The following is a 72089-nucleotide window of genomic DNA, read 5'->3' on the forward strand; positions in this document are numbered from 1 at the left end:
TAGGAAGATCTTTATATTTAAATGCCCTGGGGTCATGGGGCGCCTGGTTGGCTCAGTCGGAAGAACATATGACTCTTGATCTCAGGGTTCTGAGTTCAAGTCCCACATTGGGTGTAGAGATCACTAAAATAAATAACTAACTAGATAAGCTTAAAAAAAATTAATGTCCTGGGGTCAAAAGTCTTTGTTACTTGTCATTCTACATACTCTGGGAAGTTGAATGGTCCGGTTCTGCTATCCTGGAAGAAATATTTAACTGATGGCTCTGATAATTAGTCCTCAACACATTTCATCTTTTGGATCTCTTGTCTTTGCACTTAGGGTTTCTCTCTCCAAAGGAAGAATCAGTTCATACCCCTGCAATAACTTTCTACTATTTTTTTTTTAATTTAAATTTCTGATTCAGTTACATCTGTTTTCAGTCCTTGGGTCATGTCACCACTTCTTGTTTTCAAGTTTCTATCACATTTTTTTCTTTTTCTTTTTCTTTTCTTTTTTTTTTTTAAAAGATTTTATTTATTTATATGACAGAGAGAGAGAGACAGCCAGCGAGAGAGGGAACGCAAGCAGGGGGAGTGGGAGAGGAAGAAGCAGGCTCCCAGCGGAGGAGCCCAATGCGGGGCTCAATCCCAGGACTCTGGGATCACACCCTGAGCCGAAGGCAGATGCTTAACAACTGAGCCACCCAGGCGCCCCCCATCACATTTTTTTCTAAGGGCATACACTGAAAACAATGCAGTAGTACACATGCTTCGTGCATCATCTTGAACCATTCGTTCTATTAATGTTATATTTACTCTGGATGTTGGCTAATGCCTTGCCAAGAGTTAATGAGTCCATTATCATCAAAGACAGCCCATTAGAATCTGTTTTTTAAATACTATATATTGTGGTACACATAGCATTTGACCTCCTTTTTTCTCTTTAATCTGGAAATCTTTTAAAAATAGTTTTCTTTACCTCTCTATTTTCCAACTAAAGTCTCAATCAAAGTTTTCTTTCTTTCTTAAGCCAGTGAATTTAAGTTGGGTATTTTCAGAAAGCACTTCTACCAATATGCTTTTAAGAGAGTCTGAGTTTGGTTATAAAGAGATTTAATGCAAGCCTCCAGTTTAACTTGGAGGACTGAGTCACCCCTGTAATGACATGTTTCTCTGAACCACCACAGGGCATCCTTTGCCACTCAACCTCTGCTTGGCATCAGGTGACTAAAGGGCCAGCAGCAAACAAAAGCAAAGGTAAAATATACTTTTTGTTCTGTTGGAAAAAATTTAAGGACTGTTTTTAGAAATATGCTTTCTTAGGGGAGTTAAAAGAAAAGTAATTTTGTTTTATTTCTTGGAATACCCCAATTTCTTTTCTGGACTAACTTAATTTACTTTACAAGTAGTTTACCTTTCAAAATGTGAGCTTGCTTTTACAAACCTAACACTCTACAAACTATACTGGTCACTGATAGTTATAAGTTAAATTTCAGTTAGTTTTTTATTTATTGTAAATTTATATTTGAAATTGATTCTCATTCAAGGCTTGTTTCACTTCTCCTCTACATGCAAAATTTCTTTGAAAAGTAGCTTTTTTGCAGTATGTTGGGTTATCATAACCTAATACTTACCTTATAATGAGTCAGAATTATTCTCTAAAGTAGATTAGAAAACTAACTGTAAATAAGCCACAGGAGAGAGAGCACCAAAAATTTTAATATTTTTTATAACACAGCTGCGAGGAATTCCTCAAGCTAATTTTATATACCTAAATGGTTTTCTTTAGAATATAAATGAATTTCTTTATCGGATAAAGATTTTTTTTCTTAATTTTTAGTGAATGATATTTTTAAGGATATGTTCCATAGTTATATCTACCATGATGGGCAATATTAGAAGACTGTTATTTAGAAAAAGAAACTCAGCTTTTAGGAAATATACGACATTTAAAAGGGTTCAGAAAATGGGTTTTTTTGGGTCATATAAATAGATTTTAAGTTTTCTTTCCAAATACTAATAACGGGACTGAATACTTAGAGATGACAATCAATAGGCACTTCAAATAAGAAAATCTCTCAGTAATTGGGAAAAAGATAGATACGTACGTAGATATAGATTTTCCAGAAAAGAAAGAATAAGTACCAAAATAACATAAGAAAGATAAATCTTAAACCATTTAATCTGGAGATAGAAAATCTTAAAGTCAAGAATTTTCCTAATGATGGAGAAAAAAGTTGTCTACTTCAGTATATCAAAGGTAAGGTGAAAGATTTGAAAAATTATGAGTTGAATAAGGTAGTGTAGGCAATAAAACTTGGTGTCTCCAACCCCTTTGCCAGTTCCTGAATAACTAACTTTAATCCCATTGTTAACTGGGACACTTATCTTACTGAAAAACAGTGATGTAGTCATAGCTAAGAAAGTTTAGTCACATGATTTATTTCAGCCTTGTTTGTAAATTAGAATCCAGTTTGATGCTGGAGGGAAGATATCTTGCTAAAGCATTCAGACTCCTAACATTTAAGTGGAGTCACAAGCAAAGAGTTGAAATGGTGTTACCCAGAGAAAGTTGAGAAACATTAGAAAATAACAAGTTATAAGAAATTCATGTGCAGAGATTCAGGGTTCATGTTCTTTATGATCTTTTTTGAGAATTATTATGTATACCATATTTTCTTAGCAATAAACTTCTTTGTGAACCCGATTCTTTGTTGGAAAAGGCTTTATCAAGTTCAGAGAAGTTATATTTATACGTACATCATCATCTATGATTACCTGTTTGTTGAAATGTTAGTCTCCTTAGTTTAGCACATTCCTTGACTCTTTCTATGTATAATAGAAGTGTAGATGCTGTGAATTTCTAACAGGCACAGTTTCCAGTTGTCTTTTTGACAGAATGAAGCCTTTCACCTGAGTACAGGTCCAGTGTCCATAATAGGTCCAAATGAATGAATTCCATGTTCCTTCTTATCAAGTATATTTGAAAAAAACAAATCCTACTCTCTAAGGAGCACTATTTCTTAAACATGTCCTATTGGATGGCTCAAGAATTGGCTATCATCCTAGGCTGAAGTGCTCCGTCTCTTCTGGAACAACCTTGCTGCATCTTTAGTCCAACTCAGAACCTGCAATTGGAAGATTTCTGAATTTCCTCATTGTCATAGGAGACCCTCTCAAGGTTATTTTTGGAAATTAAAATCTATTTCCTAATATTTTCAAGTTATATGGTTTGTATAATTAGACTGCATGCAAATAATGGCCATGAATAAATAATCTTATTTTTAAGAAATTAAAAAGTCTTTGTGTAAAACAGTCTTTATGCCATATTTATTGTTAATGATCATTAATGCAGAAAATCAACTTTTTTTTTTTTTTTACTAAAATCCAAATGTAACACAGTCCTCATTTTCTTCTGAATGGGCAACCAAAGTAGATAACATGTTCTCTAATGATCTGTTCAAAATGCATGCAAATTACTGATTAGTTATATACTCTATTTGGTGTTTCAACAGTTTATTATTATTTTATTAAGAAACAGCATAAGGGTGCCTGGGTGGCTCAGTTAAGTGTCTGCCTTCAGCTCAGGCCATGCTCTCAGGGTCCTGGGATCCAGCCTGGCATGGGCTCCCTGCTCAGCGGGGGGCCTGCTTCTCCCTCTGCCTCTGCCTGCCACTCCCTCTGCCTGTTGCTCCCCCTGCTTATGCTCTCTTTGTCTCAAATAAATAAATAAAATCTTTATTTTTTTTAAAGAAACAAAGCATAATCCGCTTGGTTGCACAATAATGCATACTATTTGTTATTCAAACCTGATGGAAATTAGCCTAACTGGCATAGTTGCAATCAAGAGCTCATCACTCATCCAGCAGGTGTACCTGGAGTGAAAGCCTAGTGCCTTAGAAGGAGCTATGAGATAGCTCTGCAGCTCATTATACAAGATCCAAACCTAAAGAGTGAAGAAAAATACATGCGAACATGATTTCACCAGCTCTTACTTCTCCCTGTGCCATAATCTTTTCAGATAATTTTGATGAGTCTGACAGTTTAAGTTTATCAGTTTATCAACAGCTAAGACTTCAGCTCCCAGTCAGAGAACAGATGTCTGTGCTGTGTTTGGATTTATAAAATGCTATCATTATTTATCACCACCTCCCTCCCCCAAAAGACAGTATTGTGACACACTGGAAAGGCTATTTGAAACAATAAAAACAAAAACTGAATAGGTGAAACCATGAAACCTTTCTTAATGTGTTGAATGGTAAATAGCCCTGGAGTCTAAGATTTTAACCTCTGCTTTATATACCTTCTCTTATATTACACTAAAATTTCCTTATTTTGTCTTGTAAAATAACACAAAAGGATAGTTGGAAAGAATTTTTTAAAAGCAGTAAGAGTTAAGAAAGGGTTTATTAGAGGAAAGTGCAAGGAAGAATAAAAAGAAATAAAAATAATGCTATGAACATTTGAAGAATTAAAAATTACTGTCAGAACTTAAGCTTTGTCAAAAAGGTATAATTGGATAAAATACAATGGAACTGAAGCTCAAGGAAAAACGATCTGAAGTTGAATAAGAAAAATGCAGCGACCTGAGTTATCTAAAGTTAGGTTGGATAAATCGCCAAAACCAGTACATTTTCGAGGGAGTAAGAAGAACCAAAGCATCTTTTTCATATTCAATTCCTCCAAGTACTTTTATTGTTCTAACTAGAGTTTTGCATTGTTTACAATCAGAGAAGGCCTATTACTCTAGGGCATATTTTCCCACTTGTAAAAAATAACATACTCATATTGGGCACCGCATTTTGTGGTGTGTAATAATATCAATCAATTTCATCAAGCCTATCTCCTGTGTTTCTACTGAACATCTAGTAAACCATTAACCACTATTAGTTTTTCTTTGCCATAGATAATTAACCAAACTATAATTAGCTCTGAATGCCCATGTGTCAGAATAGAGAGGTAACTTAAGGCTCTGGCTAATGGTGTTCACTTCAAACACACACACACACACACACACACACACACACACACACACACACACACAAAAGGAGGAGGGGGCTTCTTATTTCCCCGAAGAGGGCTTTTCTTGCCAGATTTTGGCAAAACATAGCATTTTCTCAAATAACTTTATAAAAAATGATCTTTGTAATAACATCCAACTTGGATGTTACCTTTCCAGGAGGCCACACCTGATTCCTTAGAGCCAGAATCAATTTGTATCTACTTTTTTGTTTCAAGAGAACTCTATTCGTTTTCTAATTCAAACAGTTGTTTTGAGTAACTGCTACGTCAACATAGGACAAAATCCCAACAGAAGTTGCCACTCAAAGAAATTTCACCCACTTCTTTCCCTCAGCCACCAGCTCTCCTTCCTGGAGGCAAGCAACATAATCAATTCTTGAGTGTCCCTCCAGACATATTCCTCAGTTCAAATTGCATACATACAATGCACAAATATAAACGCAAATATAAATATATCCCTTTCTCTGAAAAATAATGGCAGCTTTCTATACACATCTCACTTTTAAAAAATGTTAAATATACATACGAATACATGTATAAAACAAATATATACCTTATAGAATAATGATGGTATCTGGTGGATATCCACATCAATACGTAGAAGCAACCTCATCCTTTGCTATAATTGCATAGTATTCCACGGTGTGGACGCCCACAGTTTAACCACTTCTTTAACAATGGCCATTTGTTTCCAAACTTCATAGGCAATTATAGGCAATGCTGCAATGAATAACACAGAAGCAGAATTTCTAGGTAAAAAGTTGTATGCTTTTGTAATTCAGATAGAAATGTCCAGTTTTCTGTTTCCATCGGGAATGCACCACAGCTCTTTACTCTCTCCTCATTACAACAATTTGGAGTCTGTGCCCGCACATTTCACCTGGCTCAGATGTTTACCTTGCTAAAATATGTAGGCTGTACAGAGAGATGGGTGCCGGCTGGAAAGCCTGGCCAACCCCAGTTTCCCCCAAGGTATTCCTGTCAGGACTCAGGCGCAATATGTCATTAAGCCATTAAACACAATTAAACATTTAACAAACAATTAAAACATTGTGATCTGGCTTCGACCTTTGGCCTCTCACATGCCTGTCCTTCACTCCCACCTCGCACCTTGACATTCCCATCAAGTATCGGGAGAATGCGGATCAAACTCTCCTGTTTGAATATGGTTCTGGCCCCCAGGCCTGACTTTCGGCCTCTCTCCCCGTTCCTAGTTTCTGTCTGTTTACCCTGCCGGGTATCCCGGCTCTTCCAGCCAAAGGCTTGGCTTGTATCTTGGAGGAAGGGGGTGTTTTCAGTTATTATCTTGACTATGGCCATTGAAAGGACCTAAGTAACACATCGCAAACCACTAGATTGCTTTACAGTTCAAAAACTTTAATTAGAAAGCTGAAGATTCAAATCAACCTTATGTTATTTTAAGGAGCTTAGTTAAAAACAGGTTGACAGAGGGAACATTTTATTCAAAATGTGGTCCCTAAGACTTTGTGTGCTTTTCCAAGAAAGCTGTTGATCTTGGCTGCAAGAAATTTCAAGTCCTAAAGGAAAGTAATACTTTTTGACAAAGACTAAGTATATACTCTTGCATAAGGACAATTATATTCTCTTTCAGATCGCATTTCTTAAAACGGAAATTGTTCTTGCTTCATAAAAAATGTGGCCTTTTCCACTCAAGAGTAAATTTTCCATTAGCACGAGTGACACGGAAATAGTCCTTTTTATATACTTAACAAAACTTCAGCTTATGTTTTAGGAAGACTGGAAGGGAAGCAGTTTTACACAATCAAGATAATCCAGTGGTTTTAAAATTTGTTCAGGTGGAGGGACATCAGTGCTCTTTGATAATGCCATGAAATAGAGTTATAATAAAACTCAGTACCTAACAATGAATTTTGGGACTTAAAGGGATATTACCCTACAGTGGACTACATTATAAACCAATCGACACCAAGTTTTTAAGAAAATATATGGGAAAAACTTAATTTGAGAAACTTCTATCCATTAAAGTATTTTTTCTTCTGCTAGAACATACAGCTTTCACAATATTGATATTTCATGAGAAAAGAACTTAATGAACCATCAGGATAAGACATTGATTGACAATCAGACTAAGGCAGTAACATCCTTCAGAGGAAAAAATGGAAGCCTATCACTGGCATTTGCTTTAATGAGCTTTTATCAGAAAGCAGGTTAGCAATTAGTTCTGCAGAGCTGACAGTACAGCTTTGAACTCAGTGGCTTTGCTATATCTTCCATTCTGATATATACTTATGCAAATATTTTTATTATCAGCAACAAAATATCACTTTCCTTAAAGGCTTGGAAATAAAACATTGCATTTAAAAATTTCCCCCCAAAATGGGCTTCACTGGGATCCCCACTTAGGGATCATGACCTTCAGGATACCTTTTCAAATCTTATGGACTTAGGGGCAGACACTTGATATCTTAAAGGTTTTGATGATAAAATCTCAGTATCGTGAAAAAAGAAACAGAAGAGTTGTAGATTTGGAAAAGCAATTCCTTCCACCAATTCGTTAAGAGATGGGTGTGTATGTTTTTAAAAGCCTTCCCAGAGTCTTCCCTCTATTTAGAATTTAGAGTTGCAATCAAAATTGAAACAAAACTAGCAGGATTAGTTTATAGATTTATAACATTATTATTATTTTTCTCTTGTGGTGATTGTTAAAAATACTGTGAAATTCTGAATATCTGGGTTGAAGCACTCTCATCTCTGTCCTAGATTATTGCAAGAGGCTCCTGACAGGCTTCCTGCTGCTTCTCTCTTCTGCCTTTTCCCTTTTGGACCTACCTTAGCACAGGAGCCAGAGAAATCAAGTTAAGGCCCGTTCAGACCAGGTCATTCTTCTTTCAAAACTTTCTAATTCTTTCCCAGCCCACTTAGAGTGAAAGCCAGAGTCCCAGCAAGGCCCTACGAGACCCTCTCTTTTACCTCTCTGTCTCTTCTATCTCCTCACCTGTTTCTTTGAAGTTCTTCAAGCACAGCAGGCATCCTCCTGCCTCAGGGCCTTTGCACCTGTGTTCCTCCCATGCTTTCCCAGACATCCTTCAGGCTTACTCCCTTTCTCTTTCAGATCAGTGAGGCCTTCTCATCTAAAGCGAATCCCTGCATTATTTTTCTTTGCCATTACCACCTTCCAATGTACTATATGTTTATGTACTCCTCTTGTTTATTGTCCATCTCCCCTGCAAAGATTTAAGCCTTGAGAGGGCAGGGGTTTTTGTTTGCTTTGTTCACTATTGTATTCCTAGTACTTAGGGTGGGAGCCTGCTATTTAGAAGGTGCTCAATAAATATTTCCTCAACACTAAGTACTGCCTCACACAGGTGTCAATGCCCCTAAGACTACCTGGAACACACCTACAGTTAAATGGGTTGGGCCTATTACACGTTTACAGCAGGGGAAAATGCCCGGCATGAGGAACTGTGAGGTTTCTCAGTAAGACGGTATCACGAAGAGCCTGTGATACTTCGGTTATAGTTGGGTCATCTGGCAGAGGGCCTAAGAAAATGGAGGTTTGCTCCATATTGGATGTTGTCAGAAAGGAGGTGCATATCTATAATTGGGTAAAGAATTGCAGTCTTTCTTCAGCAAAAGAGAGGGATGTTCGGTATTTTATGGGTGGCACACTGACCTTGTTTTTATCTGTGCTTGCACAAAATGAAAAAGCAGACTTGCTTTGTCTCATTTTATCACGGTCTGAGATTAAGCTTGCTTGACGTTGGTGTTCTGTGAAATTGTTTGTCTGATAGGAGAATAACACGGCATAGCTCTAAGTGCCTCCGGCTTCTGAAATTTGGAATGTTGCTTTTTTTTCCCCTTTCAATGTATCACAAGCAACTACACTTTTGTGGGAAAGGAGTGAGAAGGGAAACAGGAGTAAGCAGAGGATAGAGACTTCTCTGTTCTCTGCAGACTCTTGGAAGTGCACGTGGCAGGCCTGTCTCCCTCCAGGGGATAGCCCCCCTTCTTCACTATCCTTCATGTCAGGATGGGGTGAGGGCTGGGGCCTGCTGGATGTGAGGCAGTCCCCACCTTTCTGTAATTTTTGTCACCTTCCCCTCTTGTGGGCTAAGCCAAGTCAGAGCAGCTTCCACTGAACCTTCCATACTGTAGTTCTTCTTTCTACCAGGGGAAGTGTCTGAGGAGAAAGCTACAGGTTTCAAGAAACCTTGTCCCTCAGGTTTCCAGGGAGGTATGGCTTTGCTGGGAATCATTTGTTCAAGGGCCTTCAAAATGCCTTCACAGAAGTTTCCTGTTGAAGGAAGGGAACTAGTCCTTCACATATGTTCCCAGAACAAATCCTACTCCTACGAAGAGAAAATTGGGGGATAAAATCTAGGGGAGAAGTCCAAGTTAAACTCCTCACTTATCCCCATCCTGATATCTTGCTGACTCCTCCTAAAATTCCACTAATTAGAGATTGGCTTAAAGAGAGCAAACCTTCCTACGTAGATTGTAAGAGGGGGGAAGGAAGAAAGAAAAGGAAGGTGTTGCTCCTGGTGACTCGTGGTTAAGTGTGGGTGGGTAACTGCACGGACCGCTATGCTGTAACAACTAGTCAAGAGATGGGGAGAGCTCGGCAGTGGGGATTTGGGTGGCAGAGGTAGGGTGAGCAAAAGGGGTCCAGAGGAGTTCTGAAGCCAGGGGCATGTTTGGAAGGGCAGGCGTGGGGAGGTTCCCTGGTGAGGGAAGGAGGGCGGGAGAAGCATACAGCCCATGACTGCATAGTGTAGGCAGGAGACTAGAGAAGTTTCTGGGGGTTGTCAAGTGAAGGGATCTCCTCTCAGCGAGCCATGTTTAATTAGGAGAGTGACAGAGGGTGCACCAGCACCTTGTCCTGCCTGAGTGGGACACAGACAGCTGGGACATACAGCAAACGGAAGACACAGGCACTGAATTTTCCTTGTTTATTTTGTCTGTATTTGTTGTGTAATCCGCACATTTTATTAGGAGTTCTGCCCGCCACCTGCTGCGGAATGTGCGCCTTCCACTCACCAGAATAAGGGGAATAATAATGTTCCAGGATAAGGAAGAAAGAACCACTTGATAACCTTGTAATGAATGGGTGAGGATTTCTGAGGCAGTAATGAGGGGGCTGACCAAAGGGGAAACAATAATCAGTGGAAAGCAATGTCTTGAATAAAACCCAAAGCAGGAAGTGTTCTGATAGGTTAGACTTTTTTTTTTGTATACATATATAGCCTTCTACCATGAACTAGATTTTAACTTTAAATAAAAGCTTTTTTCTCCCCTATTAATGAACACATATGCAGATAAATCCATTTTTCTTATCCTGAGGCAGAACAAAATAAAAAAATCAAAGATAAGGAACACTTTCAAGGACCATGACTCTTATTGTATTCATAAAATTATATTCCCTTGAAAATACTATTCTCTTCAAATCATAATTTATGTCTTTAGTATAACATAACATATTTCATGTTACTAAGTAAAGTAATCTTATCCATGTTTGTGCTGTGGAGGAAGACAGATATTTATTCAATTCATGGATGAAGAAAATATCTACTCCATAGTTCTTAAAAACTGATATTTTCTATATATCCATTTACTTAGCACTTCTTAAATGCCTTTGAATAAAGTTTTACACATTATTTTAGTAATTGGTCTCTTCAGATTTTCTATTTTTCATAAATTATTTTATTTATTTTTTCATAGAGTATTTTATTATTTTTATAAAAATTTTTTATTATGTTATGTTAGTCACCATACAGTACATCCCTAGTTTTTGATGTAAAGTTCCATGATTCATTACTTGAGTATAACACCCAGTGCACCATGCAATACGTGCCCTCCTTAATACCCATCACTGGCCTATCCCAATCCCCCACCCCCTCCCCTCTGAAGCCCTCAGTTTGTTTCCCAGAGTCCATAGTCTCTCATGGTTCATTCCCCCTTCTTTTTACCCCCCTTCTTTCTTCCCTTTCTTCTCCTACCGATCTTCCTACTTATGTTCCATAAATGAGTGAAACCATATGATAATTGTCTTTCTCTGCTTGACTTATTTCACTTAGCATTATCTCCTCCAGTCCCGTCCATGGTGCTGCAAATGTTGTGAAATCGTTCTTTCTGATGGCTGAGTAATATTCCATTGTATATATGGACCACATCTTCTTAATCCAGTCATCTGTTGAAGGGCATCTCAGCTCCTTCCAGAGTTTAGCTATTGTGGACAATGCTGCTATGAACATTGGGGTGCATATGGCCCTTCTCTTCACTACGTCTGTATCTTTGGGGTAAATAGCCAGTAGTGCAATTGCTGGATCATAGGGTAGCTCAATTTTTAACTTTTTAAGGGACCTCCACACTGTTTTCCAAAGTGGCTGTACCAACCTGCATTCCCACCAACAGTGTAAGAGGAAGGTTCCCCTTTCTCCATATCCTCTCCAATATCTGTTGTTTCTCTCCTTGTCAATTTTTGCCATTATAACTGGCGTAAGGTGGTATCTCAATGTGGTTTTGATTTGAATTTCCCTGATGGCTAATGCTTTTGAACATTTTTTCATGTGTCTGTTAGCCATTTGTATGTCTTCATTGGAAAAGTGTCTGTTCATATCTTCTGCCCATTTTTTTATTTGATTATCTGTTTCACATGTATTGAGTTTGAGAAGTTCTTTGTAGATCTTGGATACTAATCTTTTATCTGTAGTGTCACAGAGTATTTTAAATTTTGGTTTACCTCATGTCCTACGCCTAACAAATGCTATACGGTGTAGCTGGTGACATCTAGTGGTTAAAAATGATAATTACATACAACATGCGGCGCTCAGCTTTGCTGACGGAAATACTCAAAAGCCACAGATTCCATGGAAAAAACCTGCGTCAGTCGGAGTTCCTGGTTGCAACCAACCAAAGCGAAACCTCACTGACTTGAGCAGAAAAGTGCTGTCCCATGAGGACAATGCTGCGACTTAACACCAATACCATGGCTATCTGGTTCTGGATGCCCCAACGGGCACTGCCACTCCTGGAATTTCTGGCACCACCACCTTTTTTAGGCTCTTTGATTCCCAAGATCTCAGCTCAAAGTCTGGAGTAGGAAAAAAGAAACACACACACACACACACACACACACACACACACACACACACGGTCTAGAGTAGGATGGATCCTGGCCACGAACACAAATCTGTACCCTCGCCGCAAGGAAGCCTGGGAAAGCATCCTGACATTTAGGCTTACTTAATGAAATAATAAAAAGTTATTATAAGATTAAATGAGATGAATATTTTATAAAGACCTTAAGCATGGTACCCAGGATTTGATGAGTTTTCCAAAATGCTAGTTGACATAACTTTACATTTTTTAATTTGATCATGAGGGTTTTTTTTTTTTTTTTGAGGCCAAAGACCATATCTTGTTCATTTTGTATTCTGGACATAGGATCTGAAGTTCCATGAATGCTTATTGAATTGCATTGCTTGCCCCTGAATAGAAGCTCAGTCACTACCCTTGCTTCGATAGCTCAATTTATTTATATTCAATCCTTTAAATAAAAAGCACTTTAAAATATAAATATGTAACAACAACAATAATACCTATCCGGTATCTGAGTCTTTTTCCTCCAAATATCACTAATAGAAAATTATATCTCCCTACAGGTCTTCCACAGTATATTAAAGCAGAAGATAAGGTTTTATCTTATCATGAAAGTATTATCTGAAGGACAATTAAGGTTTTGTGTTGTTCAACCAATACATCTCACATCATGGCTGGTCATATTCATCATTCTGAAGTCTATCTCTTCTCTAAAACCTGCTCGACTTCCAATTTACCAAAGGAAACCTTTCATAGCTGCTTGGAATGCTCCAACAGATCAGTGTTTGATAAAATACAATATAGGACTAAATCTGAAAATGTTTCAGGTGATTGGAAGCCCACTGGCCAAGGCCAGGGGGCAAAATGTCACTATATTTTATGTCAACAGATTGGGATACTATCCATGGTATACATCACAGGGGGTTCCCATTAATGGGGGCCTCCCCCAGAACATAAGTTTGCAAGTGCATCTAGAAAAAGCCGACCAAGATATTAATTATTACATCCCTGCTGAAGATTTCAGTGGACTTGCTGTTATAGACTGGGAATATTGGCGACCCCAGTGGGCCCGTAACTGGAACACAAAAGATGTCTACAGACAGAAGTCAAGAAAGCTGATTTCTGATATGCAAGAGAACATATCAGCTACTGATATTGAAGATTTAGCCAAAGCAACATTTGAAGAAAGTGCAAAAGCCTTCATGAAGGAAACCATTGAATTGGGAATGAAGAGTAGACCCAAGGGCCTCTGGGGTTATTATTTATATCCTGATTGCCACAATTATAATGTTTATGCCCCGAATTATACTGGGTCATGCCCAGAAGAGGAAGTTTTGAGAAACAATGAGCTCTCTTGGCTCTGGAATAGCAGTGCTGCTTTATATCCTTCTATTGGTGTCAGAAAATCTCTTGGAGACAACGAAAACATTCTGCGCTTCTCACAATTTCGGGTGCATGAATCCATGAGGATCTCCACCATGACATCCCATGATTATGCTCTGCCTGTATTCGTCTACACAAGGCTAGGCTACAGAAATGAACCTTTATTTTTTCTTTCTAAGGTAAGACACTCCTTGCCAAAGATGGGGGGATTTCCTCCCTGTCTTTACAAGAGATACTTCTTTTCTTTTTTTTTTAAAGATGTTTTCTGTTTATTTGAGAGAGCATGAGCAGGGGGTGGGGCAAATGGAGAGGGAGAAGCTGACTCCCCAAAGGGAGAGGGAGAGCAGGGAGCCTGGCAAGAGGATGATCCCAGGACCCTGAGGTCATGACCTTAGCCAGAGGCAGATGCTTAACTGACTGAGCCACCCAGGCGCCCCTAAAAGAGACATTTCTTTGTTAGTTATGTTTTTTGAAGAATTCCCAATTAGTGGTCTCTTAGAAAGGAGCATAACTCTTCCTTTGACTAGCCATGCCTTTAGACTCTTCATTTATGCCAACTGAATTTTAATTACCTTATTTATTATTCTTTTAAGGAACACAGTATGGAGGGAAGGTTAAAGGCAATAAGAGCAACTTCTTCCCCCTTCCTCCCCACCTTTGACGGTGCTCCCTCACAACTGGCCTTTATTGAAGCAGTTGGTGGTGGACAGGCTGGAAAATCAGAGAGGATATTTTAAAATGGAGCAGTTTGCTCTCACATGTGGAAGTGTAATTGGAAGCATTCTTGCTTCTGGCCTTGCCATCTAATGTCAAGAGAAAAAAGTTTTGTCTTTTTAATGCATAATACTAGTTTTGATAACAGGTACAAGAGAGGCACAGCAATGTGAATATATGTAACACTACTGAACTATACACTGAGAAATGGTGAAGGCAGTAAATTTTATAACATGTCTTTTTATCACAATTAAAAAGTTTTTAAAAATTAAAAAAATTTTACATAATAAAAATTTTTTTAAAAATTGGAAAAAAAATTTTTTTAAAGCCATAAGCGTGTTGCAAATCTGTAAAAAGTAGTTGGAGCTATAGGTTAGCCATCTGGTTTATTCTGGACTATGACCATAGCTAATGGAAAGTTGGTAAGAGTGGTGCGAGTTTTTAAATTCAATCATAAATTCATCACTAGTAGATGGTTTTGCAACCCTAGGGTAAAACTTACAAATACAAGGCTTATTCTGTTTATTTTACCATTGTAGCCAAAGTCCTCCCAGAAACCATAAGGGCAACTTTTAAAATAGATGAACTTTCAGCCCAGTTTTCCCTTCCTTCTTCTCCCTTTGCTACTCTAGTAACTCAAATGGAAACTTCTAGAGATAAACACTTAAAAGTAGATGCTGCTCTAATGGTTGGACTTCAATAATTACATGTAAACTTTCTATGCTAAGAAGAGACTATGATAAGAGACTATGATCTTATCTATGATAAGAATGAGACTTGTCCAGGCCTTCACATGGGTGGTGCAGTGGTATTTTAAGATCTTACTGGATATTATCGGTTTATCACATGTCCTCCTTCTCCACCATTACAAGTTTCAATTCACCAGCATGTATTTTCATACACTCACATTTAAAGATGTTCAGACTTCACGTGAAGCATCCAAGGAAGGAGGCTCGGGAAACCCACATGAGGGCTTTAGCATGAACAGTAGGTATCTATGGAGCATATAGAGAATACAGCTTCATCCTCAGAGAAGGAAAAGGCACAGATGTATCAAGATTTGGTAAATGCTATGCCTTGGACATCACTAATGAGATGAGTAAGAAGAAAAAAGTCTCTATTGGGAACTGATATTTGTATTTCCCAGAAAAGTCATCAACAAATGATTAAGAATGATAGGAAATCAATACTACCTGGGAGGTTTAAAAGTCCTCTAGATCTTCTTGACCTTGGCACTGAAAGTTAAATATTACTTTCTTCTATGAAACTTCTTTCCTTTTTTATATTTGGCTTAAACAAGTTTCTATCTTTGATGATAATAAATTTACTTTTGGAAGAAACAATACACTTTAAGGGACAAAGTGTTCATTTTGAAAGATTAGTTGACACTACCCGTACATTCTGCACATTCTGTAAACCTAGATAAGCTTCCTCGAGTAGCTACAGTCTCAGAAATATTTCTGCTTTAAGGAAAGAGGGAACAACAGTTAGGGTCTCATCAGGAAACCGTTCTCTTTGGCAGTCCCAGAAATCATTCTGTATCATTCTGAAAACTTTCTGATGGTGAGGTATTTCCAGATGTTTTAAACCAACAGTTTACCACCATTTTACTCAATCCTCCATAAAAATCTGCCCACAAAATTTAAAAAACCTGATACTTATACCAAATCATAAATGACTAATAATGGCTTCCTTTTCTAATCTTCCCAAAGATAGCTGCACTTTATTTTTTTAAAGATTTTTTATTTTTAAGTAATCTCTACACCCTATGTGGGGCTCAGACTTACAGCCCTGAGATCAAGAGTCACAGGCTCCACTGTCTGAGCCCGCCAGCGCCTGACATCTACACTTTAGAGTGTGTTTGTGTATGTGTGTGTTTGTGCATGTGTACACATACACATGTAGCTAGGACTAGAAAAACGATTTACCAATAAGCAGCAAATTGCCTTACCATCTCTCACAAATATGAGAGAGAAAAACTCCAGGTGACTCGGTCATGGGTAGGGATATGCTTTTGTGAGTTTTCCCTCCAAAAGCTTATTAGGTACTCGTAGGAATATCAGAGAAAAATGTTTTTATCTGGCAGGGGCAGGAGGTAAAAAATAACTATTTTGAATACTCAAGAACATTCTGTTCTTCTTCACAAGGTCTGCCCTCAGAAGAAACTATTTAACCAGTGCCAGACCTACTGGGGACTTATCAGAGCCTAAGTGAACTGGGGAAAGGGAAATACTCACCTCCAGCTGGCTCTAGTCTTCCACTTGCAAAAAGGGAAATGACCTGCTCTAGCCCCATCTAGCCAGCCTATCCCACCTAAAAAGGGGAAACACAGCTGATCAACTAATGAATTTCACAGTCCAGAAGCAAAGGCTCACTACAAGACTGAGACCTAATCATAGGACTATAAAGAACCCTTCCATTTCCCCTACATCTTACTAGCACATTACTGACTGCCTATCTATAACAGTTCCCTTTACCTAGTATGAGCTATTTGCCTGTCAAGAAAAGATTAAATCATGTCTAGCTATCAAGAAAAACAAAAAACTACAGGACATACTAAAAGGCAAAAACAGAATTTGAAGAGACAGAACAAGCATCAGAACCAGACTCAGATATGGTAGGGATGTTGGAATTTTCAGACTGGAAATTTAAAAGTACTATAATGACTTTGCAAAGGGCTCTAATGGATAAAGTAGACAGCATGCAAAAACAGATGGGCAATGTAAGCACAGAGATGGAAAGGCTAAGAAAGAATCAAAAAGAAGTGTTAGAGATCAAGAACACTGTAGCAGAAATGAAGAACATCTTTGATACACCTGTTTAGTAGACTGCACGGGGCTGGGGAAAGACGCCCTGAGCCTCAGGATGTCTCCATAGAAACCTCTGAAACTTAATGATGTACTGTATGGTGACTAACATAACATAATACAAAATTAAAAAAAAAAAAAGAAAGAAAGAAACCTCTGAAACTGAAAAGCAAAGAGAAGAAAGATTGAAAAAAAAAAAAAAAACCCACCCCAAAAAACAAAACCCAGAATCGAATATTCAAGAACTGTGGAACAGCTGAAAAAGGTGTAACACACATGTAACAGGAATTCATGGAAGGCCACTGGGGGATCTGGCGCTTCTGATCATGTCATGCGACTATGGCTTCACTGAATTCAAAGTGAGTGGAGGGAGGTGCCCTTGTCCTTGTTTCTTTGCCAAAAGAGGCAATGGGTGTAGACCCAGCAGAGTCTCATTCTGGGTACTACATGACTGGCTCCTCCCATATTCACATCACAGATATTTTTTAAAAACATTTCACTTCCACTCTCATTAGAGCCTCATGAAAACTCCTTCCTTTCAGCTCTGACCTATTCAGTGCACTCCGTGGTCATAGAAATGGAAATGGATATGAGCCCGAAAGGGAAAGTAGTTTAACCCAAGCTCCGCCCTTCTTGAAAATCTCCAGAAGAATAAAACTTCAAACACTGAAGTTGTAAAACCGTTGAGTGGACCATAAACCTGTCAGATAAGAAGATATATCTCTCAGGTGTTGATTTTAATATAAAAGGCCCCAGGCAAAATACAATTATAAAGTTCTGTTTTTATTTCCCACCAAATCACCCAGTTACATTTTCCAGCATGTAACTGATGGAAATTCATCCTTGGAGTAAAAGGTGAATGCTTAGTATCCTAAACAGTGAGAGACTTAACTATAATTTAGTAAACTTATCTAGGAGACCTTAAAGTAGGAAACCAACTGCATACCTTCAACTCCTAATTTCCTTCTGAAATGGCCTGGATCCATATTAATCCTTAAACACTTAAATCCTTCAGGATTACAAAACCAAAATTCCCCTGCTGAAATTTCATTTTCTTTTACCCTTAACATATTGAGAAAAAGTCCGGCAGCTTTACCATGACTGGAGGAGTCATAAACAAAGCCATTAAGTCAGGAACTTTGACATCATATACAAATAGTTTCAGAGACCAAATATAAGGGTGGACCAAATCAGAGCCTGTGGGTCCTTAACACTGTGTCGCTTTGCCTGGCCTTGGGATGCCAACGACACAAAACCCCTCCGGGTCCCTGCAAAGGCGAAGCCCTCGTGTGTTGCAAGTTGGGAAGAGAATTTAGAGGAATGCGAGGTATTCCGCATTTGGAGAAGAAAAACTTTTGGATTCTGCTTCTGGGTCATGTACACATGGCTGGTTTGATTAAACAGCTTCTGGTGGCTATTTCTAGGCTGTCACCAAAATGATACCCTGTTTGGCAAAATGCAGGTTTTTCTTCAAAAATATTTAATACATTTTTTTCCATACAATTATGGAGTGTAATTTTCGAGCCTTGGTTTATTCAACAATTGTGTTACCCTAAGAAAGTGGAGAATCATCCTATTAATATTGCACTCAGCCTCTAGTCCTAATCCCTGGCGTGCTGTTTTATATCCAAATGAATAATGAACTCTATTCTCTTCAATCTAGCAAGACCTTATCAGTACCATTGGAGAAAGTGCTGCCTTGGGAGCTGCAGGCATTGTTATCTGGGGAGACATGAATTTAACTTCGTCTGAGGTAAGGCAGGACCTTGAAGGTATACTTAATATTATTTAAAGTATTTGCTCTTTTCTTGTACAGCTAACTCCAGTCAGAGCTCTCATGGCTTCCACAATAATCCAGCTTTAGAATTAAAGCCCAGGGACGCCTGGGTGGCTGAGTCGTTAAGTGTCTGCCTTCAGCTCAGGGCGTGATCCCGGAGTCCTGGGATCCAGCCCCACATCAGGCTCCTCCGCTGGGAGCCTGCTTCTTCCTCTCCCACTACCCCTGCCTGTGTTCCCTCTCTCACTGGCTGTCTCTGTGTCAAATAAATAAAATCTTTAAAAAATATATAATTAAAATCCAAATCAGTGCCTAATATATAGAAGGAGCTTAATAGTATTATTAACTTTTGTTAAGATAGTAATCCCAATACCGACATTTGTTGACTACTTACTATGTGCTTGGATTGTGCTAAATGCTTTTTGTTTTGGATTTGCTCACTTGCTGGCCATAATAAACCTTATGAGGTAGAGACTACCATTCTCATTTATAGAATGAAGAAACAAGAGAGGAGATCCAACTAGGGTGACAGCTAGCTAAGCTGGTTAACGGTGAAGCTGGCATTAACCACGGTTTGACTCCGGAGCGCTTGCATTGAACTACTACATAACATGTGTTATATCCTATTTTGAGAAGAAGAAACAGATGGCAACTTTTTAATCTCCGTGTTGAATCTATTTTTCCTCTATGGGGAAATTAGCTAAAAATTAATAGCATTTAAAATGAGATCTATAGCTCTCTTCAAATTTCTCCCAGCCCAGCTATTATTTACTCTAGTAAGTCTTTCTAGTTTTCCCCAATCCACATTAATCACAATCTCTTTTGTATTTCCAGATGCTGTTTATTTCTATCTCTGTAGTACGATACATTTGCCTGGAATTGTAATACTCGTATCTTCAACACTTTTTGTTTAATTGAATTTTTTGCAAGTTCGTGATGATCTGATATTATTCTTAGAATTGCACAGGCTCAACTTGTTCCTGTCAAGATATCTTTCATGAAACTGTTTGTGACAATATCAGGTTAAAAGTTTCCTCTGTCCAATATAAGAATTAGGTAGAAGTGGGGGGAATCAATGCCTGACTCTCTAGACGTGGTATTTCCCCTCCTGCCCATGTGGCTCACGAGAGGAAGCTGAATGCACAAACCAGGTGGCCTCTGTTTAGAACACATAATAGGAACCAAAAAAAAAAAAAAAAAAATTACCTAGTCGGCCTTCCAGGCTTTCCTGTGTTTGAATTGTATACAGAAGTCCGGAACCCAGGGCAGTTGATATTTGAGCACAATTAACAGGAAAATCCAGGAACCTACAGGTTGACTGTTAACAATAAATCGGTAGACTATGAGGATTCAGGTTCCTACACAACCGTGAAAGGTACCACAACACCCAAAAGGCAGCCAGAGGACAGCAGCTCTGGCATGATTTCTAATTTGGGGTTGTTCTTTTTTTTTTTTTCCACACCCATTAACTTGGGGGCTAGAAGGAGAAAAAAAGGATGTAAATTGGAAGAGGCAGGGTCATTATATGCTGACTCTGGGGCCCATTTGCAAGTTCAGTTGCTTAGCCCTGGTGTAACCTATTCTCAGTCTCCTGACCTTGGACCTTTCATCCTTTCTGATCAGGGCCCCTGTGTTACAGCACCTGAGCCTAAGAGACCAACCAACTGGAGCCAAGATGTTAGGTCTCACTCAAGGCCAAAGCACTGCCTTGAGGGCCTAGATGCTCAGTGCCCCAAACCACTAAACCCCATTTGTTTCCACATTTCTAGGGCAACTGTACAAGGGTGAAGCAGTATGTGAGCTCTGATTTAGGGAGCTACATAGTCAACGTGACCAGAGCGGCTGAGGTGTGCAGCCTCCACCTCTGTAGGAGGAACGGCAGATGCAGAAGGAAGGTATGGAAAGCTCCAGATTACCTGCACCTGAACCCTGCAAGTTACCACATAGAGGCCTCCCAGGACGGAGAATTTACCGTGCAAGGAAAAGCATCTGATACAGACCTGGAAGCGATGGAGGAGAAATTTTCCTGTCATTGTTATCAGGGGTACGAAGGAGCCGACTGCAGAGGGACGAAGACGGCTGACGGCTGCTCTGGGGTTTTCTCCTGTCCTGGCTCATTAATAACACTCTGCCTGCTGCTTTTAGCAGGTTCTCAGAGTGCTCCGTGGTGAGATAATTAATTGAGTTTAAAGGGAACTGTATGGCCTGTAGTCACTTAGGGAAGAGATGAAACGTAGGACGGTCTTTTTTTCTCTTATGAAATCCATTGAGAGGTATCATAAGTAGACATTATGTATGTCACTTAACATAAACACGAACATATTGCTTTATTTGGCTCTGATTTGGCTAAGAAACCAGATCCAGGAATAAAGTCAGTGCAGTCTTCTTCATTACTGGAATGTTTAATTTGTATTTAAACCAGACCTAGGATATTTTAGTCTTTATATGAATGTATGTGTGTGTGTGTGTACACATATACATATTAAATTATTGATTTCAAAGCCTGGTTTTTCTGGCCAGCAATGTATTAAGAACAGATTACTAAGTAATTATCTGACTCAAAAGAAGAGGTCACCTCAGGGTATGAACTGGTCACTCGATCTACTGAAAAGGACCAAATGCAAAGTTCCTAGTTCCAGCCTTAGGTTCGTGCTGGGCTTCTGTTCCCTACCTGTGCACACTGACCGCAGAACCAGGTCCTGATGTGGCTTCTCATGCGGGTGCAGAGGCGAGGGGAGCTGTTCCCACCTCATTGCAAAGCCATCTATTCCCATATGGCGCTTCTCTTACCCACTATGGGTCCTTCTCTCACAGACCCTCGCAAATTAAACACTATAAAGGGCTGCAGGATAGTAGTCACGCTTGCCTAGGCTGACATTGCTCGAGATCCAGAAATTGATGTCATGCCAATAAAAATGTGGTTCGCGTCTTTTACAAGCAAAACGATCACTTAAAAAAAATTTAATAAACATTGAAGGGACCCAGAAGTGCTACTGGGAAGGGGTTCTAGCAAGATAGAGTTGATACTGTGGTCCCCATATGTCAGTCTTCAAGCCGTGGTTTTAGAGTCAGTTTGAATCTAATTTGAATCATGGTTTCATTACTCATCTGGATGTGCGACTCCAGGTAAGTTATTTATATTTCCCATTTTCTCATCCAAAATTTGTTACTAGGATTCTCACCTCAGTGAATTATTTTGAAGAGTAAATGGAATAGCACATCCCATGCATACTTTGGCTTTAATACATGTTGCTAACCTCCAACTATCTTCCTTGATCACCAAAGTAATGGGAACACTTAGGATAAAACAGGGGCTTGGGCAATTTCCTCTTTCTGATGTTATGTTCTATTTATAAACGACTTAGGCATTGTGTTCTGTTGAGAGGCATGTTCAATTGATAGGATTTCCTACCCCTGGAGAAAATCTACTTGGAAGGTAAACTCCAGATAGGTATGATGCTGTAACAGAAAGCATGAGACTTGACTCAACCTTCTCCGCCACCTCTTTTCTCTTTTTAGGAAACATTTGCAATCCAGGTGCACTGTTTTCAATTCCGGGTCCACCTTGTCCAAGTTACGGACATGGTTAAGGTCTAATTTCTAAATGTGAAATACAAACAAAACAAAACAAAAAAAACTTTTATAATACTATGAATGAGAGGTATCATTACATAGACTAACTTTTTAAAAATTACATTTATTTTCATATCAAAAATGATATAATCACATTATAGAAAATTTGGAAAATAGAAAAAATAATAAGGGAAGTCACCAATAATCACTATTAATACATACTGGTAACTTTCAGTGTATTTCTTTTTAGCCTTTCTTCTAAAGACTTTATTTTACATGATTGTAATAAAAAATACATGCAAAATTTTGTGTCCTGTGTTTTTCACTTAACCATGTTATAAGTAGTTTCATGCTATTTCATAATCCTTATCTCATCTGAATGTCATTTGAATGTCATCATTAAAGCCACATAATAGTTTATCAACTGGATGGAGCAAAGTTTAATCAATAATTTTCCATAAGTTTTATTTATTTATTTGAGAGAAAGAGAGGGAGAGAGAGAGAGGAGGGGAGGGGGAGGGGGAAAGGGAGAATCCCAAGCAGACTCCCTACTGACCAGGGAGCCTGACACGGGTCTCGATGTCATGACCCCATGACCTGAGCTGAAATCAAGAGTGAAACACTCGATTGACTGAGCCACCCAGGTGCCCCCCATAAGTTTTAATTTTTAAATGTCTACCATTTAGTCACCTCATCAGAGAATACTTTCTAGATCACACTCCTAATTCATTCATTCACCTACTAATCAGTTTTTACATTCATCAATTTATTAAGCATTACTTCTTATCAGGCACTGTTGAAATGTATCCTTGAACAAAAGAAAGAGATTTGTCTTCTTAGAACTTACATTCTAGCTGGAGGAGACAGATACTAAACATACAAATAAGGGATTTATACTAGATATTAGGGAAAGAAAATAGAGAGGGGGTGGGATTTTCCACGTGTTGGGCCTCAGTGAGCAGGTGTTGTGTGAATGAGAGGGAGTTAGCTATGAGGATATTTGGGGGCCCAGTATTTCAAGACAAATGAGTGAGCTGGCACACATTTGGTAGTAGGCCTGGTGCACTCAAGGAAGAGCAAAGAAGGTACTGGGGCTGGATACTTCCCTTCACCATTAACTTCCCTTTTATCTTTTGGTCTGTAGTATTTATCACCATCTGGCATAGTGTATATTACCTATTTGTTCATTTCTGTCTTCCCTTACTAGAATGTAAACTAGAAAAATGAGGACTTCATTTTGTTCAGTATTTGCTAGAAACCACTTGCTACAGAGCCTAGCACATAGTATGTGTCCACTGAGTATTTTGAATCAACGAATCTTTCAATGATTCAGAAACCTGAATCAATGGAAGCTATATATTTGTTATATGGGTTTTTTTTTAATTCTGCATATGAATAGTAAGTTATTGCCAAGCCATACCCAAGCATTAGTGTTCTATTCTAATCCCAATACATTAGCCTCTGAAATATGTAGGTTAACTCCTCTGTTGAAGAACTCAGGCCTAAAGAGAATAAATCAGTTGGCAAAGTCAAAGAGCCAGTTTGTAAAAGAGCCCAATTTGGGGGTGGGGGATGGGTGAAATAGGTGATGAGGATTAAAGAGTACACTTACCATGATGAGCACTGAGTAATGTATAGAATTGTTGAATCACTATATTGTACCCCTGAAACTCATGTAACACTGTATTTTAACTAGAGTGGAATTAAAATAAAAAACTTAAAAAAAACCCCCAATACTCCTCCATCCTCCCTCCACCCCCAAACAGCCCAATCTGGAATCCAAGTTGCTGAGTTTTCTTTCCCCCATAACTGGTTGTAATGGAATCCAAATACATTCTTTCAGCTTTTGACCATGAGTTTAATGCATTTTAAAAAATTAATTTGAGCTACTATTACTAATTATGTTCAGTTAAACTCCAGATACTCCAGTTGTAGATTCTCTATTTAATTTAGCTCACTTCTCCTGGAAAGGAAATCTACCTCCTGAGCTGCTTAATGACCATAGCTTCTTTGGATCATCCTAACTTCCCTTTATGGAAACAGCAAGGTACTTAGCCTCTCTAATCTGCAATATTCTCTTCTATAAAAGGGAGATAATAATGGTATCTTTTGTCCTTTTATACTGATTTAATGAAATCAAGTAGGCAAAAGATGTAGCATAAAACCTGGCACACAAAAAATCCCTAGCAAATGTTAGCTATCATTATCAAGTACTTTCAATATTGGTCCCCATAAAATCTGTGTAGGCAATATTATCTCTATTTTGAAGTAGAGGTTATGTATGATTCAGAGTACTGAAATGACTAACTTAGTACCACAAAGAAGTCCCCAGGACTTGAACCCTCTTTTGGGAAATCTTTTTTAAAGATTTTTTAATTTATTCATTTGAGAGAGAGTGCACACATGAGTGAGAGAGTGAGGGAGAGCACAAGCAGAGGGAGGGTTCGAGGGAGAGGGTAAGAGGGAGAAGGTGGGAGACAGAGGGAGAAGCAGACTTCCCGCTGAGCAAGGGGCCTGATGAGGGACTCGATTACATATAGAGATATGTAAGCTACAAGTATACTGATTCTGGTAACAGGTAATCTTTGCTTTTTTTGACCCCATATAAGAAAAACTGTTAAATTAACCAATCTACAAGCAATGTACCCTTAGCTTGCATACTCTAAATAACATTTACCTATAAAAGAAACCAGGGTCTCTTAGGAAAATGTCCAATTCCAGGTTTAAGACAGGAAATGTACACAATGAATCAGAAATATCTTGTTATACTATTAAGCAAGGATGCTATCAAAGATCACTAGAATTGTATCAAAAACACCCACTAGCCAGCTTAAAGAGTCTTCTGCTGCCAACGGTGGGAAAATTCAAGTATCACTAAAGAAATAACTGCAATGGATTGAAATGTATCAAACGTATTTAAAGCCATGAAGTCAAAATGATATTAAAGAAAAACCTTCATTGACCACTTTTGAAGAATGTTAAGAAACCAACTTAGTACTCTGAAAACTGATAAATACAAGGGAAAAATCAACCATGTAGTGAACATTTCCTATATGAACTCTATACATCTCAGGGTAACCAAATAGTGGAGGAGGGAAATTTTCTTTTTTTTTTTTCTTTTTTAAAGATTTTATTTATTTATTCGACAGAGAGAGAGACAGCCAGCGAGAGAGGGAACACAAGCAGGGGAAGTGGGAGAGGAAGAAGCAGGCTCATAGCAGAGGAGCCTGATGTGGGGCTCGATCCCCTAACGCCGGGATCACGCCCTGAGCCGAAGGCAGACGCTTAACCGCTGTACCACCCAGGTGCCCCAGGAGGGAAATTTTCTTATTCAAGGCAACAAATGAAGAATGTGTGATAAAATTACAATATAACCATTTTACAATTCTTAATGAATTAATGAATCAGGCACAGCTCATCAATGGCTACTAACATCATGAAGAGATAAAGCCAGACATTACATACCCCCTAAGTGAAGTATGTAACACCAGCTAAGAATAAATCCTTCCAGAAATCAAACAGAAATCTGATCAGGCTTCTACAAATTCACAGGAAACATCAGGAATGAAGGGAAATGCAGAACAACATGACAGGGATATAATGATCAAAATTCAGCTCCTAAGGAGCTCTGTAGGACAAATAATCTGGTTTTATCAGCAAATAAATGGCCAAAAAAAGGGGGGGGGAGTAGGGAGAATGAACCCATATGTATATCAACGTGGGACTAATTAAATGAATTATAGAAGATCTATATACAATGGGAAAACATACAGCTTTAAAAGAGAATGAGGAAGTTCTCTGCATGCTGATGTCAAAAGATCTCTAAAATACAATTGTCTTGTTAGGCATTATTTTCACTTCTATCTAATCACATTGGAGGCAACTCATGATCTTATACATTAGAAATGTATTTCCAATCACATTTGAGAAAACACTTCCTGGATATAGCTAAACTAATCTAAAGTTTCTTAGGATCTAGTCGGTATGGAACTCTAAAGGGATACAAATACAAAAGCCAAAAGTGACCAACTAAACTCAAGGAAATGATAATATCATCAAGAAAAGGGAACCAGAATAAGCCATTACTAAAGTCATGTACCTCAAATATAAAGTAATATATAGTTCTATCAATATTTTTTAGAAATTTGCTTATTCTAAATCTTGAGCAGCTCTATTTTTTTCTTATTATAACTTAAAATGATAGACTGAAACTTAGTAATGGGAAAAATAACTGTTGTGTCAAAGTGAATGTTAATATTGTGCTTTTTGTTTCTACTAGAGAACTAAATGTATAAACTTACTGCCTCCTTTGTCTTTAATGCTAATTTTAAGGACTTGGAAAAATTTTAATGTTGCTGAACATCTGTTTATGAACTTGACACTTTGTTCTCTGCAGATCCAGGAATCATCAATTTTTCACTTCAAATATCCCTTTTATTATGAAAACTTAGAACAGAGTACTCCATTCTTTGTGTTTGGAAAGTAAAAGTCTTAGGTCATCATTAAGACCACTTATTGCATTCTGTTCTCTTAACATAATAAGAGAAGTAATTTTCTGCAATCAAATTTACTGCTACCCCCAAATAACTTACAATTCCTTTGTCAAGGAAAAATAGATAATAAATATTGTATTTCTAATGTATTATCTATTGCACTGTGTTTGTAAACCTAAGTGTAACAGGGTGCTATACTCTTTCACCTAGGACCATTTACTGATTTTAATGTGTGTGTATTCTTACACTCTATATTTCCCTCTAGGCGTATGAAATCTGCCCTTACTCTCTTTAAAAAAAAATGTTGATTGATTTTGCCCTTTGGAGGCAGTGCAATACTCTCTTCTACAAAGAACACAGGGACTAAGAATCATCAGACTCACTACTTGATCATCTCAAGATGGTGCATGACATTCTAGCTATCACATCTGAATTCCAGGCAGCACAATGGAGGAAAGTCCAAAGAAGATAAAGCAAACACAACAAATCTCCTTTAGAATATTTCCCAGAAACTGTCTGGGGAAATAATGAACCAGTTTATATCCTTTGGCAAAATTTGATCACCTGACCCCATCTAGCTGCAAGGAAGACTGGTAAATATCATCTTTATTATTTCTGACAGCCATTTGGCTAGATTAAAATATATTACTATTTAAAAAGGGAACTGGAGATTGGGGAATAATGAACAGTCTATGCCAGTCTACATCCTGTACAATGGACACTTTTTTCATTTCATTTATTCCTCCCCCTACTCACTAAAACTTCCTGAAAAGTAGCGACCATCTTGTTCGCCATTGTATCTCCATGTCAAGCTCAGACCAGACACATAGGAGGTACTTGAAAAATGTTTGTTAAAACAGACTGTAATAACTTGCTAGCCACAGATACATACTAAAATCACTTGGGGAGCCATCCCAAAACAAGCACTCCTGGTCCTACTATCTACTGTGGAGTCAGAAGTCTTGAGCTTACATGCATATTCTGAAAAAGCTCCCTAATCCATTATAATGTCTATTCCTAATGAGAAAAACATTAAACTAAATAATAAGAGAAGAAAAAGTAATACAATCTTTAAAAAAAAAATTAATTGTAGTTCTGCTTACATCCTAAGCTGTAGTGATAGAAAATAGATTGTTCTTAGGAATTTGAGAGCCATAATGTGGGAATGCTTGCCTCTACCTGCTTCCCTCCTCCTTCTCCCTTCTTCTTTCTTTCTTTTCTCCTTCCTTCCTTCCAGTTAAATTGCATTTCTGTCCAGTATTTTAGTTCTTTTCATTTTAATTTCCCAAATTAAACATCATTATTATTTTAATTATATATAGATGCAGTTTGTTTAGATTTACTTACACATTTACCTTTTATTCCCTCATTTTACATCTTAATATATCAAATTTCTGTCAGGATCACTTTCTTTTTTACTGAGGATCATCTTTCATAGTTTCATTAGTGAAAATCTTCTGGGGGAGAACTCTTTGTGTTTTTAATTTGATAATTTCTTAATTTAACGTTAATATAGGAAGATAGTTTCAATGGGTATAAAAGTACAGATTGATAGTTATTTTCCCTTAGCATTTTGTAGATCCTTATCCTAGTTTTCTATTGTTTTTGCTGATAAAACTACTTTCTATTTAATTGCCTTCCTTAGTAAGTAATCTGGCCCATTTTACAATGTTCTGTCTGGTTTTGAAGTTCTATAGTTTTGGTTTAGGGTCTAAGTGGGTTTTTTTTTTTTTTCTGCTTATCCTGCTTATCATTTGATAGACTTTTGCTTAATCATTTTTATGATTCCATATTTTTCCTTTTTAGTATTTTATACATAGATATTTAATATTTTATAATTCCTCGAACATTAGGGGATTCTATATTTGTTGGTTTTTTTTCTTGCTAACCAGTAAAAATAGCTTATTTATTTGTGTGTTTGGCAATTTTTGATATGAATTCATATTTTCTTGATTTTAGTCTGTGAGAATTCTTTTTTTTTTTTTAAGATTTTATTTATTTATTTGACACAGAGAGACAGCCAGCAAGAGAGGGAACACAAGCAGGGGGAGTGGGAGAGGAAGAAGCAGGCCCCCAGAGGAAGAGCCTGACGCGGGGCCCGATCCCAAAACTCCAGGATCACACCCTGAGCCGAAGGCAGAGGCTTAACCACTGTGCCACCCAGGCGCCCCCAGTCTGTGAGAATTCTAAGTGTCAAAATTTGGGTTGCTTTCCTGTAGAGAGGATTTCAAAAAAATTATACAACTTAATTGAGATAAAATCCACATATTATACAATTCATCAATTTGAAGTATTCATTTCAATGGTTTTACTATATTCACAGAGTTGTGTATTCATCACCCCATTAAATTTTAGAACATTTTCATCACCCCCCAAAAAACCCACAAAACCATTAGCAGTCACTATTTATTTTTCCCCAATCCCCCCTCTAAGCCTAGGGAACCACTAATCTACATACATGACATGCCTGAAAGTGACAGGTGGAAGAAGGCAGCCCTAAATTGGTTAATGCTCTGTACTAGAGAAGTGTCTGTTATTAAAAGAGTCATAAGAATCTTTCAAATCTTTCTTGATACTTACAAGATAAAAATTTACTTCCCAAGAGGATTAAGAATGACATTTCCCCCTACTCATACTCTCTCTCTCAAATAAATAAATAAAATCTTAAAAAAAAAAAAAAAAGAAAAAATGACATTTCCCTAGTGGAGCCTATCTCCTCCAAGAAAAAGTAGTCTGAGATGCTAATGATATCAGGGGCTATTTTCCAGTTGCTCCAGAAATACAGCAAAGATGTTCTTTATTGGCAATAGTCCAAGCTAAATTCTGTGTTCCTTAACCAAGACCAAACCTCCCCTTTTCGATCCATTACCTCTTTCCATAGACTCCCAAGATCTAACCTACAGTTATTTACTTGGCCTTCAACTTACTCAAAATTGACTTTCCCCATAACTTTGGCAACATCGTCAAAGTTTGACTGTCAAAATCCAGGAAGAGGTGAGGGAGAGGAGAAAACAAATTATACATGAGTAATCATTAGTGACTAGGTCAGGGTGGACTAAATTGTCCTGACTGGGTAGATTCCTTCTGTTGCTTAGTTTAATAATTAATCACAAGTAAATAATAAGAGATTTCCACATTGAAATCAAATGTTGGGTTTGAACTTCCCTATTCTTTCCTTTCATTGACCCTTGACCCACACATTATTAACAGACACTGGCGATGCCCACACAGATCCCCCAAGGTCCCTTATGTAATTTGTTGTGCATCCAGTTCCCCATATTCAGTGTGCTTCCCCTCCATCTTCCTTCCAGTTCAGTGCAGTTTTGCTTCCCCCAGGCCTTAATTGAATCCCTTGCATGAGCAGGCTTATGCTGCCCTCCTCAGGACATTATTGAAATTGCATCATTTCTTGGCTATGTCTCCTTTCTGCTTCTCTCATTCTCTTAAGTGTTTTTTCCTCAGAAAACTTCCTTAATAAATCACTGCACATGAAACCTTATCTTAAGTTAGCTGCTAGGGAACCTGACCCGAAATCCTTTTGTTCTCCAAATATTTAGAGACAAGCATAGGAAAGGAAGTTTGCCTTTTACATGGAAACAATTACCAAAGTCATGTTAAACACAAATTGGAAAACACATTTAGAACATGTGACAAAATGCTAATTCTTCTATGTAAAGAAACAAATCAATTCAAAACAACATGGGAAAAGGATACAGACAGAAAATCACAGCAAAGAAACAATGAAATGGCTCAATTTCTCAAAATAAAAGAAACGTGAATAAAATGACAATGAGATACCTGTTTTACATTACCTAGATAGGCAAAGTCTTTACAAAGTGTAACAATACAGTGTTAGTTTGGGTAAGGGAAAATCAGCCTTCATAATTTTTGTAAGGAGTGTTAACTGATACAATCTCTTTAAGGGTCAACATTATCCATTACACTTTAACGGACAAGACTTGCCTTTTCAACCCTGATTGCTGTCTTCCTCTTTTCAAGTTTTGTAAAAGCACTTGCTATGGTCTCAATATTTGTGTCCCCTCAAAATTCATGTGTTGAAATCCTAATACCCAATGTGCTGGTATTAGGAGGTGGGGTCTTTGGGAAGTGCTTAGGTCATGAGGGTGGAGTCCTCATGGATGCCCGTATGGAAAAGCCCCCACAGAGCTTGCTAGCCTTCTTCCAGTAGATGAGGATACAAAGAGAAGTCTGCAACCCGGAAGAGGGCCAACACCCAACTATGCTGGTAACTTGACCTTAGACTTCTAACCTTGACAACTATAAGAAATAAACTTCTGTTGTATATAAGCTATGTAGTCCGTGGTATTTTGTTATAGCAATCCAAATGGACTAAAACAGCATTTATCATTCTGAAATTATTTGCTTGTTTACTTGCTTATTGTCTCCTCACACTAAGTGCAAGAGCAGAGACTGGTCTATGTGGTATCCTGCATGCCAATGCGTGACGTGTAATAAACGCTCCAGTTACAATAGTTGAATCAGGGTGCCTGACTCACTCAGTTGGTGGAGCGTGTGACTCTTGATCTCGGGGTTGAAAGTTCGAGCCCCACATTGGGTGGGGAGATTGCTTAAAAACAAAATCTTTTAAAAAAATAAAATAGTTGAATCAACAGATTAAGTAATCAGCACCTAGGGTATAGTTTGAGATGCCCCAGTGACTCTAGAACTTTTCAATATTTTTCTGCAGTATGTGAAGTTCTTACTTAGGCAAATAACGAAGACACTAAGGGAGCCTATTAAACTATTATATCATGAAAATCTAAATAGAAGTAAATTAGTTAAGGAATTGGAGCAAGAAAGAAGTAAGTTGTAACTGAGATTGTGGGCCAGGTAAGATCAGAATCATGAAGTAGATCTTAATTAATTGCAAGCAAGTAGATGGCAGACCTTGGCAGGAGTGTGGGGAGCCCTACTTGGGTTGCAGAGATTACAGCCAAGAGAAGTTTTAAGATAAAGTACTGAGGAGAAACCAGAATTAAAACCAAAGCAGGCAGAGTAGTACACTGTTCACCAGAATGTTCTAAGCAGAGAAGAGAAAACCAGGGCACAGGGGAATATCCTTCAGGCATCAGAACAGATCAAGCAGGGAGAAGCAGTGGGTTATAGCCAGAGCCTACGAGGGTACCCATGAGTACAGGCACAGAGGAATTAAGGGGAATCCACGACATTATTTCTGGGTGAAGAGGGAGGCATTAGAGGTGCCGGCCAATTTAGGCAGATTATGACAAAAATAATGGAGACTCCCCAGTTTTGTCACTAGTAGGAATATGGGAAGTGGCAGGGTTGAGTTGTGGAACAATCTGTCCCTTCAGGTAGTACCCTATACTTGACTACAGATACCAATGCTACAAGAGACTAAGGGTTCCTGGACACAGTCTAGTTTTAGCCAAACCTCTGATTTGGGACCTTGGTTCCAGCCACACCTCTTCGGGCTCTTTCTGGAGTTCTCTTCCTGAGATTTTAAAATTTGAGTCTAAGTCTTTGAAGATAGCCAGAAACATCTCACATATCACCCAAGGTAGCTTTTTGATGAAACAAATCTCTTGAACTGAAGAACCCACCTGGCCTCACAGCAACTGGTTTATTTTCCTCATCCAAACTGCTGAGCTAAGGCCCTCCAGAAGTTTGGCAATGGAGTAGATATGGGTCTGAAATCTGAATCTAAGGATTTCAACTGCAACTTGCTTACAGGAGGTGAAAAAAAAAAGTTGAGTTGCATCTGTAAAACAGGGACAAAACTTGTGCCTACTTCTTAGGATTATTATTGGGGAGAAATGTGTTAAGATATGTACAATGTCTGAGAGAGAGGAGGGAACACGGGAGAGGAAGGGAAGGAAAGGAAGAAAATTAATGTTAGTGAATATTCAACTCTCTTCTCAGAGTTGGGACTGAGGCTAGACTCAAGCCAGTGCCCCTTTGTCCTCTGTTTCCTCAGTGTGCTTTATATGACAAAAATGTGTAGGCTCGGTGCTGATGGGTGCAGACTTCACCCATCCCACACTGTGTTTTTCTGAGAAAGTTATATGACAAGGCTGTACTTCAATTTATCACTGTTGGCAAAGTTAGATGGTAATATACATTAACCAGGAAATAAAAGACCTCCATAAATAATTCAAATTTACCTCTAACTTAGGTAAAGGGTTCATCTTTTCGTTTGAAAGACTTCTTATTCTAACTTCTTAGGTCCAGTGATATGGAAAGTTAGTAACTATGAACACAGGATTTCCATTTTCCTGGTCAAAACCGTATAAATGAAGTCAAACATAAAACATGATGCCACATTAATACCACTAATCATTTGGAGTAAATAAACAAAAAACAAGAGTTGCACCAAAAAAATTAATAGAAAGGGTAACCATTCTGTTAAAGTTATCGAAATCAAAAGCAGGCAGCGTTTAGGAGTAAGTGCACTGCAAACGGGTCTAACTAACTGCACACCTTTGAAGATATTTAGATTGGGCTTTAATTCTTTTTGCTCGAGTGAGTTGATTCTAATAGCAAAATATGATGACTAATTATGCCAGTGGAAATATGTCCACATCTACATACTATACTAGGCAATTAAAATATTCAGTCTCCCTTCTCAGAAAACTATCCTGTTTTATATTTTCATCTCTATAATAATAGTGACCTGTGCAGTAGAGGACATTGTAAAAAGCAAGATCTTCCAAATTAGCTAGAACTGGGTTGGTGGGCAAGTTATTTAATTTTTGCTAGTGCTTACTTCCTCACTTAGAAAATGAAGATGATAATTCTTACCCCAGACTGTTACAGAGACATTCAAATATCATAACTGTTAACTAAAAATCCCTAATTAGTCGTTGATTGTCTGATTTTAAAGATTGGTTGAAACTGCTTCCCTGTAAATACTGTCTCTTAATTACATTTTAATGAAAGGCTTGCTGTACTCATGTTAACATTTAAAATATAACAAATATTGCACATTGTTTAAAGCAGTTTAGGCACCAATAACTATTACTTATATCTTGGATTTTTAAAACTGTAGCTATTGCATGTTAAGAATTAAAAGCAAATGAGCCGTACACAATTGAATAAAAACAATATTTTTTTTCTCAAAATTATAAACATTCATTAAGTAACTAAAGTACTAATTAGATTCAACCTCGAGAGACTCATTGCCCTATAATTATGTTGACAAGTGAACACGTGCCTTGGAAGTTTCTTTTTAAATCTTTGAAGTTATCTTGTTATCTGTCTATTCTGTTTTGTGCTTGTTTGTTTTTTTGTAGCAAAATAGTAGTTTTTATATAGATCTTGTCCCCATCTCCCCAACCTCATACTTGGTCCATCCCCCAACTTCATAGTTGGTCCAAACTCTTCAAAAATTCTAAAGCAGAATTTCTGCTGCAGAAATTCTGATTTCCCCATTCTCTCAGAATTCCTTTTTTTCCTTGAGCCGTCTCCCAGTAGGTGAGTCTTAGGGACACTCCCATCCCGTCATAAATTAGCCAGATCCTTAGTCGCCCGTCACTCTGAGTTCCTGTTTCCCTTGTCTCAGGTGAGAATCATAGGGTACTTCTGCTCTCCTCTGTTCTTGGTGAAGAGACAAGTACAACTGCCTGCTCTTCTCATTGACAAGGGTAAATGTGCTCAGGTTTTTCTGGAATAGTGCAGGGGGGCAGAGATAACTATAGGTACTAATGGATCTTTATAATGGCATTAGAAGGTTGACTTTGTAGTGAATTTTTCTTCTTGGATAGCATCTGTCACACATTTTGGTATATGTGATGTGCTAGGTGTATTGTTTATTTTAGTAACAACAACAGTAATAATTATTAGTGAGTACTTGTATCTTGTAGAGGTAATAAACATGCTAATAGTCAAAGGAAACTTGATACTGAGAAATAATTTTGTTAACTATTGCTTCTTTGAGTTTTGGTAACGGTTCTTCCTCCTCTTCTGTGAAATGGAAGCAGAGCCAGCTTGTTCAGCCAAACTAATATAGAACCACCAAACATTGTAGAGATATCTGAATTCTGTATTAATAATTTTTGTTATTATTCGTTTTAAATGTCACGTATTTATATGCCACTTACTTGTTCCACTAATCCAATATAAAGGCTGAAAACTGGCCGGATAAATCACATTTGACAAGTTAGAAAAAGATTTCCATCGGGCTGAGTGAAGAGTTGGAAGTCTGAGCTTGAAACGGTTGCTTTCTTAGTGGACTCCTCCATAAGATGCCAAGAACAGCCACAGCCAAATTAATGCTAGCACACGAAGGCTAGAGCCAGTCTGATCTGCTGGTAGAGTCACGATCCATGAGGACTTTCTCATCTCTCAGATCATGCTGTGTGCTGAGAACGCCATCATCCGATCTGGCCCCATGGCGGTATGAACTTGTTGAGTATCTCCCTTCTACCAGAACAATTTCATAATGCTCACATACTTAAGAGTAAAAAACAAAATTTTAATTTCCTAGGGATGCTCTAATGCTAGCAGGTCTATGAATTATGAAATACCCTTGGACTTTGCCTCCTTTTGTCATGCTTTTCCCTGCCTTTCATACAAGAGGGTGGAGGCAAGGGATAATATTATTAATAATAACAGGAACAACTTAGGTTTATTTGGTATTTACTCTGGGTCAGGTGTATGGGAGAAAAAAGAACTTGCCTTAACCCTGTTAGATTCTGCACCTGGAGCCTGTGAGCTGAACTAACAAAAGACAGATTAACGGGAGAAAAACATACAAACTTTATATAATATTTTTACATGCACGTGGGAGCCTATATAGTACTTAAGTCATTTATAAACATTACTTTAAGGAATCTTCAGACAGATCAGAATTCTACTCTGGTTGCTGAAAAAATTAAATTCATGAGATTTGAGAACTTGTCGGAGGCCACTTAATAAGCAAGGGCCTGTTCTCAGTATTCAACGCCCAGGTACACAGACTCCAACGCTTCTGCTATCAGAGTGGCTTGATCCGCTAGTTCCACAGTAAAAAATACGTTCTACGTTGTGACTCAGTGCACACATTTGTAAACCGATAATAGACAGAAAAGTTCATAAAATAACCTGCTTACTACCTGTGGTGATGGTATTCTTGTGCTTCCGATTCTGTCCTGCCCTGTTCTAGCCTAGCCTAGCCATCCCACTCTATGACAGCCCATTTCACTTCTTTTTTAAAAAATGCTCTTTGCAACCAATTAAATCACTTTTATGGCCCACTAATAGCCTGTGGCCTGAACTTTGGAGAAAAAATGCTAGAAATAGACCTCCCCAACATCACTTTCTCGGATAATCATGTTCACAACTACTCTTCATTTCTGCCTAAGACGCACCTAAAATACTTCAGTGATGTTCTAGCCCTTGCTCTGCAATGCTCTTTGCAATTACATTTAGGCCAGAGGTGATCTCACTGTGGAGGCATTATCTGAGCTCTCCTGTTTCTCTCCTTGAGCTAGAAGCATGTGATCTCCGTTGAGGCTGAACAGCAGCAACCTCCCAACCTATAGGTGAAGATAAGGTGGCAATTTAATTGTAAATAAATATGTTTACCGAGTTTCTACAATTTGAAGTAAATTTTGCTGCTATGACTCTTCCTCTTCTGCCTTTTTCAATGACCACATTCTTTAAAGGAGAGTTAGAGTCCTGCTATTACCCTCAAACTTCTCCATATCATCTAAAAATTCCAGCACCCCAGTCAACACTTCTTTGGCATTCTTGGACTAGGAATTCACAACCCCTAATCTAATTATACATATTAACTTTTCTCATTCCAAAACTCAAAAACTACTGTCTCCACACCTTACTGGAGCTGTCTTTCTTATAGTTTGGGGTAAATGCAAATGAACCGTAATAAGCAAGGTTTCATAATACAGGTAGTCCGGGGGCACTAATAATGCACTCTAGATCTGCATCGCGTCTCGTGAAAAATACTTCCTAGGTATCATTTCACACATCATCCCAATATCCCTTGGAGTGAGATGGATCTAGGTATCACCAATATATTTTTAAAAAGTTAATACCTAAAGATTGAATAATTTGAATCTTCCAGTTCTTACAAGATAAAACTAAAAATGGAAATATGTCTCAATCTTTTTTTGGTCTGGGCTCCTTAATCCCTTTAACTGTGGGTGTCACCAGCCTTCAGATCCCATTGGCAGAGGGAAGATTCAGTTAAGATAGGAAGAAAAAATTAAAAGTAGATGTATGAAGAGGCGAGAAGAGTCATTGCAAAGGGAGACACCAATAAATGTTACCAGTGACGCTCTGTGGCCTATTTGTTCTAATCTTGGGCTACGGCACGTCATTAGCTAGAGAGAATGGTGGCAGTTAGGGACTATCTTGAGAGAATAGGATTAGATTTGAATTAGTAATCCTAAAATCCCTACTAATTATAATCTCTAAGATAAATCTTACTTTTCATACCACAATGTGAGGTCAAAGTAGCTATTGTTACTTCTTCATCTCTTTTAACTCCTTATCTTATTAATGTTTAAGATAAAATAAATTGCATTTTATCTAATAGGTGAACTTGTGCTTTCGGAGAATGGTAGGAAATTAAAAATAATTTAGCGAAACTGGGGAAAAGGAAAAAATAATCCGATCAAAGAATTAATTGATGAATAGATTCACTCATTCACCCATACAATTAAGTACTTACGGACCTTCTACTATGTACCAGGCACAGTACTGGGAACTGGGGACACAGTAGTGAGCTCACAGCTTAGTGAGAAAGATAGACTTATTTCAAATTTGAACACAAACAGTGACTGGTACTAAGAAATAAGTACAATTTTTACGAGAGTCTTGACACATTTAAACTCACCTTGGTGACAATCGGAAACAGTCAGATGTGTTTGGAAAGGCTACACAGCAGGAGCAGTCATTGAGATCTGTATCTCTAGGCTCAGAATAGATTTTTAAAGATCTAGGGCAGAGATTATCTACGATGTGCAAGGCAGGATCCCATTGGAATGAAACATATATAATTCTCATTTGGAATTCATATGGTCCACAAGAATGTGTCACCACAAAACTCTTCTTCCTCAAAGGAACAGGGACTTTCATGTGGATAATGAAAGATTTGAGTTTTATTTTACTTTGGATCCTGGCTGAATAGCTGGACTAAACTGAGTTGTCACATGTTCCTCAGAAGTGGAGAAAGAGATGAATAGGTTGGGAAGACATTTACTTGCTTGAGACTTCAGCCATAGTTCTGCTTTCACAAAATGTGCATTCTTTTTTTTTTTTTTTTTAAGATTTTATTTATTTATTTGACAGAGAGAGACAGCCAGCGAGAGAGGGAACACAGGCAGGGGGAGTGGGAGAGGAAGAAACAGGCTCCTAGCGGAGGAGCCTGATGTGGGGCTCGATCCCAGAACACCAGGATCACGCCCTGAGCCGAAGGCAGATGCTTAACGACTGAGTCACCCAGGCGCCCCACAAAATGTGCATTCTTAAGGTGGACTATATAACATGTATCTTTAGGAAGATAAATATTAAACCACTCAAAACTCTGACAAGGTTTTCGAACCAGTTCTTTATCGTAAGAAGAAAAAAAGCAGTCTGCTACATGGAGCCTGGTATTTCTATAGGCACCAAATAAATTGATAAGAAGGAAAACATCTGTTGTATTGTCTTTTGAAACTGAGCTCATAGGATTTTCTTCAATGGTATTTACCTTCAGCATTTGCAAATATGCTTAATCGCATTTGATGCAGTTGGGTCCCTATTGCCTTTGAACAAAGGACATTTACAAGGAAATAGGTGTTTTCTGTTTGTTCAGACTACAGTGGCCATTTGGATCCTTGATATAATCCTACATGTAGATTTAGTAACTATGCCTTTGACAATGCAGAGGAACAAAATCCAAAAGTCATCTTACTGGTCAAGGAAAGAGAAACATTAGTTATTGCTAACAGAAGACCAATTGTAATCTCATAGTCCATATCATAGTTGGTATACCTCTGTGAACTTCATTGTGCATGGCACTGGTTACCATGGAGGTGCTTGTTACTCCTAAACTTTGACTTGTGTGATACTAAGGCTGTTTGCCTATGTGTGTGAGGCGGGCTGAGACACCGTAATTACAGAAGAACTAGGATTGGTCCCAGGTTTATGCTGGTGGGATGTTGGGTTGACTGCAAGTCAGGCATTAATTACTAAGCTCAGTCTGGGGCTTGACAAATGGCATTGCAGACAGTATCCCTAGTGAAGCTAATGTGTTTGTAACTAGCCTCTAGAATTTTAGAGACTCTGTAAGACTTTATTCAATTATTCAAGTACTAAGTTTCAGTCATATCTGGGTGTGTCAGGGCCTCACGCTTGGCTATAGAAGACATAATTGTCTTCTGAGTAATGTTTGAACTCTGCGGCTTCTGGATGCTATACTTTGTTTTTTATTTGAACATCTTCATCTTAAAGTGGTACCATAAGCCATAATTTTGAGTTTATTGAAATTCAGAGTACGTTGAGTTCATTTACTTAATTGATTAATTCATCCAGCATGCACCATAGTGGGGACTGACAAAGATTCTCTATTGACCACGCTAATCAGGCTCATTGAACTCTCTTTTTGACTAAGCCTCAAACGCTGGGCTTCTGTATCCTTCCTTCTAGAATCTAGTTCTAGCAAGAATCCTGTTAAGTCAGTTTAGCAAGAATTCCCATCCTCCTTATCTGGTCACCTTGGATATCTGATTAGGTTTCCCATCTCCTACTGTCCCCCTAGTGAGGCCTGATCACCCTGGCCTGACTTCACCAAGAATTCCGCTAGGTCACTTTAGCCAAAATCTTCCCTTACCCCTGTGTTCCCTCTCAGTAATTTTCCATCCACAGACCCCCCCCCCCCCCACCTTGCTCTTTGGCTACAAAGTCCCACTTTTGTATTTGGAATTGAGCCCAGTTCTACCCTACTGCTCTGGTTTTCCTTTGACAGCTCTGTGGATTCTGGGTGCTATGTTTTGATTTTTGTTGGAACATCTTCATTTTAAGGTGTCACCATTGGCTGTAATTTTGAGTAGTTTTTTCAGTTTGAACTGAAATTCGAAGTATATCAAGCTCATTCACTTAATTAATTAACTCATGTATGTATCTATTGAGTATCAATTAAGTGGCTTGGAAATTTGAACAATAACTTAATCCTACAATTAAGGGTATGTTATGTACCTTCTTTTATAAGCCCTCTTGGGTCTACAAAGACATTACCGACACAGAATGTTATTATAGGCACCTTCACCTTCTTTCCAAAGGAATTCCTTCTAAGAATAAGATGAATTATTTTCTTATTTTCAATTAAACAGTTTTGCTGTTGAACTATCTTGCATTTTCAAAAGCTGAAATATTAATATCTTTTACACCTTATCAATATAACTTGCTTAAGGCTTCAATATTTAGAATTCATGTTTAATCATGTGGTGGTTTTCTAGTTTCTGAGATGTATGACATTCTAATTAACATCATGGCCCAGCAGGACAAACTTCTATTGCATAAAATGAACATGTATAAATTATATCTCTGTGTTCTACTATAGCAATTAAATAAAATTTGATTTTGGGAACTGCTTTTGAGGGATTTTGTTATTTATTTGGTTCTTTTTTTTTCTCTTCTCCCCTCTCCCTCCCTTCCAGGGAAAGGAGCGGGATTCAGAACACTAGTATTTTGCTATAACTAACAAATGTCAAACATGGCTTTCCTAATCACTTTGAAAATATAAATTCATTTTAATTTTGTAAGGAGAAATTACTTTTACAGTAAATGCTGTACTTCCTTGAAACTGGTTCATTTTTCATCTATATTACACTATAGAAATCTTTCATTAATTCAACAAAATGGTTAACAATCAAAACAACTGCAATTAGGACTTGTTTTACCATTGGGTTCTTAAACTCATTTCAAATGCTAATAAAAAATTTATGGCATTTTTGTGTTAATTTGCCATCCTTACCAATCTTTTTTTGCTACTATAAGGCACTTGAATTTGCTGGGATTCAGTGCATGCACACACACACACACACACACACACACACACAGAGTCCCCCTTCCTCCATCACACTATAACATCTCCAAAGATTAAGTATTTCCTTAATTCCTTAATCGACTAGGCAAAGAGCTGCTTTTTCTCACCCAACACGTTGAATACTGAAGAGCATTTAGATTTTTCTGGAGCAATTTCTGACCAGCTGACATTTCAGAGGAAACTTAAAATTTTGCTTCAAAAATAAGTTGTCTTTTTTTTCTTTCTACTGCATAGCCTGATAGGGAAAATCAGATATGGGTATCTGTGAAAAAGAATGAGAAGTTCTGTAATGTGCCCTGTTTTTAAAGCTATCTCTTTAGTGGGAGTAGTTTGGCACTTAGTGCTTAGTAGTAGATACACAGGTTAAGAATGAGCAACTTTTTTTTTCTTTTTTTAATATTTTATTTTTAAGTAATCTCTACACCCAACATGGGGCTCAAACTTACAACCCCAAGATCAAGGGTCACATGCTCTACCGACTGAGCCAGCCAGGGGTCCCAGGAATGAGCAATTTCTTTAGCCTCGAGGAGCTCCAGCCTGTGCAAAAGTTATCTGTGGGAGACACTGACAAAGTTAAGACAAGAGTAGGAAAAGGAACCAAAGGAGAAGAATAATAATGATGATAATAATAAAGGAAAAGGGGAAGGAAGAAGGAGTTGATGGAATGCCACAAAAATAGTACTAACTTCTCTTGTTTTGTTTTGTTTTTTTTAAAGATGTTATTTATTTATTTGTCAGAGAGAGAGCACACAAGCAGGAGCAGCAGGTAGAGAGAGAAGCAGGCTCCCCGCTGAGCAGAGAGCCCTATGTGGGACTCGATCTCAAGACCCTGGGATCATGACCTGAGCGGAAGGCAGATGCTGAACCGACTCAGCCACCCAGACGTCCCTTAACTTCTCTTGTTTAATTAAGTTTATCATCATATCTATTTCTGGCCAAGTTATTTATAAAACATCATAGCGTAATAAGAAATTTCCTGCAAAAAAAACAAAAAACAAAAAACAAAAAAAAGACTTGTTTGAAGGCTCTTTTCTTCCCTGAAAGCATGGATAAATTTTTGCTTTAAGAGAAGTAAATTGCACATGGATTTTTCTGCTTTGGGGACATTATGCTGATCTCTTAACTTTGCTCAGAACTCGGCTTAGATCCAGTATGACTTGTAATTGGAGGTAGAAGTCAGCCTTTGAGTTGAAATTAGTACTTCAGAAATGATACACAGCCTACCAAATGGAATTAGTATACAAGGGCTACAAAGGCAATGAATTTGGGGCCAGCTGCTCACTTGAAGTTTTGCTTTTTATTTTTCATATTAAAGAGTGATCCCTGAAGTATTTACAGAGGTAATTTAGATACATTAAAGTTACCTTCAGTATCCTGAGACTAGGGGCTATTCGATGAGTATTGTAACCAAGGCTTTATCATGTTCAGTTGTTCTGGGGGACAGTAGGGTAATGGGGACCTCAGAGGTACTGTGGAAAGACATCTTAAATCTTGGTACTCTCTACTCTGCCCCTCTCTTCAGTGCTCATTGAGCTTTTACCAAAGTTATAATCTTGGCTTTATCACTATTTGTCCACATTTCTGAATTTTCACCTTTATATTTATAATAATAATTTATATTCAAAATCCATAACAATTTTAATAGTAAGAGGATTGTATCTAAATTCAGTTCTTAATTCCATTGAGATAATATATTCATAGACTCCTCATAGGAAATAAGAATATCAGAAGAGTGGATTCTGAAGACAGTCCTGTGAATGACTTCTACATCTGTTCATTATGGTTTTCTAGAAAGAAAATACTTGTAGAAAAGAGCTTACAATTAAGCCTAGAAATTTAGCTGTTTTGTTTGGCTTTTTCTATCTGTGACTGTCTTCTCTTTAACTCAAAAATCCCAACCACCAACTCCTTCAAAAAGTAAAATGAGGGGCGCCTGGTTGGCTCAGTCGGTTAAGTGTCTGACTCATGATTTCGGCTCAGGTCGTAATCTCATGGATCACGAGACAGAGCCCCATGTCGGCCTCCACTCGGCTGGAGTCTGCTTGGGATTCTCTCTCTTCCTTTCCCTCTGCCCCTCCCACCACACTTGCGCACCCACTCGCCCTCTCTCTCTCTTAAAAAAAAAAAAAAAGGTAAAACAAGAACACCTTGAACAAGCATCCTAGTGGATAAACAGTAAGAAGGTGGATGGTTATTTTCCTCTTCCCACTAAGAATAAGTTGAGCTTCAAATCTGTTCTGGCAAACAAAATTCTAGCCTTAAATTTTATTTTTCTCCCAGTTTTTATTTGAGAAACTATATGGTGATTGAATGAAAGAAAATTAGAAGATCAAAAATATGTAATGGGCCCTCAGGAAATATGAATATTCTTTTGTATCTCTGGATTTTCTTTCATTCCTTAAGCATGTGCTTATGTTTCTGTATATCTCAAAAAACTGCTTGTCTTCAGTAACATCCAGGCAAGGAGCTAGTTGGTCCCTGCTCATTAGTATTTCAGGCGAGCATCTTTACGTGTTACTTAACTATCTTTACAACGAGCTCTGATGTCTGCATAAATTCCTTCAGGCTAAAATAATGTATTTATTAAAGCATCTCATCATTGGGTAGTGAAGTTGCTTTTAATATTTTCTCATGTCATAGATGCCACAATACATAGCGGTGAATGATACATTTTAAGTATCTATACCTACCTATATCATTTTTTATTACAAAATAATTTTGGACTAATTCTCAGGCAAAATATTCCTGGTTCAAACGTTTAAACTAACATGAGTTTTAGTGATAAAAGTTCTTTACAATAAGAATAAGAGTTAATTAAATAGGATTTTGGATGTCTTCAAATCTTGAGCTTTTAAATTTTTTCTGAGATTAAATGATTTTTTTTAAGGAATGTTAATGATTTGCCAATGCTCTAGGAACACATTAAAACCAACAGGCTTCTGTCTCGGACACCACTGAAGACAAGTTGGGTAGCTGGACCCTGAAAGGACTTCTGGGCAAATACTACTGTTAGGAGTTGGGGGGCGAGTATCAAAGACTTAGCAGGAATGCTTTAGGAAGCAATTATCCAGGCAATGGGGAAGAAGGACACTTGAGAAGTAACCTAATAGGTATAAACTGAGAATAGGCCTTATACATACTAGTGGAGAGATGCTAATTCTCTGGAGTTAAGTCAGGTAAGATTTTCTAGGGAGATGAGATTCTTATTTTTTTTTTAATTTTTTTAAAGATTTTATTTATTTGACAGAGAGAGAGTGAGACAGAGATAGATCACAAGCAGGGGGGACGGATAGAGAGAGAAGCAGACTCCCCGATGTGCAGGGAGCCCGATGCAGGACTCGATCCCAGGACCCCGGGATGATGATCCGAGCCGAAGGCAGTCACTTAACCGACTGAGCCACCCAGGCTCTCCTGGGAGATGAGATTCTTGTGTAAAGTCTCCAGTAGATCTTCTAAATAAGAGATGCTTTTCTAGATACTAACCCAGGTCCGCCCCCAATTCTGTGCCCCAAGCCTCTGTCCAAAGATTTATAAAGAAGAGATACTATGTTTCATTAAAAAAAATTACCTATTTTTTGTATCTATACATAAATTGTGTGTGTGTGTACAGATATTTATAAATGTAGTGCATCTTTTACTCAATCTTTTACTCAATTTACTTTGAGATATGATGGAGTGCTATTCCAAATAACACTTAAATTTGTTCCTCAGTAGGACATTTTGGTTAATTCAATAGTTTCAAGCACACTTTTGATACACTATTTCTGGCAGAAGTGACTTTTGCCTCCTCCTCTACCTTCCCCCCTTCAAAAAAATGATGTAATCTCATAATTTTAAGAGAGGTTGTTTTCAATTTTTGGCATGCCACTATAAGGTGGTCTTTCAAGAAATAACAAACAAAAATGAGAGGTTCAACTGGAATTCTATTTAACAAGGCTTTGCTAAAGCAATGCTGGGCATAGCATTCTACACAAGTGGGAAGGCAAAAGGAAAAATAGCTATGCTCACCTCTCTGTAGGCTCAGTAATGATTTGGAAAGATGAGACAAATGTTAGCTATTGCAGGATTTATATCCTACAGAAGAGAAAATAATTGTACTGATTCAAACACAGGAGTTCTCCAGCTTCGAAAATTGAATTAAACGCCTGCACTTCAAGTTGAGAACTTGGTAAAGTTGACAGTCTTGATACAGAAACATAGTGTAACAATATATTCTATATTTATTTTTCTCCAGTTATAGATGAAGCAACTTGCACAACATTCTTGAAATACGAAGCAAGAAGAATAATACTTTAAAGTAACGTGATCATTATACCTCTTTATCCATCAAAGTGGCTTCATTCCACATTCTCTCTTCTGTGCTTGCATGAATCTTGCCTGAAATATTGGACAAGCCGGAGTGTTTGGGAAGAAATTTTCACAGTCGTTAATCTTTGCGATGGCTGTGCTCAGGTTCCAGCGTATCTTCTTTAGGAGCTTTGTAGGGTCCAGAGGAGCCACCCAGGCAGTGCTCACCTTCCTTCTGATTCCATGTTGCTTGACTCAAGAGTTCAGAGCACCCCCTTTTATCCCAAATGTATCTTTCCTCTGGGGCTGGAATGCCCCAACTGAACTTTGTGCTCAAAAGTTTAACGTGCAGCTAGATCTGAACCTTTTCTCTTTAATAGGAAGCCCTCGAAAAAGCGCCACAGGACAAGGCATCACATTATTTTATGCTGACAGACTTGGCTACTATCCTCACATAGATGAAAAGACTGGCAAAAATGTGAATGGGGGAATCCCCCAGTCTGGAAACCTAAAAAAGCACCTGGAGAAAGCCAAGAAAGATATTGCCTATTACATACAAACAGACAGCATAGGCCTGGCTGTCATTGACTGGGAAAACTGGAGGCCTGTCTGGGCAAGAAACTGGAAACCTAAAGATATTTACAAGCACCAGTCTATTGAGTTGGTTCAGCAACAACACATTGAACTTAATGTCACGGAGGCCACCAAGATAGCCAAAGCAGATTTTGAAAAGGCAGGAAAGTGTTTCATGCAAGAGACCTTAAAATTGGGAAAATCCCTTCGGCCAAATTATTTATGGGGTTATTATCTTTTTCCTGATTGTTACAATCATAATTATAAAAAACCCGATTACAATGGAAGTTGCTCTGATTTAGAAAAGAAAAGAAATGATGAACTCAACTGGATATGGAAGGAAAGCACAGCCCTTTTCCCATCCATTTATTTGAATACCATATTAAAATCTTCTCCGTACGCTGCTCTCTACGTCCGCAACCGAGTTTGGGAAGCCATTCGGGTTTCTCAAGTATCCAGTGTTAAACATCCACTTCCGATCTTTGTATACGCCCGCCCAGTTTTTACTGACGTGTCTTTGAAATATCTTTCTGAGGTGAGTAAATCAAGGTGTGAGACCTATGGATTAGTATCCACAAAAGGTAGTTAGTAGAATTCAACATCATTTTTGAAGGGAGTGAGATTTGGCTTTTAGCATCCTTTAGGAATATGCACACAGGTAATTCTGCATTGTTATATGAATGCAAAATAAGAATATATTTCATTTATTTACTTATTTTAAGATTTTATTTATTTGTCAGAGAGAGAGAGCACACATGAGCACAAGCAGGGGGAGTGGCAGGCAGGGGGAGTGGCAGGCAGAGGGAGAAGCAGGCTCCCCCACTGCACAAGGAACCTGATGAAGGACTTGATCCCGGGACCCTGGGATCGTGACCTGAGCTGAAGGCAGCCTTAACCAACTGAGCCACCCAGGCATCTCAAGAATATATTTCATTTTAATGTAATCATATAATATCTTAGCAACAACGAAAAAACTAGGTAGCATAGACAATGTATTAAGTCAGTTCCCTTTTGTTTTCTTTCACAGGGTTTGTCAATAGAAGTAATTAAAATAATAGCAGAAAAATCTGTATTTTTGTTATAGTAGGGTCGTGGTGGCAACAAAAAAATAGTGTGGAAATATTTGAATTATTATTGTTGAGTCAGAATTCTTAGCTTTGGTGTTACGGTCTTATGCATAGCATTTCTATTTTATGTCTATCTGTTAACTCTTTCTGTCACATTCACCAGGATGACCTTGTGAATACAATCGGTGAAACAGTTTCTCTAGGTGTCTCTGGAATGATAATATGGGGAAGCCTCAATTTAAGCCAAAATGTGGTAAGTTGAATTGATAGGAAATAGATGAAAACATTTCTACTTTTAATGTTTTTGAGGACTGTTGTACTGAATAATAAAATAAGTACTATGCTTGGCACATATTAGTAGGTGCTCAATTAACACTGGTTGCATCAAACTGTCCTTTATTTATGTAGTTATGTTATAAGGCAGAAAAAAATTGTTAAAAAAAATTGTACCTGTTTTCCAGTGAGGAAACAGAAATTCAGGAAATTGACCAAAATTCTCTAGGCTATGTGGCTAGCAAGTAGCAAAAACAGGACTATAAGCTCAGTTTTCCGACATGGCGTTTGGCTTTTATACTATACTGTGATATGTCTCTTCTCAAAAAACTTTTGAACTAGACAATGAAAGAACAGTCAATTCTTTCATTCATCCCATTACTGTTTAATTAAGCACTTCTTTTCCTTATTCATTTAATCATTCAATGGCAGTTTATTACAGTGGTCGGCAAATGATGGCCAGGGGCCAAGACTGATTTTTACCCTTTTAAAGGGACAGGAAAAAACTCTGAAAGAATAGTTAATAGGTGAAAATTAGGTAAGATTTAAATTTTAGTGTCTATTGGTAGTTTTATTGGAATACAGGCATGCTCCTTAGTTTAGGCGTCTAGGGCTGCTTTTGCAGTACAAAGAAATAATTGAAAAGTTATGGCAGAGACTGTACCTTCAACAACCCCAAATATTTACTGTCTGCCCCTACACTTAAAAGTTTACTGACCCTTAGTTTATTGAACATCTCCTATGATTAGGTGCCTGGTAATTCTAGGTGCTAAAAATGTAGCAGTGAACGAAGCAAAGTCCCTTCACCATGAAGCTGCATCCTTACAAGTGGAAATGCAACATATCCAGATAGGATATGTCAGGTAGTGATAGGTTCGATAAAGCAATGAAGCAGTGTAGACAGGATAAAGAGAGATAAAATGGCAGTACTTAAGATGGGGCAGTCACAGAAGGCCTCCCTGATGAGGAGCTGTTGGAGCAGAGACCTGACGGAAACCAAGGACCAAGTCTCCAAGGGACCAAGTCAGGGATGGTAAGTGCAAGAGCCTTCAGGCTGGAATGTGCTTGTCAAAAAAATACAGAGGAAGTCAGTGTGACCAGAGTGCAGTGAGCAAGTAAGACAGAGGTAAGAGGTGTGGTCAGTGAAAAGACAGAGGGTCAGAGGGAGGGCTTCGTCAGCTCTGACTCCGATATGCAAGGCCACAAGGAGGCTTGGGCAGAAGAGTGGCAATCTCTGACAAACATTTTTTACTTGGCTGAGTTGAGGATCTATGGTGGGGGGGCAAGAGCGGGAGCAGGGAGAGGAAGCTGTTGATGGCTTAGACCAGCTGCTGGTGCATGGTTTGCATATAACCCAACAGTAGAACTGAGAGGTTGGACTGACGGATTGGATGAGTAGGATGGATAAGAGAAGTGGTTAAGATGACTCCGAGGCTTTTGGCTTGAAGGAATTGCCTCTGAGATGGGAAAGACTTTAGGAGGAATGGTTTGGTGGGGGCTGGGCAGGGAGGAAGGAAGAAGAAGCGGGGAGTAGGGAAAGGGTACATAGGCAATTGGGAATTACTTTTTTAAAATAATACTAAATTGTTCAAGACTTCTCTACGGTAGAGGAAAAGGAATGCTTCTTTATTTTCTACAGGTTATATTTACTATTGTAAATAGCAAATTTTAAGTAAAATTTGGGTAAAACTTGTTTTATTAGGAAAAAAGTCAATTTTTTTCCTGTATGGATGACTTATTTCATTTTCTCCTAATGCATTTTCTTTAGTTCAAAAAGCTTTTACCTATCACCACCTAATCCTTTTCTCTCTTCCTTTATTTTCATCCTTGTTTAATTCTCTGTATCAGATCTGTCTCCCCTCCCCCCCCCCAATCCTCTTGACTCAAGAGTAAAGCTGTCAACATGGACACTGATGAATTGGAGCTCAACTTTTCCTTCTCTAACCGATGTGGAAATACGAGTGACTAAGTGCCATAGAGAATGTCCCGTGAAGCTCATGGCTCATGAGTCTTATCCTAGGACCAACAGAGAAGAGACTTTATACAGCACTCTAAGATCAGAAGAGACCTGTTGTCTCTTGTCCTTCAGATAGACTCGCTATATTGTTAATTCATTTATAAAAGTACTCAACAGTAGTTCCCATTATGAGATTCTTTCAAGGTAGTCTGAACCCTTCTAATTATTTGGTAAAACTATTATCTCTGGCTTGATCACCAATAAAGATAAATAATATAAAATATAAGTTTGGAGAAAGGTATATGTTCCTTTTGCAAAATCTTTCATGTCAGAAAATCATTTAAAAATTATAATTCTCCTATATATATCCCTAATTTTCATTCACTGCTTCTCAAATCTGTAAACACCTTTCACAAGGGTCTTATAAATTCTCTGATGAAATAATTTATAAATTCTCCATACAACTTCCTTTTTTTTTTTTTTTTTTTTTTTTTTTTAAGAACTGAGAACTCCACCCTTACTCTGATGAGGAGTGAATCAGGCTTTCCCCAATTAGTAGTAAGGCATGACATACTATTTAACTGTCGCACCTGTTTTTTTGTATTATTATTATTGCACTTTAATCTTACATTACATTCTTCTACCACTACCCTCAGATCATCTTCAGCATTAAAATATAGGGATAGTTCTTCAATTTAAATATGGCTATTTTCTACCTAATGACACTGCCTTGAAATTGTCCCCTGTGGCCTCTGTTTTACATATTTCTTCTACTTTTCCCAATTTATGATGATTTTGAATGCTAGTTCTATCATTACTTCCCCTTTTTTCTATGTCATTTGCAATCAATAGACTCATGGATTCCTCATCTTATTTCCTCTGATTCATTGACAACCTGAGAAACTGGTAACTGCAGGTGGTAACTGCAGGTGGTAACTGCAGGTTTAATGACTGAAATTGACTTAAAACAATTGTTACCAAATGTAAGCAAGCTATTTCCTTCCATTCCATTTTAAATATCTGGAAATTTTGTGAACTTGTTAAACACTCATTATTAAAAATTAAATTATAAAATCTTAGAATGAAATAAGTACTGTTAAAAACAAAAGTAATAAATCCTCGGGGCGCCTGGGTGGCTCAGCTGGTTAAGAGGTTGCCTTCAGCTCAGATCATGATCCCAGGACCCTGGGATTGAGCCCCGCATTGGGCTCCCTGCTCAGCAGGTGGCCTGATTCTTCCTCTTCTGCTCCCCCTGCTTGTGCTCTCTCTCTGTCAAATAAACAAATCAAATCTAAAAAAAAAAAAAAGAGTAATAAATACTCAAAATGTATCAGTTACATACTCCACTTTACTATTATCCATACTTTTGAGGTTATTTACATCTCTTGTATCTGTATAAGTGGACATAGTACGTAATGATGTGCTTCTCCACACCATAATACCATAAGGTGTGCTTGATTTCCAATCACTCAGTGATGTCAGGTTGATAGCTTAAAATTGGCCATGGCAGATGTATTTATACCATGGATATTGACAAATGCTATAAACCAGGCCTTATCTTTTAGAAAGCCAGTTTCAGATCCTTCCGAAGACTACACCTTGTGTAGGCTAACGACTCTCAAACCACTCTCATCCTCTTTTTTACTCCTCTTTTGGCTCAGCTCTTGTCTCTGTGGTCACCCAGACTGTCATCTCAACTTGGTATCAATCCTCATATATCTTGGCCCCAGGAAATACAGTGTTGAAGAATACTGACAAAGTCTTTGCACTCGTGGAGCTTATATTAATGTTGGAGGGACAGAAACAATACAAAAACAAGAAAAATATTTGATGTGTTAAGTACTATGCAGAGAATTAAAATGGAGAGATGTGAGAAAGCAGATAGGAAAGGTGTCTGAGTCTAAAGCTGCAGTCTGAATGACAAGGTAAAGTGACCATGTTAAAAATCAGAGGAAAGAGCATTCCAAGCAGAGGGACAGTTAAGTGCAGGTTGAAATGAACCTGCCATGCTTATGAAACGAGTACGCCTAAAGCACAGTGGGTAAGGGAGGGGTGTCCAACTGGAAGGAAGGGTTACCTCACGTTAGGCTGTATAGAAGTCGGGAAAGTTGAATTTTATTCTAAACACCATGCAAAACTAGGATTAAGGAGAGGTTTTCTATTGCTGCCATAATAATGACAACACACTTAGATTAAACAAGGGAGAATTATTATCTTATAATTCTGTAGTTCAGAAGTCCAGCATGCGTCTTAATGGACTAAAATCAAGATGTTAGGAGGGTTGCATTCCTTTCCAGGGGAGGATCCTCACTTGCTCCTTTGGGTTGTTGGTAGAATTCATTTCCTCGTGGTTGGAGCAACGAGATGTCTATTTTCTGGCTGGCTATGACTAAGGATCATTTCCCACTTCTAGGGTTCACTGCATTCTTTAGCTCTTGGCCCTCTCCTCTATCTTCAAAGCCAGCAATGCTGGGTTGAGTGTACTTTACCTTCGAATTTGTTCTCTTTCTTCCATCTCATTTTTTCTTTTATTCGAGCTGGAAAAGTTTCTACATTTTTAAAGGACTCGTGTGATTAGATTGAGCCCAGCCAGATAACTTGGGATAATCTTTCCATCTCAAGGCCCATACTCTTCTCCGTAATCATATGCGTAATGTTCCTTCTGCCACGCAATGTTACCTAGTCATAGGTTCTAGGGCATTAGGGTATGGACATTCTTGGAAGGCCCTATTCTTTCTACCATTGATGGCATCACCTCAAGGTATATAAAGAGATAGAGTGAAGTGAAGCTGCCAAGATTCCTCGACTTGCCTTCTGATCTACTAGCACCACTTCTTTTGGTCTGCTGGAGGACTAGCGCGGCCAGCTTACTCAATGGAACTATGGATTATGAAAGAAAGCGAGTGACTATCTTCTGTGTTTTTAAAAGGACAGCATCCCAGTTTTAGAACGCACCAGTGTCGAGATGAATCATTTTAGTTACTCAACATTTGTGCTCTGCCAAACTATTATATTTGTAAAAGAGCTGTCATAATTCATCCATAACTTGAACTATACATAACATTTAACGTAAAGTATACTCAGTTGAACCTGTTTACTTGCTTTGAGCTAGCAGTTGAGAAATCTTTCTCATGCTGTTTAAACTTGTCCCACAAAGATGATTCTTAATACCTTTATTTACCATTTCTTGAGGGCTAACCAATGTACTGGGCCTCTGTGTTAAGCACTTTTATATACATTGTATCTTTTCATCTTCACAACAACCCTATGAGGTAAGTGCTATAATTATCCTTATTTTACAAATGATGAAGCTGAAGCATAGCCAGGTTAACTGATTTGCCCAAGGTCACCAGATAGGAAACTAAGACTTAGAAAGCTTGTAAGATTCCCAAGGTTACAGAGCTCGTCATTAATGGAACTGTGACCAATCAGGGAAGATGGGCCCCAGAAACCATTCTCTAACCGCTCTACCATTCTGCCCCATCAGTCTATGAATTATTGAAGAAGTCCAAGGCTAGGTGCAAGTTAAGGTTCAACTGGTCAATTATTCAGTGATGTGAAATGGCATGTGAAACTTACAAATGTTACAAAAGCGGAGTAATCTTGCTTGATAAGGTAAAAAAAAAAGTAAACTATTTCCTACCTCTTGCTGGGTCTTGTTTTATCATGCTTCCTTAAAAATTGCATATCACAGTGAATTACTTCACAGATGAGTTAACTTGTCCCTTGATATGCTAACCTTCTTATAATTTTTCAGCAATCTTGCACAGAGCTAGACAATTACATGAAGAATACACTGAATCCTTACATAATCAACGTCACCCTAGCAGCCAAAATGTGTAACCAAGTGCTTTGCCAGGAGCAAGGAGTGTGTATAAGGAAACATTGGAATTCAAATGACTACCTTCACCTGAACCCAGATAACTTTGCGATTCAACTTGAGAAGAGTGGAAGATACACAGTACAAGGGAAACCCACACTTGAAGACCTGCAGCAATTTTCCAAAAAATTTTATTGCGGTTGTTATGCCGATGTCCGTTGTAAGGAGAGAGTTGATATGACTGAAATTCATACTGTTAAAGTATGTGTGGCTGGAGATGTTTGTATAGATTCCTTTCTAAACTCAGAACCCAGTGGTCATCTTTCTAGCTGGAAGGGGAAATCTGCCACTGCCAGCAATATCTTAGCCGCCATGCCACCTGCCACAGGGTCTCCATGTGATCCTGGTAAAGATCTTAGCAGGTGCCTCAAAGCCAGATTTATAGTAGAAGGCAACTCCAAAACCCCTCAAGTGGGCTATCAGAGTGTATTCATTCAAAATAAGAAACAATAAAACAACCTATTCAAGTACAAGTTCAGTGTTTAATAAATTTTCTGTCTACAATACATTGTTTTAATACCTTTTAAATCTCTATATATAATGTTTAGCTCACTTAGATTTTTTTAGGCAAGTGATAATACCTATATATTTAAAGATTTATATTTGAAATGTGAATCAAAACTCATGGCCAAGATAGCATTTTGATTTTTTGAGCAAAGATTGCTTTTTCATGATCAAATTGAACCTGAGATTATTATTAATCGATAAACAAAGGATGTTGGCTAGCACCTTTAATTTTCAAAATTATAGTCAGGGCAGTGTTACTACTAAATCCATTGATACTACATTTGCTTTTGAAAATCAGAGTAGAATGTTAATTATTAATATTGCATAGAGTTTGTTTTGTAAGATGATATCCAACTTTGTACTTTCTAATCGCCACAAGGCTATAGCAAATATCTCACATACCCTGATGTATATACAGAACTAACAGGTATCTGTTATATTCTTGGTTCAATCTATCAAAGACTGATTGTAAGGTCTATAACACTTAGAGGCCTAGTTTTCTTCTGAGAAAAGTTAAGATTTAAATAATAGCAATTTACTGCAAATGAATGCCTTTCTGAGTAGTTTGTAATTGGCAATAAAAATGTCAAGAAATTATTATGGTAATAAACCATATCTTTTAAAATGTAATATCCCAAGTGTACCTGTCTGCCTTGAGCATAGAACTATGGATTTTAGCTATTTCATCTTGATAATTTTTTCAAGTTATGTTTTAAAAAGGTAACCTTTAAAAAGTGATTATCCTGTCAACTCTGTACATGGTTTAATAGGTATTCAGAATAAATATAAAAAATAGCCCAGTTTCCTTTCCCTCTTCACGGTCTTTGACAATCTTGTGTACTTAAATGGCCTTATTTCATCTGAGCTTCCGTTCACGTCCTTCATGAAGTATTTATTGAGTGTTTACTCTCTGCCAGGCTCAGTATTCAGTGTCACAGGTTCAAGGTGAGCAGCATGGTCTTGCCTCAGTGAGTCTGTTGTGCATTTGAAGAAGACAGATATTTGAAAGTGGAAAATGCCAACACAGTCTGTGATATAAATGCTATTATATGAGTTCAGCATGCTCTGGCATACAAGTAAGAATTTGGAGGTGTCAGAGAAAATTTCAAGGATGTCATGGAAGAGATGACATGTCCACTGCTCAGAAGACTGAAGAGCAGTTAGTGTGGAGACAGAAGGAACTTCAGAAAGATGGACCATTGAGTGTGGTTTTTATAGTGCTATACAGTGGATGATGGGCCAAATGGTGAAAGCTTTTGTCCACCATACTAAGAAGTTTGGAGTTTACAAAGAAGACACTCCCAAACTTCTTTTTTTTTTTAAAGATTTTATTTATTTATGTGACAGAGAGACAGCCAGCGAGAGAGGGAACACAGCAGGGGAGTGGGAGAGGAAGAAGCAGGCTCCCAGCAGAGGAGCCCGATGTGGGACTCGATCCCAGAACGCTGGGATCACGCCCTGAGCAGAAGGCAGATGCTTAACGACTGCGCTACCCAGGTGCCCCCATCACTCCCAAACTTCTTAACCTGCCCTGTTTTCCCATGCATACCTGTCACAGCATAACACATTTATCTTTTTACTCCCCACCATCTCCCTATAATGTAAGCATCACGAGGGCAAGTTGTTTGGTCTATTTGACTTGCTGCTATATCCACAGTGTGAACAGTATCTGGGACTTAGTAGGGGCCCACTAATTATTTATTAAACATATAAAAGCCAAGGGGGAGCCACTAAAGAATTTTAAGTGTGGGAGTTGTCATGGCCACTTTTCACAATTTGGGTCCTCTTGGACCAATGCTGCCCTCTTCTTTGGCTCTGTCCTTTATTCTCTGCTCCAATTACAATTCTATTGTCAAAACCAGGTTTTTATAAGGAAGCCATGAAAAGAGACAATTTGATAATGATCTGGCAAGGATCCTGTATATGGCCTAGTTTAGTCTACTTAGAATACATAAATGGCTGTCAGGTGAGTAGGACTTGGAAAGAATGGAGGCTGCAAGGCAAAATGGATTCTGGAGTTGGACAGTTAGAACGGCAAATCCCAGCCTCCAAAAATTAGTAGTATACAAGCCTGAGAGAGGTAACCTTCTGTTCTATATAATGGCAATGATACATACATTTTAGGGTTCTTGAGAGGATTGACTAATATAATACATGGAAAGCATCTGGCCTTAGAAGTAAGGAGATGGAGGAAGGAGGTGGATATGTTTTTATTGGATGTGGGACTGTCAGGCGGAATGTTTAAACAATAGACTTCTGCTATGGCAGACTTGGCCATGAACCCAGTTAAGAAAAGAGACCACTAGGGGTGCCTGGGTGGCACAGCGGTTAAGCATCTGCCTTCGGCTCAGGGCGTGATCCCAGCGTTCTGGGATCGAGCCCCACATCAGGCTCCTCCGCTATGAGCCTGCTTCTTCCTCTCCCACTCCCCCTGCTTGTGTTCCCTCTCTTGCTGGCTGTCTCTATTTCTGTCGGATAAATAAATAAAATCTTTAAAAAAAAAGAAAAGAAAAGAGACCACTAAATAGAAAAAGAGAGTTGGCAGGAATAATTTATATAACACACATCTTTATACATGATCAGGTTTAGAGAAGCAAAGTTGGATTTCCACTTAGATCCCGTATTTTCACCAGGGTTCATGTTTGTATCTGAGACACAAAGAGAACAATTTGGTATCCCTACTCTTCAGAAGCTTCCACACTGGTAGAGATGATAGATACATCAACTGAAATTGTCCACAGAATGTGGCACATACAGAAATTGTAAAAATTGAAGCACTATAAGAAACACAGTTTCATCCTGTTAATTAACACAACCTACTAAAGGAATTGAGCAATTTAGCTGCAAAAGATATGGAATTCATTTGTTAGATACAGACTGCTTCCTTAAACTCTCAAGTGTCATATAAAACCTGTCTCCCCGGCACAGCAGAGGGCTCAGTTCCAAAGGTATTAAAGAAGATATCTGCTTTTATTTTTGAAAGTGAATTTGAAAGGAGTAGAGATATAAAGTAGACTCTTGAGTTTATTATATAGATTCATTCGATATTGTTGGAAGAAAGCAATGTTAGCAATCTTTACTAAGAGATCATGAGTAACCATTTCAGGGTACCTAGTGAGTAGTGATAAAGACATGAGATGGTGTTTTAAAAAAAAGCTTCTGCCAGTGAACTTTGGATAAATATATGCATTTGAAAAAATTAATTGTTGGATTCTCAATATAGCAAACATCATGCTGACACAAAAGTGACCAACAGGAAAATGATAGCCCATAGTAGTACATAGGACAAAATGAAGAGTAGAAGTCCACAAAACAAGAAATATTTCCAAAGTTCTGACCTTTATTTGGTAATGAAATAGTAGTGAAAGAAATTAATTTCTCAAACTTTTCTATAAATTGGCTGCTGGCAAAGTAATAGTGATCTTTAGATGGTGTCTGACCTCCTACTGAGGAAGAGGAGAACCAGGTACATATTATTTTGCAAGGAAGGCAATATTTCTCTGTCTTTATCACCCTAGGGCTAGGTACTAGGCAACTAGAGACCACCTCTATAGCCCTGTTAGGGTTCAGGACACATTGCTCTAAAATATGGCACCTGCCATATTGAATATTTTAAGCTGAAGGATTTTGGGAAAACAGCAGAAGCAGAAAGGTCACTCTGATCTCCTCTCACCTCACCCTCCTTACCTGAAACAGGCCGTAAAACACTTATGTGAAAGGTGTCCTCCACATACCTTGAGGAAAGGATCATCCTTGTCTCCAAAGACAAAGAGATGCCAAGAAGAATCCAAATGAACAGGCTTTTCTAAGTTTCCCCCAGTTTACTATAATTACCTCATACTATTTATCCTATCTTATTTCCACACTACTTCATCAAATCTATCATAAAAATACACAGGTCTGTTTCTTTGGGTCTTTTCCTTATGAAGCCTCCTGTGTCACCTAAATCTTAAATAAATTTGTATGTTTTTCTCCATTAATCTGTCAGCTTAATTTTCAAATCCAGTCAAGGACCCTAAGAGAGAAGAGGAAAACCTCTTCCTCTCTGCAGCCCAAGGCCTGCTGAAATTATCCAAACTAGCCAGTCCTAAACTGTTCAACCTACTTTGCCTTGTGGTTCTCCAGGAAACTCCAATAAAGGCTTTCTCCTGGTCTGCTTCCTGTCCAAAACCTGGTGTTCCTCATATGGTCCTCCATGTCACCTTTATAAATTAAGACCCCAGTACAGAACAAATGGAAATGTAGAAATGCTTTTCTCTTTGTTCGTATCTTGGTTCTCACCATGAATTCTTCTGTAGTAAGTTCATACTCTACATGGTAACTGAAATGAGCAGTATGTCCATTAAAGTGTGCTTTTTAGACTAACTGTGAAAGGAGCCTCTCTCATTGCAAGATTATTTTTGGAAAGAACTTTTTGAATTATGGTACCTAGTGAATGGCAGCTTCCTTTGAACTTGACAAATACTGCAATGTCGACCCTGGGTGTAGGGTTCATATTCCAGGACTCAGGGGCTTATCTATCAGTGTTCCCCAGCTAAGAATACTAGGGCTCACATTATGTTTCATTTACAAAACTGACATGATTGTTTTAACACAATCATTCTGTAAGATTCTGATGACACTGAAATTTGACATGGAATGATTAAGAATTTGAAAATTCACATAAAACCATAGACATACAAATAGCTAACAGACACATGAAAAAATGCTCAACATCACTAGCCATCAGGGAAATACAGATCGAAACCACAATGAAATATCACCTTACACCAGTTAGAATGGCAAAAATTAACAAAACAGGAAACAACAAATGTTGGTGAGAATGTGGAGAAAGGGGAACCCTCCTACACTGTTGGTGGGAATGCAAGCTGGTATAACCACTCTGGAAAATAGTTTGGAGGTTCCTCAGGATGTTGAAAATAGAGCTACCCTATGACCCAGCAATTGCACTACTAGGTATTTACCCCAAAGATACAGATATAGTGAAAAGAAGGGACACATGCATCCCAATGTTCATAGCAGCAATGTCCCCAGTAGCCAAACCATGGAAGGAGCTGAGATGCCCTTCAACAGATGACTGGATTAAGAAGATGTGGTCCATATATACAATGGAATATTACTCAGCCATCAAAAAGGATAAATAACCACCATTTGTATCGACTTGGATGGAACTGGAGGGAATTATGCTAAGTGAAATAAATCAAGCAGGGAAAGACAAATATCATATGGTTTCACTCATATGTGGAACATAAGCAATAGCACGGAGGACCATAGGAGAAGGGAGGGAAAACTGAAGGGGGAGAAATCAGAGAGGGAAATGAACCATGAGAGACTATGGACCCTGGGAAACAAACTGAGGGTTTCAGAGGAGAGGGGTGTGGGGGATGGGGTAACAAGGTGATGGGTATTAAGGAGGGCACAGGTCATGATGAGCACATGATACGCAACTAATGAATCATTGAACACTATATAAAAAACTAATGATGTACTATACAGTGGCTAACTGAACATAATAAAAAAAACCATCAATAAAATTGAAAACCTGGATACTTCTCTTTTCTCCTCTACTTGCAATCAAACAGAGAGGGAAGGAAGGAGGTGGGGAGAGAAGGTGGGAGAGAAGAAAAAACATTCACTGCCAAGATGTCACAAATGTCACTTCTTCCTTCTTCTCTCCTTGACTCAGCCCTTCTTTAAGAAGCAAAAAGGATGAAGCCATGAAATGGTGGTATTGTTTGGGATGTGCCAAATCCAGTCTGCTGTGTACTCGCAGGTTATGGTACAGAATCACTAAGATCTTAAGGCCAAATCTTTAAGGAATTAAATTTCCTATGAGAAAAAAGGAAAATGTTTTGTGATAGACCTTACTTCTGTATGTCTAAACTTTGTTTAATATTTGATTTGGGATGGAGCTATAAAAGCACTCAAAATGATTCAAATTATTGCACATTTTCAAACTCCAATAACTTTTATTTTTTTTGAAAGTCACAGACAGTTTACCTTTCTATAATTAGATTAGGAGGAAAAAGCAAGAGTCTTCTAGGGTCTGGATTTGATTAGATAGATGCGCCATTGCTGGGCATTGCCAATGTTTCTCCATGGCAGAACATACAGCAGAGACTTAGGACCTTGCATGCCTGACACAAGGTTACTCTTATGTTCCATAACTATGTTGCTTGCAGGGCTGTTGCTGCCGCGGTAGTTGACTGTGCCCCAGACAAATGGGGGTGCTCATCTGTTCCCACAGATCTTTATTCCAGTCTTCATCCCAAGGAGGGCACTGCCATGGGCTCTCAGCCACAGTCTCTTGTCGAACGTTCCTGGTTTGGTTGGCAACATCCTGCTCAACACAACTTTTGTCATCACAGCTTGAGATAGGATGACTGATTTCGGCCAGAGAAACCTGGTGGTAAGCACTGAAGGAACAAGTAGCCATTTTGCTTTCGACATCAGGATGATTCTTTCTGTACTTGATAAGATGATAAGGAAAACTGCCAGCCCTGATCTGGTGGTTTTCATCATAGAGGCATTGTAATAGCTTTTCAGGGTCCAGGGAATGACGTAAACTTCTTACTTACTGGAATGGAAGGAGCCGAATCCAAGTACTCCACAGAGACATGCTGTTCCCACAATTGCTTTCTCCCCACATCTCGCCCAGCAACACTCACTTCCAGCCCCTGAAGTTAGGGGGTGGAGCCCCACTTCCTGTAACTCCAGTAATTTTTTAAAATGGAAACACTTGCATAGCCTTTTATATTATGTTGGTTTAAAATCTGTTTTGTACTCTATGTGGAAAACCCAAAAGACTCCACCCCAAAATTGCTAGAACTCATACAGGAATTCAGCAATGTGGCAGGATATAAAATCAGTGCACAGAAATCAGTTGCATTTCTATACACCTACAATGAGACAGAAGAAAGAGAAATTAAGGAGTTGATCCCATTTACAATTGCACCCAAAATCATTAGCTACCTAGGAATAAAGCTAACCAAAGAGGCAAAGGAGCTGTACTCAGAGAACTATAGAACACTCATAAAAGAAATTGAGGAAGACACAAAGAAATGGAAAAACATTCCATGCTCATGAATTAGAAGAATAAAAATTGTGAAAATATCTATGCTACCTAGAGCAATCTACACATTCAATGCAATTCCTATCAAAACACCATCAACTTTTTTCACAGAACTGGAACAAATAATACTAAAATTTGTATGAAACTAGAAAAGATCCCCATAGAGCCAAAGGAATGTTGAAGAAGAAAACCAAAACTGGTGGCATCACAATTCCAGACGTCAAGCTGTACTACAAAGCTGTAATCATCAAGACAGTATGTCATCAAGACAGACACATAGATCAGTAGAACAGAATAGAGAACCCAGAAATAGACCCTCAACTCTATGGTCAACTAATCTTCAACAAAGCAGGAAAGAATATCCAATAGAAAAAAGACAGTCTCTTCAACAAATGGTGTTGGGAAAATTGGACAGCCACATGCAGAAGAATGAACTGGACCATTTCCTTACACCATATATAAAAATAGACTTAAAATGGATGAAAGACCTAAACGTGAGACAGGAATCCATCAAAATCCTAGCGAACACAGGCAGCAACCTCTTCGAGCTTGGCTGCAGCAACTCTAAAGGCAAGGGAAACACAGGCAAAAATGAACTATTAGGATTTCATCAAGATAAAAAGCTTTTGCGCAGCAAAGGAAACAGTCGACAAAATCAAAAGACAACCAACAGAACGGGATCAGATAAAGGGCTAGTATCCAAAATCTATAAAGAACTTATCAAACTCAACACCCAAAGAACAAATAATCCAATCAAGAAATGGGCAGAAGACATGAACAGACATTTCTCCAAAGAAGACATACAAATGGCCAACAGACACATGGGAAGTACTCAACATCACTCGGCATCAGGGAAATACAAATCAAAACCACAATGAGATACCATCTCATACCAGTCAGAATGGCTAAAATTAACAAATCAGGAAACAACAGATGTTGGTGAGGATGTGGAGAAAGGGGAACCCTCCTACACTGTTGGTGAGAATGCAAGCTGGTGCAGCCACTTGGAGGTTCTTCAAAAAGTTGAAAATAGCGCTACCGTATGACCCAGCAAGTGCACTACTGGGTATTTACCTCAAAGATACAAAGGTAGTGATCCAAAGGGGCACCTTCACCCTAATGTTTAGCAGCAATGTCCACAATAGCCAAACTATGGAAAGAGCCCAGATGTCCACTGACAGATGAATGGATAAAGATGTGGTCTATATATACAATGGAATATTACACAGCCATCAAAAAACGAAATCTTGCCATTTGCAACGATATTGATGGAACTAGAGGGTATTATGCTAAGCAAAATAAGTCAATCAGAGAAAAACAATTACTATATGATCTTGATGATATGTGGAATCTAAGAAACAAGGCAGAGGATCATAGGGGAAGAGAGGAAAAAGTGAAACAAGACGAAACCAGAGAGGGAGACAAACCACAAGAGGCTCTTAATCATAGGAAACAAACTGAGGGTTGCTGGAGGGGAGGGAGGTGAAGGATGGGGTAACTGGGCGATGGACCCTAGGGAGGGTATGTGTTGTAATGAGCACTGGGTATTATATAAGAATGATGAATTGCAGATCTTTACCCCTGAAGCAAATAATACATTATATGTTCATTAGTTGAATTTAAATTTTAAAAATCTCTTTTGTTCTTATGAAATCATTGCTCCTCGTGGTGAAATAATGCAAAGATACACAGTGGAAAACTGAAAGTCCTCTTCCCTCCTCCCTTTACCAGTGATAACTCCTGGTTATAGTTTCTTGCATGTAATTCTAGAAATTTCCTAGAAATATGGAAGCAAATGAGTGTGTATATGGTTAAAAGATAAACTGAGGTATATTAAAAATTTTAAGAGCTTATTTGAGCAAAAACTGATTCAAATTGGGTAGCACCAAACCAGAAGTTGTTAGGAGCACTCCATAGACAGGGACCAGGGAGAAGACATATGGAGAAAGAAAGGAAGCAAAGAAAGAAAATTACTGATTGGCTAAAGCTTTAAGCCTAGTTGGCTGTTTGTGATTGGTTGTCCTTAGTGTTTTAATTTCTAACTTTGAGGCATTTATAGGTTTTGATTTTGGTTTGCCTCTATAGGCTGCCATAGCAATAGACCCACATCAGTCTCAGGATCTCCTTGTTTAATTAATTTAACAGTCCATTTAACACAAATGGGGGTATGGTGTATGATATTCAGTAAGATGTATTGTCTATAACTTGCTTTTCCCACATGACAATATTTTTGGTGTATCTGTAGTAACCACATTGTACTCCGTTGTCTCCTATATGACAATTTTTTTAAAGTTCTTATTGATGGACATTTCATTTTCTGAAGATTTTTTCTCCTCTATCAAAAATATTGTAGTTAGCATTTGTATGTATGTGTGTGTGTGTGTGTGTGTGTGTGTGTATGGCACATTTTTGCCAGAATGAAGTGGAACTGCTAATGCAAAGGGTATATAAATTTCAATTTAGATAGACGCTGCAGAATTATTTTCTAAAAAGTTTGTTCCAATTAAGGATCTCAGCAATAGTGAATGAGAGGGAGCCAGTTTTCCTTACCAACACTGGGCATTATCAAATTCTGTAAGTACTATTTATTCATAAACTTGGTTCTTCAATAGTAAAGTTGACATTTCTTTTCATAGTTTGTTTAAGGGGTGTTCTTTTTTCTTGCCAAGATCTTTTTTTTTTTAAAGAGCAAACCTTGTTTTGTTTCTCATTTATGCCCAAATTATATTTTTAAGAGATTGTCGCCATTTCAGAAAATTAAGATAGACCTTTTCAGATATCAACAGATTATAATATGAAATAGGAAACCAACAACCAGGTTTAAAAAAAGAACACCTTATTTCTTTTTTTTTTTTTTTTTAAAGATTTTATTTATTTATTTGACAGAGAGAGAGACAGCCAGCGAGAGAGGGAACACAGCAGGGGGAGTGGGAGAGGAAGAAGCAGGCTCCCAGCAGAGGAGCCCGATGCGGGGCTCGATCCCAGAACACCGGGATCATGCCCTGAGCCGAAGGCAGACGCTCAACGACTGCGCCACCCAGGCGCCCCAGAACACCTTATTTCTTTTGCCTATTGTTTCTTTTGTGGTATTTGGCTTTAATTATCATTATTATATTTTAACAGTACAGTAGTCACTAGGAGCTACACATTCCTCCATCCGCTGAACCTCATTGCTTTCATGAGCAGTATGGCCATACAAAGTTTTGGCAAATAAATCTTTTGTAATAAGTATCTTTTAAATAAAATATGATAGTAGTTTTCACAGGAAGCCTAATCCTTAGTAGTAAAGGAAAGAACAAGCTAATTATAGTTTAAACATTAGCAAGTTGTCGACTCTGGGTTAGTCACTTACCTTCTGTAACTTTGTTTCCCCAACTGTGAAAGGCCAATTTTTGAGAAGACTAGAGAAAGTAAACAACAGTCAGCTAGTGCAGCGCTTGTCATAAGAATGGTAGGCACATAGATAGAGATCATTATTTATTTGAAGGCTTTATATACATTCCAGAGTTTTCCCTCTATTAGATGACTTAAAGTTTACATTTGAAATCTAAAACTGGCTTTAAAAATTTCATTTTGAGGAATATGATATGCGGTAAGACGTACTTATAATTGTTCCTTACTTAAAAAGGGTAAGTAGGTTTAATTTGATTGAAAACAAATTACCTAATTCTGGCACAATGTGTTATTATGCCAATGTGCAAATATTATCAAAATAAAATTAATACCTCTAGGGGTTTCTGTCTTATGCCTGATGTGCTTGTTTCTAATTAGACCCCATAAAATTTTGAACACATTGTGTTAACACAACTTTGTTCACGTACTTGGTTTCCAATTATTTCATTATAGCACATTTTTAATAACAAATGTCAGAGTAGGAGGTAGCACATACAATTTTTACTGAAATATATTTCTCCCCCACACCAACTTGCTAATCCTAAACAATACATATAGGGACAAGGATGGGCTTGGGTTAACATACAATTATGTAACTTTAAAAAAAAAATAGAGCAACCCTATGACCCAGCAATTGCACTACTGGGTATTTACCCCAAAGATACAGATGTAGTGAAGAGAAAGGGCCATATGCACCCCAATGTTCATAGCAGCATTGTCCACAATAGCTAAATTCTGGAAGGAGCCAAGATACCCTTCAATAGACGAATGGATAAAGAAGATGTGGTCCATATAGACAATGGAATATTACTCATCCATCAGAAAGAACGATTACCCAACATCTGCAGCAACATGGACAGGACTAGAGGAGATTATGCTAAGTGAAATAAGTCAAGCAGAGAAAGACAATTATCATATGGTTTCACTCATTTGTGGAACATAAGGAATAGCAGGGAGATCAGTAGGAGAAGGAAGGGAAGAATGAAGGGGGGGTAAACAGAAGGGGGAATGAACCACAAGAGACTATGGACTCTGGGAAACAAACTGAGGGCTTCAGAGGGAAGGGGAGTGGGGGATTGGGATAGGCCAGTGATGGGTATTAAGGAGGGCACGTATTGCGTGGAGCACTGGGTGTTAAAAGCAAACAATGACTCATGGAACACTACATCAAAAACTAGTGATGTACTGTATGGTGACTAACATAACATAATAAAAAATTTTTAAAAAAACATACAAGTATGCAACTTTTGGAGAACAAATCATTACGGATTATTTCATTTTCCTCTTATAGGCTTTAGTTGAAGATCAGAGGTAAAAGAGATTTCTGGATTAATCCTTATACAAAAGTAGAAACAATCATGAAGACTGTAATATGTAGCATACAAATATTTTTGAAAGGTGAGCAGGCAAAAGTATACTTTTGCATCATTTAGAAAACTTTAATCCTTGAATGGTGAGAGATGATTTCAGTGACTAATAGTTTTAGCAATGTCTTGTCCCCATATGATGTTGAGAACTACCTTTGCTGAAATTGTCAATCACTGCCTTATAACTCCTCATAAATAAGAGCTTCCATTTGTTACTCAACATTTAATTATGTGTTTTACATACAACTTCCCATTTAATTTTTATTTTTTCAGATGAAGAAACTGAACCTTAGGTTAAGTGACTCCCCCAAGGTCACATAGGTACAGCTGCAAAGAAGGCCCTGATGGCTTTGACTCCCCAGCCTGTGCATTGTGTCATTACAGAATACGGCACTCCCTTAGGTTATGAGATGAGATAACATGGCACGTAGAACTTAGAACTACTTCTGATTTCCTCTTTTTCTCCACAGCAACATCTGACCATGAGTGTCGGCCAATGACCGAGAACTTTTCTGCGTGCTAACTTCCATGGATTAAAGGAGAACCTGGCCTTCAAAGAAAGAGGAAGCCTGGGCATCAGGCACACAGTGATAAACTTTCCATTCACAGCAGCAGAGGGCAGTAGGATAACAGCGTCAGCCCCACCGCTTGTTGAACAATACCATCTCTGTCCTTGAAGCCTTTTTTCAGCAAACAGAAATGATAACTGCTCACATGCTACCCCATTATGTCACCAGAAGAAAATCAGTTAGCTTATCTTTCAGATAAAACATGGGCTATTTGGATGCTAAAAACAGAATATAAATAACTGCTGGTTTGTGGTTACTTTAGAATTTTTATGTCTTTGAGAGATTTTTTAATTTGCTTACTTATAAAACTGATTTAAACGCAATTTTTTTCCCTCAAGTAACAAATTTAATTTGGTGGGTATTTTGGCAGTGAGGGAAATGGGGGTGGGAAAGTAAGTGGTTATATCTTCCCTGTGATTGTTTTATGTATTCTTAGTAGATAAATTGAATAATTCTCTTTTTAAAAAAGAGCTTATTTTTTATTTATTTGACAGAGAGAGAGAGAGCACAAGCAGAGGGAGCAGCGAGCCCGATGCAGGACTCGGTCCCAGGACCCTGAGACCATGACCTGAGCCGAAGGCAGACGCTTAACCAACTGAGCCATGGAGGCACCCCTGAATAATTCTTTTTAAATGTCAACTCTGATACACTAGTTGTGAAACAACATGGTATATGAGAGAGACTGAGAGAGAGAGGGAGGCAGAGAGATGGGAAAGAGAGAGAGATAAAGAGAGCAGCAGGGGTTTGCTCAAGTGCAAGGAGGGGTGGGACAAGGTAGGAGGGGGAGTTGAGGCTGGAGAGGTAGACAGGGGTCAGATATGAGGGTCTTCTGGGCTATGTTAATGAACTCCAAATTAATCCTTTAGGCAGGACTGAAACAGTCAGATTTGTATTTTAAATCTGTGGAGAAGATGAGGTGAGGAGATGAGTCCGGAGGCAGGAAATCTAGTTAGAAGGCTGTTGCTAGCATCCTGGGCAGAGATGATGAAGGCTTGAACAAGGGAAGTATGAGGGAAGGAGAGAGGAGGATAGAAATAGAAATCAATAGATCGCTTGGGTGTGGGAAGGTTAGGAAAAACAAGGAACCTAATGTGACACCAGGTTTCTTGCTGGATGACGGCATCCACTCCTGAGAAGGGAGCAGGGGTGGCAAGCAGGTGTGGGGGCTCCTTTGAGCGTGTTGTATCTGAGGTGACTGTGGGGTATCCAGATAGTTTTCTGTTGTTTGTATTTTTGTTTTTAAGCCATATGATTTGGAAGCTCAAGGGAAAAAGTAGGGCTGTGTCATTAATAATGAAAAATAATAGTTGGAGAGATATAGTATGCCTAATAGTTTGAGAAGATGGTGTCTGGAACGAGATGACCCGAGTTTGAGTTCCAGGTCTATCATTTGCTGACTCTGTGAATTTGAGCAATTTGCATAACTTCTCTGTGCCTTAGTTTCCTCATATGCTGTGAGAATTAAGTGAGTTGATCCATGTAAAGCTTTTACATCAGAACTTGGCACACGGTAAGCACCATATACTGGTTTGTTGTATTGTTGCTTTTATTTCAGCTCTCATTTATGGCACACCCATTCTGGGCCACACCTGTGTTAAGAGCTTGCAGGCAATCTCTCACTTACTCTCCATAACACCCTGTGATGGGGATACTGTCAGGATCTAAAGAAACTCAGAGCACAGGAAGGCTGATCAGATGGCTCAAAGCAACCCACTGGGAAATAAAGGGCAGAGCCAGGATGCAAACTCAAGCCTGAAGGACAACAGGAGTCCAAGCCCATTAAGATAATACCTGAAACCATGAGAGTATGTAAAGGGAGAGGAGCCAGGAAACACAAGGGCTCCTCCATAGCTGGGGGTAAGGGCAGAGAAAAGCAACAGAAGACTCGCAGTGCCAGAAGCAGCAGCAGGTTAGCAAGTCGAGTGTACCTGGAGCCCGGGAAGGTAAGGATCGACTTTCCAGGATGCTCTCATAATCTCCCCTTCTGCCTCTACCTCTAATGTTGAGATTTTACATTTCATACTCTGGGCGTGAAAGAAAAATTACTAACTAGACCCAAGAATCTTGACTCCTACACCAGAGGCATCACATTATCTAATAGACTTAAGGGATGATGAAGGTACTTAAAATTTTGAGGCTCAGAGCTGCTCATCTATGTTAGGTCCTAAGAGCTTTCTCCTTCCCGAGGCAGTGGCCACAGGGATTAATAATCATATCTGCTTCTGTGTCCCAGCTTAGTGCTACTTCCACGGTCCCCCTAGCCTATATTCACTGTCTTTGCCAGGAGTTCCTGGGATTTATTCTGGATACATGTACTAGTTTGCTACAGCTGCCATAACAAAGTACCCCGGACTGGGTGGTTTAAACAACAGAAATTGATTTTATCACAGTTCTGAGGGATAAAGTCCAAGATCAAGGTGTCAACAGAGTTGATTCCTTCCAAGGGGCATAAGGGACAGGTCTGTTCCAGGTCTCTCTCCTCGGCTTGTGGATGGCCGTTCCCTCTCTGTGTCTTCCATCTGTCCCTCTATGTGTCCAGATTTCCTCTTTGTATAAGGATACTAGTCATATTGGATTAGAAGCCACCCTAATGACCTCATTTTAACTTGATTACCTCTGTTAAGATCTTGTCTACAAATAAAGTCACATTCTGAGGTACTGGAGGTAGAACTTCAATATATGAATTTTGAAGGGACATAATTTGGCCCAAAACAATATCAATACCCTAATGATGTTTACTTTAATTACTAGAGACTTTGACTTTGAATCCAGTATGGAAATGCAGTACAAGTAAAGAAACCTATTCTACCCCATTTTTTTGTGGTATCAACCAAAGGAAATAAATCTTCATTTTACATCCTCCGAGTCATCCTTTTCCAATTCATGAGATATTTAATAAAGAGGGGTGCCTGGGTGGCTCATTCAGTTAAGCATCTGACTTTGGTTCAGGTCATGGTCCTGGGGTCCTGGGATCGAGCCCCACATTGGGCTCCCTGCTCAGTGGGGAGTCTGGTTCTCCCTTTCTCTCTCTCCCTCTGCCCCTCTTCCCCACTCATGCTCTCTCTCTTGCTTGCTCTCTCTCTTTCAAGTAAATAAATAAAAGCTTTTTTTTAAAAAAAAAGCTTTTTAATAAAGAAGCTTTCGGGGCACCTGGGTGGTGCAGTTGGTTAAGCCTCAGACCCTTGGTCTTCGCTCAGGTCATGATCTCAGGGTCCTGAGATCAAGACCCAAGTCCAGCTCCATGCTCAGAGCAGAGTCTGCTTAAGAGTTTCTCTCCCTCTGCCCCTCCCCGCCTGTGCTGTCTCTCTCAAAATAAATAAATAAATCTAAAAAAAAAAAAAAAAGCAGCTTTCTTTCTTCTCTTGCTAAGGAAAAAGATTTGCACTCACTTTAAAATTAAAAATCATGAGTTCACCTGCTCATTCAGCCAATTCTGTCTCTTACAGTCAACATCCTTTAGGGAATGGGAAAGCCATGACTACCATGACCAACCTCCTGGGTATTAAGTGCAGCCACTCTCCCAGGTGCTGTGGAAAGGGAGACAGATTACAAAGATTCTCTGACCTCAAGATATTTATAATTTCATGCTATTATTTTTAATCCTTTTTGCACCATAGAGGCTTGGGAATCTGGTGAAAGCTAGAGCTTCTCTTCTCAGAGATATTTATATATGCTGATATGATGATAAGAAAATCTGTATACAGCTGATTTTGTTGCATTAGATCAAAATACTTTTTTATAGAATTGTGCTTTTTCCATCCATCTTTACATGCAAAATTAATTTCAGGCAAATTTTTAAAAAATAGGAAGCAGAAATCAATGAATGCAAATAAAATTAGACCATAAACTTTGTCTTTGCTAAAAAAATAAATTTCAATGAGAAGGCATCTCTCCCTTGGCTTGATAAGAAGTTGAAATTACTGAGTGGTCTCTGGTATGACAACACATATACTTTCCTTTACACTTTCTGTTTGATGGCAACACACGCTAAAAAGCTGGGCTCACAACAGCATGTGGTAGCAAACAGAATCAATTCACGACAGATGACACAATGGGCTTATGACAAGAGAACACCAAGATATTCCAAGATGATCTGACGTGGATAGTGGACTTATGTCATTTAATTTCTGTTGGCTTCACATCACTGAGTTTCATCTTCAGCAAGGGGATGATGTTGATGTCAGCAAAGGGAGGGTTAAGAATTCATGTTTCAATTTTCAGGCTGTACTTTAAAGAGTTGTGGAGTTTCAAGTTGTCTGCATATTTCTGTATCACAGATTTGTAAAAGAGAAGTTCATATTCTGCTTTCGTTTCATGAGAAAACATTTTGAAAAGGCAAAGATTCAAGGTGCTGGCATAAACAAAGTTGACACCTTGCTGTAGACAGCAGAACCAGAGAAAGCAATGGGCAGAGAGCTTGCTGCATGAAGATATGTCCTCTAAGCTGTGTTACTAAGCATCACAGGTGTTCTGTCTATTCACAAAGTGCCCAATGAGTTGTTTTTGCTGAATAAACTTTTCAGCATTTCAAAGATATCAATGGATTTGAAATTTCTGAAGGGACTTGCTAAATAGGAATTTATTTTTGAAGGCATCAGCTGGCTGCATAAAGAAGCTTCCAATTCCTCCATCGTATGTCTCAAAATAATATTTTTAAAGAGTCAACCATCATGGAATAATTTCATTTTTTGGAGGCATTGCTTTAACCTGTCTCTTCTGCTCCGAACCACACACCAACTTGACCATTTCTGGGGTACCCAGGTTTTACCACTTACTTCGTTGCTATAGTAAGAGTAGACTGATTTATCAGGGCACACTAAATTTTAGTGAAGTCTTGCCTTTTCAACTCTAGTCTTCTTTTCTTAGAAAAGAGCTACACTAGTAAATTTTTGGAACAAAAATGATGAGATACTTCTTCAGCATTTTTGGCTCCATGCTTTTTCACTGACAAGAATGTTGTCATGCAAAAAGGACTAGGGCTTTGATGTTCTATCACGCACAGTGGGAACCAAAGCCAAAAGCTATTTGACATCTCTTCCTTATTATTTTCTTTGACATTTTCTAACTTAGGCCAATCCTGCAGTAAACAAAGACAGATGCTCATCCTCATGATGGCAGGACACATATTTTTTAATTCCTAGCAGTAGAAAGCTGTTCTGACATATGACAACACTGATGAGTCTACACTGCATGTCTGTAGGAGCAAGCCACAATAGACATTGAAATACTGTATTCACCAAGATACTTTGGAAAAATCTCATAAAAAATCACTGATGTGTATGTGTGTGTGCATTTCTGTCCCCGTGTATGTCCACATGCATATCCAGACTGCCCTCTGATGGCCTCCGACAGACATCAGGGTAAGTGCACTGGGATAAATGAGTGGACGGTATCTTCAAGGAAACCCAGAATCCAGTGTGATGACAGAAGGATGTGAGCCCAATGGTGGGAGAGACCCACTTTCCTGGTAGTCTTAGAAAAGTCCCTGATAACATTGGAGCTACAACTTGAAGACTGAGTAGAAGATCTTTAGGTTGAGAGGAGGACAAAGGGCACTCCAGACAGAAATGGAAAAGGGAGATGCCATAACCAGGGAACTTCTGGTACTGTGTGTGGACGGTTCTAAGAAGCTAAGAGTTATATTGGAAATGTTTAGCTATCAAGACAGAGAAAACTATGTAGGCTTGAGTTTTAACTCTTGCTATTTTTCTGTGTGACCCTGGATAAATTTCGTAAACTCCTTTGAGCTCCCTTTCCTCATTTTTAATATGGGGACAGCAGCTGAAAGCCAGCTTGGGCTGGGATTTTGTATTTGTCCAAATAGGATTGCTTTAAACCCTCCTTGCCACACCAAGTGCATGAACACCCTATGAAAATGATACAGCCACCCTCTCCTTCACCCTCCCCTTCATTTAGGGTAAATAACAATAGCAATAGTAGTATTGACAATTCTAATAGCTGAAGTAGAATGAGCCTATACTCTGTGCAAGTGTTGTATTAAGTGTTTCGCATGTATCATCACATTTCACTTCGTAACACTTGAGGCAGAAGCCGCCGTTATGTCCATGATGAGGAAACAGGTTTGTTTGTTTGCTTTTTGTTTTTAAAGATTTTATTTATTTATTTCACAGAGAGAGCGCGTGCACAAGCAGGCACAGAGGTAGGCAGAGGGCAAAGAAGAAGCAGACTCCCTGCTGAGCAGAGAGCCTGAAGCAGGACTCAATCTCAGGACCCTGGGATCATGACTGGAGCCAAAGGCAGACACTTAACCGACTGAGCCACCCAGGAGTCCAAGGAAACAGGTTT

The 72089-nt window shown here is 38.5% G+C and overlaps 2 protein-coding genes and 1 pseudogene across 2 annotated transcripts; 2 read left to right on the forward strand and 1 right to left on the reverse strand.

The window, feature by feature from the left end:
* Positions 1 to 12691: 12691 nt before the first annotated feature.
* Positions 12692 to 20935, forward strand: LOC113266534 (hyaluronidase-4). The gene is made up of 3 exons (XM_026514230.3): positions 12692 to 13645; positions 18651 to 18740; positions 20534 to 20935. The coding sequence occupies exons 1-3, from the start codon at positions 12692 to 12694 to the stop codon at positions 20933 to 20935; spliced, it is 1446 nt and encodes a 481-aa protein (XP_026370015.2).
* A 13447-nt stretch (positions 20936 to 34382) lies between these two features.
* SPAM1 (sperm adhesion molecule 1) lies at positions 34383 to 53369 on the forward strand. Its single transcript, XM_026514242.4, has 4 exons — positions 34383 to 34452; positions 45073 to 46233; positions 46929 to 47018; positions 52753 to 53369. The coding sequence occupies exons 2-4, from the start codon at positions 45277 to 45279 to the stop codon at positions 53326 to 53328; spliced, it is 1623 nt and encodes a 540-aa protein (XP_026370027.2). The 5' UTR covers positions 34383 to 34452; positions 45073 to 45276; the 3' UTR covers positions 53329 to 53369.
* Positions 53370 to 59421: 6052 nt separating this feature from the next.
* The window catches only part of LOC113266989 (gametocyte-specific factor 1-like), a 12935-nt pseudogene continuing 267 nt past the window's right edge, over positions 59422 to 72089 (reverse strand).

Source organism: Ursus arctos, unplaced genomic scaffold, assembly GCF_023065955.2.
Source record: "Ursus arctos isolate Adak ecotype North America unplaced genomic scaffold, UrsArc2.0 scaffold_3, whole genome shotgun sequence".
In the NCBI taxonomy this organism is placed as follows: Eukaryota; Metazoa; Chordata; class Mammalia; order Carnivora; family Ursidae; genus Ursus; species Ursus arctos.

Coding starts and splice junctions, on each gene's coding strand:
- LOC113266534 (XM_026514230.3), top strand. CDS start 12,692: ATGAAAGTATTATCTGAAGGACAATTAAGGTTTTGTGTTGTTCAACCA. Junction 13,646..18,650: donor CTTTATTTTTTCTTTCTAAG/GTAAGACACTCC, acceptor TCTTCAATCTAG/CAAGACCTTATCAGTACCAT. Junction 18,741..20,533: donor TGAATTTAACTTCGTCTGAG/GTAAGGCAGGAC, acceptor CCACATTTCTAG/GGCAACTGTACAAGGGTGAA.
- SPAM1 (XM_026514242.4), top strand. CDS start 45,277: ATGGCTGTGCTCAGGTTCCAGCGTATCTTCTTTAGGAGCTTTGTAGGG. Junction 46,234..46,928: donor CTTTGAAATATCTTTCTGAG/GTGAGTAAATCA, acceptor CACATTCACCAG/GATGACCTTGTGAATACAAT. Junction 47,019..52,752: donor TCAATTTAAGCCAAAATGTG/GTAAGTTGAATT, acceptor ATAATTTTTCAG/CAATCTTGCACAGAGCTAGA.